At 42.6% G+C, this 71474-nt stretch overlaps 2 protein-coding genes across 4 annotated transcripts; one reads left to right on the top strand and one right to left on the bottom strand.

Moving 5' to 3' along the window:
• Positions 1 to 24733: 24733 nt before the first annotated feature.
• On the bottom strand, positions 24734 to 49830 carry NUFIP1 (nuclear FMR1 interacting protein 1). Its single transcript, XM_059826332.1, has 11 exons — positions 49721 to 49830; positions 49137 to 49645; positions 48782 to 48870; positions 47539 to 47643; positions 46833 to 46895; positions 46422 to 46498; positions 38892 to 38984; positions 34720 to 34982; positions 30504 to 30632; positions 28518 to 28750; positions 24734 to 25202 (listed from the first exon to the last, which is right to left on the bottom strand). The coding sequence occupies exons 1-11, from the start codon at positions 49828 to 49830 to the stop codon at positions 24858 to 24860; spliced, it is 2016 nt and encodes a 671-aa protein (XP_059682315.1). The 3' UTR covers positions 24734 to 24857.
• Positions 49831 to 49852: 22 nt separating this feature from the next.
• Positions 49853 to 69107, top strand: GPALPP1 (GPALPP motifs containing 1). 3 transcript variants are annotated; one of them, XM_059822247.1, is made up of 10 exons: positions 49853 to 49937; positions 50465 to 50472; positions 51477 to 51534; positions 56211 to 56355; positions 57360 to 57455; positions 61720 to 61828; positions 65446 to 65580; positions 65820 to 65984; positions 66404 to 66502; positions 68771 to 69107. In XM_059822247.1, exons 1-10 carry the CDS (start codon positions 49853 to 49855, stop codon positions 68987 to 68989), a joined length of 1119 nt encoding a protein of 372 aa, XP_059678230.1. In that variant the 3' UTR covers positions 68990 to 69107. The 3 variants fall into 3 exon arrangements, with proteins under 3 accessions (XP_059678230.1, XP_059678243.1, XP_059678234.1); XM_059822260.1 differs by lacking the exons at positions 50465 to 50472; positions 51477 to 51534 and having other exon boundaries at positions 61720 to 61804; XM_059822251.1 differs by lacking the exons at positions 50465 to 50472; positions 51477 to 51534.
• The last annotated feature ends 2367 nt before the right edge of the window (positions 69108 to 71474 follow it).

Genomic DNA, 71474 nt, shown 5'->3' with positions numbered 1-71474 from the left:
TTCACAAAATCACACCAGGGAATTACCAGGCCAGGAGGAGTTTTGGGGAAGTGGGCTACAGGCTGAGCATAACTCAATGATATCTTGTTGCTGTAAAAAAGGTAAGTCTTGTATTGGATTTATAAACACAAGTGTCGCAATGTGGAAACAAAAGATAATTCCACTCTGCTCTGCTTGATGATCTTCTCTCAAAGCCCTCAGTGGGATTGAACTGCACATTTTGGGCAACAGTCCTTCAAACACAAGCTGTATGATAGGTCGACCAAGTAGGGATAGGTCAGAGGAGGGCAGCCAGGTCTAGAACAAAATTATTTAATGGTGAAAGTGAGAAGTTAGATATTAGGGCACGGAAGGCTTTCTAAAACTGAAAATAAGGAAGCACTGGAGAAGATTGCCTGAGAAAGCTGTGGTTTCTCCACTATTGACAGATGGGCAGGCATCTGTCAGGAATTATGTCACCCTTGTACGGAAGATGCACCAGAGACCCTTCCCCTGCGGAGCGGGTGCTTGTCTTGGGATAGGTAGCATTTCAGAGGGATCAGGGCATGAAGCCAGACTCCTGGCTCAAGGGGACCAGAACGCTAGCCTTAAAAATGTGGTGGAGGTGCTCCATCCCTACCTTCAGATCAGCATGTAGGTTGCTGCAGCTATGTGCTAGATACGTAGCAGGTGGACCACCTCCGAAAGATAATGTATCTAATACCAGTGGAGATGAAGGGATGTCAGCAGGATAAAGAAAAGCAATAGGTAATCTCCAGAGAAGCAGATAATTCATTTATATCCTCTGGAATGTAAAGTTGGGGAGGATTGTAATGTGCAGCCAGGTCACCATGCAGCTGCAGTGGTGTAGCCTGTGAGCCCTCATAAAGTTAAATATATAGAGTTATTTCACCTCTTCACTGTCAGACAAAAAAGAAAGTCAAAGCAGATTCCAACTGCACATACCAGGCATAGCAGAGAGAGCTGACATCTCAGGCTTCATGCTCAGCTGATTGAAATGCTGATTGATGCACTTAAAATATACATATATCAATCATTGCTAAGGTTAAGAGCTCAAGGGGTGGGGAGGGGGGGAACAACAGGAAGTTTCTAGAAGAAGGAAAATATTTCTCTTCCCCTAAAAAAACCAAAACAACCCCCCTCCAAAAAAAACCCCCAAAACCCTCCCAACCCAGAAACAAGCCATGAGCAAGGCATATTTTGGGTGTCCTGTATCCTTCACTGCTTGGTGTTCCCAGGAAGCTATTGACTGTCAAGGACTTCTGGAGGTGTTCAAGGAACGTGTGGACGAGGCATTGTGGGACATGGTTTAATGGGCATGGTGGTGTTAGTTGATGGTTGGACTTGATGATCTTACAGGTCTTTTCCAACTGTAGTGAGTCTGTGTGATTCTGTGTGACTTTGAGAGGTGACATAAACGGCAGCAGGGATAGCTTCATTTTCACTCTCCTCTGTCCATTTGTGTGCACTGCCTACATTACGGCTCAGGGGCTTATGCCAGCGCAGCTGATGCACAACCAGGCAAGGAATATCAAGTGGTAGCTCCAATTTTAATTGTTTCCTTTTGAATTTCACTGCTCAGGAAGAACGTCAGCCTGGCAGCTTGGAGCCTGGCTGGTTCATTTACAGGCCAAATGCACCAAGAGTTCAGTGATGCCAAATCTGACAGTGCAGAGTAGGGTTGAGGTGCCCGGGCAGGGAGGGAGCAGGCAGCCCAGCTACAGAACTTGCAGGCAGTGGTTCTTGCCATGAGGAGGTTTTAACCCTGCAGCTAATCGCTGCGTTTCACAAGTGCTCAGCACACGCCCAGTGGCAAGGTCTGTTGACCAGTGAAGATGGGATTGGCCATACATCTGGACTGGGGATGCTCATCTGCAGCTCCCTCTGCACTCAGACAACATGGTCCTTGTTTCACAGCCCATCCACCTCCATCCCTCCTGTTAGGCAATGACGTTTGATGGCTCAGATTTCAGACCAGGTCTGTCTCGTCCCCAAACACAGCTCGGGGATCGCAGCTCACATGAGGTGGTGGTGGCCAGGCACGGCTCCTGCCCTTGCAGGGAGCCCTGGTGAGAGGTCCTCAAAATAATATGTGCACCATTGTGGTCTTTGCAATTCAAGCTGCAACAGGTGCAGAGGACAGAGATGGACAGAGCCATTTTTTAGCCCTCTTTAACAAACACATAATAAAAGCTGCAGAGAAACCCACATGGCTGCATCCAGATGTATTTTTCATCTTGCAGAAAAAATTTGATCTGGCTCCAGTTTAGAAGGTGAAAACCCTGTGGTAGCTAGTTAAACAGCACAAGTGATTAATAATTTACCCCAGCTATGTAGGACTTGAAGCCTTTACCCAGGTGATACCAGGAAGGAGTGAAAGGGAGCCGTGCAAGCCATACGTGCTGCACTGGGACCCACAGATGATGCTTTGTGTAGGTCAGAGGTGGAAATGATTTACAGCTGTTTCAAGCTGGAATGCTACAAAGCCTGGAGGGAGTGGCAAACCTTGCTAGCTACCGTCATTCATCTCTCTTCTCTTTTGTGTTAGTCTCTAATTTTAAAAGTCAGTTTCTTTTAAGAGCCATCATTATGTTTTCAATCTCCAAACCTTTCAGTTACTCTGGAAAAACAAATGAGGAAAAAAAAACTTTTCAGAGCTCAGGAGGAAATAATGGGTTTAGTGTGATCATTTCTTTCTAGGAGATGGGTTGCTAAAGGATTTCCAAGAACAGACTCGAATCAGTGTGCATTTTGTGTTCAGCAGTATTGCCGGGGAATTTACACACCTGTCACCTAATTGCTGCTTCCTTTGTAAAACAGAAATGACAAACCCAAGTCATGTGCTTTTATTGTCTTTTTTTTTCTTAATAGCAAAGTGCTTGACACCCCTTTGAAAAGAAATAGCAGATTTCCTCTGCACTTTGGGATTCAGCACAGGCTGCAGTCTTCAAGGTGTAAGCAGAGTGGGTTTCCTTCGAGTCATCATGGTATCAGACTGTGCAATGTATTATTAAAATGCAATTTAAACTTCCTACTTTCAGGTGCCAGATGGCTGAACTATGTTTGCAGTCCTGGAGTAGAGGTAGGATGGGCTTGTCACATGCTTCTGCCATTGTCACATCTATCTAAATAGAAATTTCTAATGTCACTTTGTTTTTTAAGTGGTCGGAAGCCTGCTGGTCATTTCAGCCCTAGCACGTCCGAGTGCTTTACAGGTCTCCATCACGATGCACAAACATTCCCGCGACCGTAGAGATCCTGCTTAATTCTTGCAAAACTGAGGTCATCCTTAGCTGAGCGGTGGGAACACAACGGGGGCTGGACCTTAACATTTATCTCCTGTTCCTCTGCCCTTGTTGCAAAGCCATGAGAAAACAAACAGAGAAGCAACACGCACAAAAAGACTACATTCCCAAGGCCTGACCAGACTTCAGCTTGAGACTGAACATGAGGTTAGGTCTTGCAGCTTGTTAAACAACAAAAAGATAGAGAAATCAAGGAAAGAAATGTCTTATATCTGCAGAGTTCATGGTGTTTCTGCCAGGAAAGGTTTCTTAATTTTTTCACCTGTATATATTTGTCGCTGGAATTTTCTTACGCTCCATTACATTTCCTATTGCTTTATAATTGAGGATTTTAGAAGATGGGACAACTTTCAAGCTGGCAGGGTAACAAGGACTAGAAAATTATACAGGAAGTGGCTTGGACAGAATTTAGCCCAATGACATCAAGGCTGTGTTACAACCCCTTCTGAAAAAAAAGTGGCCTCCAGATCACCTACAGAGCAGGGCATGCTCTCCAGAGAACTGTCCCATGGTTGTCCTCGGGACAAACGAGATGGCAGACGTGGCTGCAATGTGACTACAGGGGAGGTGGGCATGTACCTACCTATGGTCCCATGGGCTGGAGCTCCTCCACTGTGCTCAACTGCACGTGTGTTTCCTCTGGGGAGGTATGTGCTGCCGTTTTGGGCTCAGAAAGAGCACCCAAACACTTCACCACTGAGAGCTCCATGCTTCTTAGGGCTGTCTGCATTTTCCCGAGAGAAAGGATGGAATAAAACCTGCCCCACGAGGACATCTCATGGACCTCCTTGCAGGCTCGCTTTATGTATTTCCCTCAGAAAAGCAAAAATCAAGCTGGTTTCTCATCTGTACTAAGGGGAAAGGAGATCTATCTTGGGAGGGAGGAATAAGGAGAATGCCAATCATTACACAGATCATCGTGTGGGGATTGGGAAGCACTCAAACTATTTGGACGCACAATCTGCCCCCCTCATGACTAACTCGGTGTGTTCAGTAGCATGGCAACATGACCAAGCCATCCTTCTCGAGGCTAATGCCTTGTGGGGAGATTAACCGCAAGCAAGCAGGCAACAATAATGGGCTCATTGAAATGCAAGGAGAGCACTGCTTTGTCCATGTTGAAATACCCTTCTCCATTTTGAGCTTCTCTCCCTGCTGCTGGTGCGGGCATCCTGCCTGCGTAGCACGGAGAAGTCCCCCCTTTATGTGGTGGTTGTCACCAGCTCCGTGCCTCCAACAGCAGCATGCCCGGGAGGTGTCGGAGGGTGATGTGAGACAGCGAGACGATGGCAGGGAAGTCCCCAACCTGGCACAAAGTTGGGGCAGGAAAAGGAGAGCGTGGAGGTGGTTGTGAAGCTAGGGGCAGGTGGAAAAGTGGGATGCAGTTCCCAGCAGGGTTTCCTGGAAAAGGCTGAGCGACACACCACAGAGAGGGGAATTCTCCCCTCCTTCTTCTCCCTGCAGGCCCCCAGAATAAGTTAAACAAGGCGTCAGATGTTTCTATTTTAAGAGCAACCAGGGAGGCTGGCAACTACAAAATGAAAAGGAGGGGAGGGCAAAAGCTGTCTAGCAAAATTAGCAACACATTTCCCTCCCTGCCTTCCAGAGAGCGTGCCCCCTTCCAGCAAGCCAGGGTCTGCACAGCATAAATTATTCTTGTCTAAATTTGAGCCTGTGCTGTTGTTTCTGCCAAGTGTTTACTCTTGAATGCCGTATTTTTTCAGGCACAGATGACACTGGGTGACACATGTCATCACAGTACATGTCCTTGAAAAATATGCGCTGTGAAATTGCACTGATGTTCTCCAGGACGTGCTGCTCACATGTGTGGAGAAAGCACTCAGAAGGTCTTGGTCAAGAGACTACTCGTCCATCCCACTGCGTCAAAGTTGGACTAAGGGATGGGGAAGCTCTCTGCTGCCAAACGTCACTGAGTTCACAGATCATCACCGAACGATGTGTGCATTTGGCTTGTACAGATAGGACTTCTGGGCACCTTCTCCCTCAGATATCTCTGCATTGCTGCTTCCCCCCTGAATGAGACCTGTCCTCCTCACTGCAGTGTGTAAAGCCACAATTTCATTGTCTATCACAGGTCCGTTGTTAACATGCAGAAGCTGCTTCAGGCGTGCTCCTCACAGGATGGCGATTGTGTACCACTAGCAATTGCCTTAAGGGCAAAAGAGAGATGCTGGATAAATATTTGACAGCTGTTTTCATTCTCCCAAACCCACATTCCTGTTCACCTCTTTTGGCCACATGCCACCTGCCAGCACTGAGATGGAGCTCTTTGAAAAGGTGGGACGATCCCTTTTCGGTTATATTCATATTGCTGAAAGCCCAGATCCATGCAGCGCGGTCGACAAACCCAATCACTCCAATACAGTGCCGGTCTATTTTGGTTGTGCCAAGTAACAGACTTCTATGGCTGGGGATGCAGCGGACGTATTCTGTCGTTGAAACAAAGATCTCTGGGCTGGGCAAGCTCACCTGGCTCCTAATGAGCTTTGGCCTTTACCCACTTATAGGTTTCTGTTCAACCTAAAGCACACAGATTAAAATAAACCATACATTTAAAGAGAAGGCTTTGTACCCCCAAGTATGGAAAAACGTTTTAAGTTAGTATCTTAAGCCCCAGTGTGTCAAGGTTAGAAATGTTTTTGTTTCATTGCTCTGACACCATATGGCCAAAGTCAACAAGAGGCTGGTGTGAGTGTTTGATATATGGCAGCCCAGCATGATTTCATCTTCGGGAGGTCAAAGGATTAGTGCATAAACCAGACAGATATGATTAACATTAGGCATTATATCTGTGCAGAGATGTACGGGTCTGTAGCTGTGACTACAGATGGAAAGCCAAAGTTGGATGAAGGTCAGACAGGGCATCGTGACTGTCCGGGCAGTCAAAACCAGCGACATCCTATCCCATGTGGTGCTACCAGTAGAGGAAAGCCCCTTGTCCCAAAATGCCTCTCACTGCTATCAGTGATATTGCACTTCACAGCTTAGTTTCACCCAGCACACCTGTCTGCTCCAACGGCATGCAGCAAGTGAAGAAGGACATCTGTGCTGGGGAATTGGTTTCTGCCATCTTCTGCTATTTTTACTCGGTGGCTGTGAAAGCTTCCAAAATGAGATGCGTTGCCACAATTAAACTGAATGCATTTAATAGAAAACTATATTGCAAATTGCAGAGCGAAGCCACTTCATATTTCCATGGGGCTTGCTAGAAAAATAGCTCCAATTAATGAGGCACATTGCAGACTTGTTTATATTCAGTTGACTCTGTTCAAGCAACAAATAATCTGTGTGTTATTATGAGGCCAAATTTACCCTATAATTTTTCATTTAGCTTTATTTTACTGCCTGGCCTGTTCCACTGAGATGAAGAGTTATTCATGGAACAAAACCTCCCTGTCCTCACTCCCAAGCTTCATAGGACATTACAGGTGTTGCACAAAGTCACAACATCTCATGCGCAGCCACCGCTCAGTAGTACCAGCTTTCAGGTTCTGAGTTAGCAGGCAAAGGGTTTGGTCATCCTTCTGTCTTGGTTTGCTTCTCCCTGGACTCGGTAACCAGAAACTAAGCAGAGAGGATACTCTAGAGTCAGCTTGGAGCAGTAAAATTTATTTCGCAAGCGTGCACCAGCCCCAGACAGAATTGGAGCCTCGGCGTTTGGAGGCAGAGAGCCTGATCTTCTTTCCCACCTGCCCCATGGCATTCATGGGGAAGCACATCCCCGGCATGCCCACACAGGCCATCCGGGTCCCAGCGCTGTAATTGAAACCATCGAATGCTGCAGCGCCCTGCCACGAAAAGCAGCAGAGGTTGCATTTCATCACTAACCTTGTGGTTTTGCTCACAAGTAGCGTTCCCAGTAAAACAGGCACAGGCGAATTTCTGTGCGCTGTTCGTGCAGCCGCGTGGGAGGATCTCGGGGCAGGAGCTTTCCCAGGCTTGAGTATTTGGGGGTAATTCGGGCCTCGTAATGATGTTTCACTGCATGGTTTAGAACAAGCCAAGTCTCTGCCCCAGCCACTCATTGCCGTGGGCACGCTGGGATTTCCATGCAAGCCGTGCTGGGGCAGTGATGAAAAGAGACAGAATAGCATATGTTACAATCCCGAATTAGGACAAATGTCCCCAGCCCTTATATAGTGCCTTCACTCGTGCCACGAAAGCAACACCAACCTCAAAACGTCAAGCTTCTCTTTTCCCTTCCCTAGGCTGCTGGAAGAGGCATCCCAGAGCTGCCCAGCAGCAGAGCCCCCATCACAGCATTGATGCCAGGCGCACACCTTGGCGCTCAGATCCAAGCACAGGGACACGGGTTAGATTCCTTTCCACAGTAACAGTTGCACGGACTCCATATATTTATAGCCTCCCACAAATGTCCTGAAGAGGAAAAGATAGCATGAAAGCGCCAACCAGAAAAGCAAACAGAGAAGAGCAGTGCTGTGTCCGTGTGGTTCCACTTGTTGCTCAGATGCCTTTTATTTTTGGTGCCTGTCCTAGCAGTTTCCAAGAAATCTCCCCCTATCCTGTTTCTATGGGGAAGTATAGCATTACACTCCAACCCTTCAGGCACAAACATCTGAGTACAGAGTCAGGCCACGAGGTCAAGCCTGTATTTATAATACAAGACATGAGCGGGGCCAGGTCACTGGAGCAGGCTGCGCTTTCCTGAAAAACTAAAAGATACTCCAAGGGTCCCCGGGATGATCAGGAATTACCGGTACAGTCCTGCGGGGTTGGGTCTGCAGGTTTGCACCACGCAGAAGAGCTGGATGGGGAGATGCATCGCCTCGCTGCCACCGGACACGCCTCACCCCTTCCCTGAGCAAGCCAGCGTCTCTCGGGAGGGCTCGGCAGGGGATGGGCAAAACTGCCCAGCGCTAAATTCAGGTCAAATCTTGAGTCTCTGCTGTTTCACCTGGTTTGATTTTTAGTGGAAAGACCCTCATTTTATTATACCGGTAAAAGCATGTCAGATAACATTAATCTTTGTTAATTCTACAGGATTAAAGCATGGGTGCGTTTTGCTATTTCAGATTTTTTTCTTATATTAAAATTTGTACAGTTTATACATTTCTCCTTGGCAATAATGTCTAAGTAAGACAGAGGCAGACATTAGCAAGACGTATCAGGAGCAAATTTACTCAGGAGCATTCCTGTGGGCAAAGCTTCATCCAAGTGCCTCCTGTTTTTTTTTTAATAAATATGTCTTAGAGACAATTTAATGTGTGGAAAAAAAACACCTCTTGGCCTCTCAGGTTCCACTGGTCCTGTTCATTTCTCACGTGGAGCCATAATCCTTTCCGGTGGTAACTAGTTGGGATGTCACAAATAAAGGATTATACCTTCAGATGAGGCAGAGCTTCTTATGAGCTTACTGCTTAGCTATTATAGATCCTGGTCTCATGCAGAAATTACATGCACATATGGACGTGTGCATTATTTAAGACAGAACAGCAAGACTGCAGACGGATGGATCTTCTAGCTCAGGAAAGCAGGAATACTATTACTGTTCTTCCTGTGTAGCCATCCAATGCTGAGGTGGGGAAAATGATGTATGGGGCATTATTTGATCTTTCAGATATACTTTTAAAACACACTATTCAGCAGGGTTGCAAAAGTTATTATCAAGATGTGTTTGTTATAGTCAAGTGACCAATGCTGGATTTGGGTTGACAGTTTGACAGGCTGCTGTTCTCAACCCCGCAGTCAGGTTATTCCATTTGGATATATCTGACCTTGTGCTAAAATTTCAAGAAGAAAGTGCACTTACATTTTTAATGCACATCCTGCTGACACAGCACTTTTCCCTGTGGGAGAAGCAGTGTCTGAGGAGGGAAGGGTAAGAAAGAAGATGAGTAATTTCTCTCAGTTGGCTAAACTCATTGATTTCACGTGCACAAGATTAAAAAAAAAAAGGAAGTCATCATTGTATGGTGTTTATTATTTCAGTGTGTGGCAAAATGCTATTTCTAAAAATAGTATCAACCTACCATGGGAAGCACATAATTTTTATCAGGATAATTGATAAATCAGAGCTCTATCTACTGTTTCTCTTCATAGAAAATGACAGCTTTGGAGAAGAACGCATTATTGCAGAGAAAGTCAAAGTGCACACTGAAGAGCTGATAGCCCTGGCTGGTGACAGAGGTTGCTTTTCATGGATAATGCAACGTTTTACCAGTGCTAAACTGATTTGGCCCATATGACGACCGAAGTAACAACATTTATGGAGCCTAACCTGCTCTAGGACCCACAGCAGCACAACAAAGACTGCCCTTTCACTGCACTTATCATCAAAACGTGTAATATATTTAAAAAACGTGAACTTGGAGTAAGTCTCCAACCGTCATGTGTTTCCCATCATTTCCCCCCAGGAGAAGAAGGATCTGCTGCTCTGACACCAGATGAAGCCATTCCTGGGACCTGTTTTCTAGCATCGCCCAGGCAGAAAGCCTGCTGCGACGGCAAGCGCATGGAGCGGCCGGTCTGCAACTGCTTCCGACAGCCTCGGTGATGGCTCCTGTCTTCCATTTCCTCTTCTCCAAAAGGGAAGCCAGACAGATGTTGAAGAAGCTTTGAAAAAAATCTTGTCGAGAATTTAAAAGAAGAAGGAGACAGTGTGAGAGCGTGTGCGTGTGTGTCCAGGTTTTGGCCCATCTCCAGCTGGCTGACAGTATGGTGCTGGCTTTCGTCTTTGTTTCCAAGCTGCAAAATAACCATAAAAACAAAAACCTAAGTAACATATTAATGACTTGCTTAATTTCACTTTTTCCATGTACTCCGGTACTCACGTGGCCCCAGAGATGTTTCACTGTGCAACTATAAATAAAGGAGGGAGGAATGGCCCACCAGGCAATCTCGGACTGTGTAAAAGGAGAGAGGAGCTGGTGTGAGTTCACCAACAGTACATAACACTGCTGTTTCACACCTACATCTTGCAAAAAAATAAAAAAGGAGACATTTCAGCTCAGGAAGAATTAAGTGCTCTCTGAAATTTTCCCTGAGAGCATGATAAAATGCAAACAAGCATTTCCAGGAACACCTGAGAAGATGGGTACATGCTGCCTTGGATTCCCAAGGAAACTCCTGTTCCTTTGCGGCATTGGATGCTGCGCAGTGGCAGAAGAGCTGGATTTGTACTGCTCCTGCTGACCTCAGGATGGTCATCCTGAAGGCCAGGCCTGCTTTTTAGAAACTCTTTTCTTAAGAAAGCAAGTCCCAAGAAAGGCAATAGGAAGTAGCTTTTGTTTTGCTTCATTGCTTAGCTGAATTCTGGTTAATGTTTTAAAAAATCAATCCTGAATCACTCAAAATTAACGTTGTTATTCAGATCTTCATAAGCCAGCACAAATGCTGCATCTTGCCCTTGACCTGCCACTTTGTAAATTCTCCATAAATTTACAAAGCTAAACTAAATTTAATTCCATTGAGGTCTTAGCTCTGTATCCAGCAGAACACATACAAGGATGCACACACCCTTTTGGTATCTACATTGCAAAATGCACACACCATTTTAAGCGACACAAGAAGCCACTAACATGATTATGGTGGGCATTGCAGACAAATATCTTTTAATGACACTTTTATTTCTTCTGCTTGCAAATGATCACTTCTCGTGGTGCTTTCCCCAAATATTACTCATTTTCTGTCACCGAGCTGCAAGAAATCATCTATCTTCCTTCAGAAGAAATCAGCAAAGAAAGACAGACAACCTAAATCCTGCCTGTGTCCTTCTACAGAGAGGGGTCGGGTTAAGGAAGCAGGGATTGACACAGCCTACCGTCCAGCTGTATTTTATGCCCTGCTGGCTTTATTGGTCGTGAAATGTCCATGCAAAGCCAAAGGACACTCCTAAACACTTTACTTGCTTTGCTGTGAGTCCTTTATTCTGCAGAAGATCAAATTAAGAGCAATGCTATATAAGCTACCCAGTCTTTCCCAAGACATACCAGGAGTGTTTTCAGCTTCAGAGTCCACAAGAGCAGCACGATGCCCTTGCCTTTTAATTAGCTTAAGCCAGAAGGAGCAAAGATCTGAGCTCTTGGGCTATACCAGAGAGACCAAGAGCTGAAGAGCTGGAGCAGAGCTGCTGCCACCCGCCATACCCCCCCTCGCCATCAAGTCCCCATCAGTGTGAAAATGAATGTGTTTACTTCCCATCAGTGGTGAAATCAGAGCCCTCATGCAATTTCTGTCAACAATTACTTGATCACCCTATTTTTGTGCAGGTTTGATGATTGCAGTGCAGCGTCTCTGTCAGGGGACGGGTGAGAGGTTGGAAGGGATCAACCTATTGCTTAAAAACTGAATATGACAACTAGGAGAAGAAGTGCATGTTTTGCAGAGCTTTTTTATTCACATACTAAAATTGTTTCATATTAAACAAGCTAGGCTAAGAGATGTAGCAAATTAAATGCTAAGTCAAGCCTGCTTTGGCCCGCTGCTGCAGCTGTTAATCTGATTTTTGAAGCCACCAGCTTGCTGGGCAGTACGAACGCAGTTTGCTGGGTGCTCTCATGGCTGGTGGTGCAACGTAAGCACAACACTTGGAATACAATCCACCAGTGTCCCCACGCCAGATCCCATAACCTACTTCCTAGGCCTGCTGCCAGTGTTGTGCTATGAGTCACGAAGAGAAACAAACACAAGGAATGTCAAATTAAATAGGACACAACGCTTTCACAGCATATAAAAGCGGAGCAATTGTGCTGCAGCGTACAAACCTCCCTGGACTCCTCTTGGACTGCTTCTCATCTTGGTAATAAGAAACATCCCTTTAATTAGTTCCACCTAATGAAATTCATAAGCCAGGGAGTGGGAGTTTTGCTCCTGGGTAGAAACTGAAAACTTCTCCCCGCTCGATCTGCCCATTTTCTGCAGCAGTCATTAGCAAATTTTATCAAATCTCTGCGTTAAACAGTAACAACTATTGTTCGCCCAGAACACAAGTCCATTTATGAGCTGCAATACGACACATCTTGGAAACCCCAGACTGAAAGGCACTTCTAAAAAAAAAATTAGGACTGGCAAGAAAAAGCAGTTTCAAATTGTCAAGAACAAACAACAGAGAAACTTCTACTTGATGTTTCTGGCTGCTGAGATCAGAGAGGTTCCTTTACCTTTTGGGGTTTGGGCAAAATAATTTACCAAATTTATTCCATCTTTCCTTACAGTTAAGGGGCATCCGTTACCTCTCCAGCTGAAGCTCTGGGTGCTTCATGCTCCTTGCACCAGGGACAAGTGAAATAATTCTAGGAAGCCTCAAGATGTGCATTTGCTCCTATGGAAATATTGACCCACGAGGGTCTGTTTAAATCCATTTTGGTTATGTGTCTCTCAAGACAAAGCGATATCCATGGCAACGAACAATTTCACTGCAGAAGAGAGCGCACATCCAGAAAGAGCGTGTAATTGCTGTTTATCGATGACTAAAAGCCTGAAAGCACAAAGTTTGAGCTCTCAGATGCAACACCAGTGTTCTGCAGAATACCAGGGCCTTTTATCAGGACACTTTCGCAAATGTCCGTCGTAGAGGACGGCGAGGGAAATCGAAGACTTACCCACTGTTTTCATTTGGAAACTCTCTTGAAAAGAGACATGGCTCGCTGTGTGGTGGCGGTTGCCCTTTGAGAAGAAAACAGAGGAGGGTGAGAAGGCAGGAGCTGATTCTCAGCTACGTTTGGAGACAGCAAAAGCACAAATCACCACTAAGACAAACTGTTAGGACAATCGGGATTTTGGTATGAACTGTTTTCAGCACCTACTGGGGCCCCTCGGTGTATTTCCATATTTTTCTCAAAGTGGCTGCTGACCAATATGTTCATCCTGTTATTCCACATTGGGTCCCATAATTACAGAGCCTGATTTACAGAGTTGGTTATAGCTGCTATTATGGGAAGCTGTGATGCTGGACACAGCTGCAGTGCTGGTGGGGGAAGGAGGGAGGAAGATCGCATGCGGCAGCTCTTGCATGAATGCTCGCCGCACTGGGCAATGTTAACAGAGGGAAAGCAAGAGGAAACTGCAGCCCCCCTAGGGTCTTCCCAAGACTCCTTCCCACTTATGAAGCCATCTTTGATTTGGTCTGTGAGGAGTAATTTTCCAGTTTAGCACTCAGGGGTGAGTTTTTCAGAGTTTTCAGTAATAGCTCAAACCAACCCTGCTCTCAGGACCTGCTAGAGGAAGGTACTGGCGCGGAGTACGTCTCGCTGTGGTCCCACTGGACCTAAAGGACTGCTTTGCAAGTTCAGTGCATTTTAACCCAGGATTGTCTTACCCTGACCTGAATCCCCTTGCCTTCCAAACCTGGCTGCCTGCTAGCATTTGCTCTGCTCTCCAACCTCTATGCCCTGGTCTCGACTCCATTGAGATAAAAAGCTCCCTACAGCATTGCTCAAGGCCTGCAAGACAATTTCCTGAGCTGTTGGGATCCTTCTACCTGAAAACCAGACCCAGCATTCACTTTTAGCCTTGAAGATCTGTGGAAGGTGTGTACAGGGTTGCCAGACAGACAGACAGACATACATTGCTGCAGAGGCAACACAAGAAAGACCCAAGGCTAAATTTTTCAAGCAGTGTTTTGGTGCCATGACCTGTCTAAACACTACACAACCACTTGCAAAGGATGTGATTGATTACAAATTACATCAACACCACCCCATCAGACCTTCTTGCCTACAGTGGTGCTGACAAAGCACCCGTCAGCTTCATTTCTGAGAACCCAGAAATGCAAGAGCTATAAGGTCATCACCCTTGCAGGCAGAAGAAGGGACCATTGTTTTGAAAGCCAGAGCGCCTCTATTAGGAATTTGAGATCAGGGTACTCAAAGGGGCATACACTGTCCCCTAAAGATGTATCCAGGACGAGCACACCTCCCACAGAAAACACAAAGTGCGAGATGTTTTCTTTGTCAGGAAGAAAGACCAGGGTAATGATTTCTTTCAGGGGTTTGGCTTTTTATACTGGGGCTTCCTGTCCCAAAGAGGAACAGGGCATACTTCTGGTGGCCAAAGCTTATCCACTGAGGACAGCAAATTGTTTGAAGTCTAATACTGCATTTAGCATCTCTAGTTGAGATCAGGAGGTGATTTTAGGGATTAGATTCACCTGAGCGAAAAAAAAACAGATGCACTGCCTCCCCCACCCAGGCACTTGCAAGTGCCCACAACTCCCCCTCCTGCATCTACCTCACCACACCACCATCCGTCTGAGAAACCCCACCTCCATTACTGCAGGGGTTTCCATTTCAGCTGCAATAGAGGGTGGCCTCTCGCTCTGCAGCAGTGGTGATATATTACCCACCCAGGTACTGACCAGGCTCCACGCATCAGCTTATCTGCCAAGGTCTACTCCCATGACCCTTTGTCCCTCTTAGCCTGCTGAATTTATGCTCCTTCGCTGATGTATTGCTACGTGAAGCTGAAGGCAATGCTGAAGTTTTTTCTGGTGGTGCAGTTAAAACCATTACAAAAAAAAAGAAAAGCCCACGAGCAAAACTGTCTCACTTTACCAAGATCAGGTGGGATGCAACCTTGTTCTTTCGTTTGGAACATATCAAATATCAGTTGATCAAAATGGCTTTAGGAAGAGCACTTTTAGTACAAATTTGAAAGAGCTACAAGAAAAAGTCAGTGCGGTCTCGGGGGGATGCGGGCCTGAATTCAAAGAGACCTTCAAGTGATTGGAGCTCAACTACAGAATGAGTGTCAGAATGAAAATCTCTACTTCAGTGGTTCTCAGTGAAAAGACACAATGCCAAGCTCGGGTTTTATTATGGTTAACCCTTTTGATGCTTACTGCTGGAGTTACAGATTTAGATGCATATTTAGATACTGTCATTAGCTGCTGGTATGAATGACATCTTCTTGAGTCCAGAAACCAATGGCTCGTTGCCCATCTGTCTCTTGGGTCATTTCTCCCAAGAAATTGAGGGTATTTATGTCAGCACCCCCTCATTTGCTTGCCCTTAATAGGGCGATGCATTCCCAAAGCCATCTATCAGAGCTGGGCTGGCTACGGAGACTGAACTTTCTCCTCCTCCTCCCTCCCCTCCTCTCCCACATCATGCCCCATAATGCCTCCCTTAGTGGTGGCCAAGATCCTGCTGAAGCAGACCGAATTTCAGGCTACTCAGCAATCCCAGCTCTCAGGGGAGCACAAGACACAGGCTGGAGAAGCCTTTTCTATCATTACTCCCTAGAGCCATTAACAGCCAATAAGTGGTTTTGCCAGATCTCAGCTCCTCTCCAGTTACATCCCCAACACCCATGACCCTGAGCAGAAATCCCAGGCTTATAAAATTAAACAGGCCATTCCCACAAGCCACCCTGGGACTCCATGCTTGGATAGGATCAGGGGAAAGAGCAAAAGCACATCTGCTCCTGGAGTAGCGCAGAATAAGCAGCGTACAAATGCAGGCTCTGAGATCCCCTGGCCCTGGTTTTCTCATAGCTGCAAGTCAAACCGGACACGGATGTAGCACAGTAACCTATTGAACCAGATCTCATTAGCTAACTACAGAGAAGTCTAGCAGACCATTAAAAATTAAGCTAAATATAGGCACACATCAAAAAAACCCAGTAATTCTAAAGCTCTGAGCCTAATTCATCAGGGAGCAGAAAATTGTAACACATGGGACGTTCTTCAGATGATGCAACTGCAGCTCTAGTGAGCCGGAAAGCTTTAACCAGATCTCCCCAGAACCACAGGGAGGAATGCTGTGCCTCTGCTCCGCTGCCAAAATACCCAGCCTCCTGCACGCCTGGTTATTTTCCACGCTCAGACATGCGCGAGCTCACACGGCAACCCAGGGATGTGCTATCCTTCCCACTCTCCTGCGGCTCGCTCCTGCTGTCAAGGCTCACTTGGTAGCCTGGAGGACAGCGCAGATCGTATTTCCCTTGAGACCACTGGTGTTGGTGGCAATCAGTCGTGAGCAGGACTGGCAGCTGGTGACAGCTTTTAAACAGCCGATGTCACTGGGACAACCTCCTGGTACCAACCCTGCAAAGCCACTGCTGTTGCTCCTGTGTTTGGCTCACACCTGGGCGGTAAGGACACCTGACTAACAGTGCTGGGTGTCAAGGGCAAAGAAAACATCTTTTAATTGAGAGACGGGTGTTGCGCAGTGGTCTAAGCACAAGGCTTGGTGGCAAGAGCTACGGACCTCCTCGCCTACAGCCTTCAGGTTTTACCAGGCTCTCTCAGAGGCAGAATGAACGACGTAGACCGAGGAGAGACCCTACCCGATATAAAACAGTACCTTCACAGTGGTCCCATGAGGTTAAATTAATTTTGTGCAAAGACTTCGGGATCACAGGTAATCTGGTTCAAACCTCCAACATTACGTGAAACACAGTCCTTCGATAAGGGCTGAATTACTCTAGGAAACTTGAAAGCCATCAAAGACCTTGTGCTCGGTGACGTTTGTGCGCAACGCTTTGAGTGAGTTTTCTCTGCTTTTCCTAGTCACTGCGCAACAGTCAATTCACAAGCCCTGCTCTCTTTGTAGCCTTTGCTGCAGTACGAGGTTTATTGTCCTATTTATCACCGTTGAACTGCTTCGGGCTGAATTATTTATAGCGCTGGAGAAGATGAATTAAGTGGTAAATTCAAAGTGGGTCACAGGGATGTCGCCTTGGCCTTGCGACCCAGACGTGTTAGTGGGCTGATGCCTTGGCCTCCTTGGCTTAATGGGGTGGAGCACCATCATCCCTACCCGCACCGAAACCTCGAGCTGTCTGCGCCCAGCCAGCGCTCCCCTCCCCTCAGGGCAGAGGGGTAGGAGGCAGGTACCGGCACCCGGCGTTATCTTCCACAGGTGATTTGCCCCCACCTTTTTATCTGTGCGTACTCTGATATTACCGTTAAGGAGATCATTGCAGCACCCCCAGCAAGAAACTCCACTACAGAGCAGCAATTCTAGCACATGGCATGGCACGCCAGTATGTCGTGCTGCTGGTGGCAAGCCCCAGGGTGAGCCAAAAGGCCCCAGAAATTCAGAAGGGGGCTCACCAGCCTGAGATTTTTAGCTTTTAGTGTCGGAACAAAACAGCTACTTAAGCACAGGGGTTTTAAAAGGAAATCCTGCGTGCATTTCTGTCCCTAAATCCTGACTGAATCTCGTAATCCTCCACCGAGAACAGCCTGTGCTCCACGCTGCCTCTAACTTTGACAATGACAATGATTCAGTTGTTTCCAAAAGATGAGAATCACTTTTCACATTACTGCTTTTCTTACGCCACATCTGACTGCGTAGCAGAGCCTCCAGCAAGATGTCGCCTGGATACTTTCCATGCCAGAAGGTGGGAAGCCCTCCCACAGGTGAATGGGACAGGGTACCTTCTTGGCATGGCCTCAGCACCACCAATATGAGGATATTAATCTCATAAATGTTGGAGATTTACATTATTTTACCAATATCTATGTTCAAATATAATGCCCAAACATTTCTTATATCCACTTTCAAAATAAAAACGCACATGAAGCGAAACACTGCTCCCACCACACCACCCTTGTTCCTTGGAAAGCACCAGGCGTGTTGATTCTGGTCATCTTGGGGTTTTCTCAGAGCGTGCCACAGGATCTCAGACACCAGCTATGAGCTCCTGTGCATGCATGGGGATCCCGGGCTAACAGATGCCGGGTTCTCAGAAATGCTCCTCTGAAACTGAGATGGAAAATGTGCTCCTGGCCACGAAACCAAAGGGCAATAAAAAGGAATCTTTTTCCTGTGTTACTGGTATTTTCTCTCCATGGTGCAAGGGCAGACAAATTTCATTACCTCTTGTGAGAAAATCTGTATCAACAACATCACCTAATAATAGCACAAAAGACAAGACAGGCACCAAAATTCAGAATTAATTGGCTTTAATAGAAAGGTTGGGAAACAGCCTCCACTTTTGGAAAGCTGCAATAACATTTTGTCACTATATGATGCAATCACCTTCCCTCCAACATTGCCTGGTACAATACTGACATCTTGCCCTCAAAAGTCAAAATCCCTTGGCTAAGAGACCAAACGAAAATAAAGAAGAGGGTTTAGATTTAAGTACAGCAGGATGAAGAGTTTTAGCAACAGTGAACTTGCTGAGAAATGTGATTTAAGTAATCCCACTGCTATTTTCAAATTCAGGTTGAATTTACTTAATAGCTCCAGTGAACGAGAGAGCACGGACCAGACTCCCCAACCCGGGCAGAGGAGGAGGAGGAAGCAGACAGCTTTAATTAGCAGGCTAGTCAGCAAAAGCACTTGCTCAGGACGGGATTATCCCAAGGATGTGGACCCCTGTGTCTCCCTGCCCAGGAATACTCCGAGCATCACACTGCCTTTCTCCGGCATCCTCTGGCTTGCTTTCCCCCCCAGTTTTGAAGAAGTCCAGCCTCCCAGGTGAGAGATTCAGCTGCTCAGCAAAGCAGCCTGGGTCCTCCTCTGCTGGGAGGGAAGCGCTTTGGGCCAAGCAGAGTAGCAGGGAGGCTGGAGATGGGATCAGCTGGCCCCACGTGCCCCAGGGGTGCTGCTCCAAGCACCCCTCTCCTGAGAGCCTGGGGATGGGGGTCACCTTCTCCCATGCTGAGGGGGAGCTGCTCTGGCTTCTTTGCTCCTGTTAAAATGGAAACGAAAAGCCTTTCTCCCAAGTGCAAAGAAAGGTTTCACCAATCTGACACCCCCATCTCAAAAATGTTATACTCTGGTCAGACATTACAAAGCAATCTCCTCTGAAATTATTACAAACCAGCATACTTAGGGATTTTTCAGGCCATCTCTGGAACTGAAAAAAAATCCCACCTGCCGAGTTATGGATCCATCCATAACTCAATCCCATGGGAAATCTAGTTATTTCGCCCCAACCATTTGCCGAGGAAGCAGAGTTTAAGAGGCACCCTGGTCTGAACAGACACCCGGTGGTCACGAGAGCAGCGGATCAGCACAGACAAATACTGGTGGCGGCAGTTTTCTCTCAGCCTCCCCAAAGCCAAGGTTACGTTTCCACAATTCAGGCGGATCACCCATGTTTATAAAGTAAAGCACTGGTTTTTACTACAAAGTGAAGGAGATGCTTTTTAGCCATCCCGTTTGCCCATGCACTCATGTAACGGTGCAGAACACTGTACAACTAGTCTAGAAATCAGGAAACTATCCAACACCCTTTTGGCTTGGTTGGCTTGTAAGGGAGCCAGGCACAGGTGAGACTGGAGCAGGGGAAGCAGGTTTAACATGCTCAGTACCTGGTTTGCTGTGATGAATAGAAAACAAATTTGCTGTTTTCCTCTGACTACGTACTGCATTTGTTCCAATTTCTCATCTTGTTTTCCGCAACAAATAGCCAGATCAGTGTCTTCATGATGATGTCTGTTAACCTGAAAGAAAATGTTCAGCTGAAATCCATACCGGATTTCCCCTCACCCCGAACAACAACTGCTCCTGTGACCACTTAGGCATTTCGATGTGTCAGATACTCCTCAATACACCCTTTCTTTTACTGAGCTGGCATTGCTTTTATCCAAGAGGCCATGCCCATACAAAGTCTATACACCTTCCTCTACGTACACAGTAAAAAGACAGAAAAATTACACCATGCCAAGAGAGCTGTCTTACCAAACAAGAGCCGCTGCCTGAAGGGTATATTTAGAAATTAAAGGACAATTGAGGAAGACAGTCACACAACATAAGCCAGAAAATTAATGAAAAGTAGGGAGACTGGGAGTTTCTTTCAGGTATTGAGCACTCCCAGACTGCATCAGTCAATACACAGGCTGACACAACTCTTTTTCACCTCATCAAGTAATAGCAAAACCCAACACTTATGTAGCATTTTTCATTCATCCGTCTCAAATTGCATCTCAAGGAGAGTTAAAGCATTGGGTTTAGCATCCCCTCTCTCTGCAAACGGATGCACGGAGCTGAAGCCCAAGGCTGCGCAAAGGCAGACACCAGGGACAAATGTAAGCCATGGATTCCTGTCTGTTGTCACGGACACCAAGTTTGGACCCTGTAACCTTCTCTTCAATCCTTGAAGCAGCCTGTCAGCCTCGTGCGGGCAGCCTGCGGGGTTTGCCTGCTGTCATTTCAAGTAGGGGCAGAGCTTCCAAAGCAAGTGGTCTTACACCAAAGAAGTCATCTTGAGCAACGCATCCACTTCAGCCCACAGGCCCCCAGTGTTGTCAAGGCTGGTGGGCACCTACGGAGTTCATCCAGCCCAACCTCTCGCCCAGAGCAGGGTCAGCCACAGCAGGCTGCTCGGGGCTGCGTCCTGTCAGGTTCTGAGTCTCCCCAAGGACAGAGATGCCACAACGCCTCTGGACAACCTGTGCCAGTGTTTGACCCCCCCTCACAGTAAAAAGGTCTCTTCCCATATTTAAAAGAAATTTCCTGTATTTTGGTTAGTGTCCCTTGCCTCAAGTCCTGTCCCTGGGCACCATGAGAAAAGCCTGGCTCAGTCGTTCTTACTTCCCCCATCAGGTACCTTACTTCCCCTCTCGGGTATCAACCCACATGGAGAAGATTCCCCTGAGCCTTCTTTCTCCAGGCTCTCTCAGCCTCTCCTCATATCAAAGATGCTCCAGTCCCTTCATCACCTTAGTGGCCCTGCACTGGGCTTGCTCCAGTATGTCCATGTCTCTCCCGTACTGGGGAGCCCAGCAGTGACCCAGCACTCCAGATGCATCTCAGCAGTGCTGAACAGAGAGAAAGGACCATCTCCCTCAACCTACTGGTGACCGATCACAACCCTTTGAGGCTGGCACTTCAGCTAGCGTTCAGTCCTCCTCACCATCCACTTATCTAGCCCATACTTCATCGATTTTACAGAAGACAGTGTCAAAGGTCTCTAAAGCGACAATAAGCAAGATCCACTGTCCTCCCTTCAGGCACCAAGCAAGTAATCTCACTGTAGAAGACCATCCAGTTGATCAAGCATTTCTCCTTCATAAATGCATACTGACTAAACCCAAACACCTTCTTATCCTTACTATGTCTGGAAATGGTTTCCAGGCTCATCTGCTCCACCACCTTCCCTCGGGTCAAGGTGAAGCTGATGAGCCTGTAGGTCCCCCGATCCTTCTGAAGCGATATTTGCTTTCCTTCCAGTCCTCAGGAACTTTCTCCAATTGCCTTGTCCAATTTTAAAGATATTCAAGAAGGGCCTCACAATGACATCGGTCCATAGCATGCCAGATTGTCACATCTAGACAGCTTGGGGAATGCCATATTCCAGCCCAGACTTCAGCCTTTGACAGAATGACCTACCCAAAGAGTTTGTATTTGTTCAACGCTTTTTAAACATCTAAGATCTGCAAGGACTGTATGACTGTTATTCCTGAATAATGACTGCACTGCATGACTCAAATTAGTGGTTACACAAATAAGGGGAAGCAGAGGGACACGCAGTTTTAAGGAGCTGACACAGAGGATCAGAGCACTGACAGCAGGGACAGCATCTCCCTTCAGAGCAGGGCTGATCCAACCACCCGATTTCCTCTGCTCTCAATGCAAGGATTGCAACATCAACACCTAAAATCAGTTGCAAAAGCCGTCACTGACCAAGTAGTCACACCAATTAGAAACACCCAGCACTTGTTTCCCTTACCCTCATCTCAGGACCTGCCGTGCAGTAGCGTTAAGTGACTTGGTTCACAGCAAAGGCTAGATTGCCTAAGCTGCACCACCACAACTGAGTGAAACAATCTTTTTTTCTCTCTCTCAACTGTTCTAGCTTAGTAGGTGAGATGGATTTAAAACAAACAAAAAAACACCAAAACCCATGGGTACTGAATTTAAACTAGACACCCACAATTACATTTTCAGTAGCTAAGTTATAAAAGAAGAAAGATAAAAATAAAATTTCAGAAGTGTGAAGGTTGTCACTGGAATATTTTTATCTAAAGTGAGTCATAAAGCCTGAGAAGGATTTTTTTCTTCCTAATAATGCTGCAAAAACTTAAAAAAAAAAATCAACACAAAACCACCACCCCACACCAAAACAAAAGCTACACCAAGCCAAATCAAGATACTGGTTACTGCAGCATGTCAGAAGCAACAGGTTCTTCTTACACAGACACAGAGAGGCATCTTATTAGAAAGGAGTAAACAAAACCCACCCCTCTTAACCCAGAACAGGAAAGTTGCAGGGACTGGAGAAGCCTGTAGGCATTTGACAGTACCAGAAAAGGTCATTATAGCAGCTTTCCTATCCAAAGGCTGAAGCCAAAGGACTAAGAAAGCACATTCTTGAAGAGCAGAAAGGGGTACATGAAGTCCAAAGACAGCCTGGAATAACAGAAAAAGAAAAGTGGGGGAGAGGAGGGGACAGAGACCTTCCACTTGTTGACCAAGACTGCAATTCAGAGTTTAACATCACTGTAGCGCACGTCTCCATGCATCTGCTATATAAGTTGGCAGAAATGATTCGCTATGAGAACAATAGCAATTCTGCATGTACGCAATAAGTCCAAGGTAAAACTCCTTATTTATGCCATGCTGGCCTTACACAGATCTCCCCCAAAAGAAACCCACCCCTTCCTGTCTACATGGAATAGATCTCAAAAACATTCTCCTCTGACAAAGCTTTTCGTTTTGTGTGAAAGTTTAATATTCTTAAGTCCATAATGACAACAGTATAAAGAATTCAGATTAAAGGGTTTTTTTGGTTTTGTTTTTTTTTTTTTAAACACAAGTTCAGAGTGTACAGTCAAAGAAAACTCTGCCATCAACTCAATAGGGACAGAAGCATGTTAAGGGTTGATTAAAGTGCAATTTAGTAGCAATCCTAAGACATCCATTTCTTTTCCTGCAGCTGTTACCCATGCTTTCAACAGCACTGGTACCACTCCACTCTGAAATAAGGTTCTGCCCGAGTGCCAGATCTCTGCGACTTAAAGAGTCCTTTGCTGGTATTTTCATCGCAGTAAAACTGTAAGAGCCATAAGCAAGTCAGTGAGATTGAGATGGCTTGTGGCACCATCATGGGAAGAATGAATCATATGCCTTGGAAATATAAATGTTTATGATCACTGCTTCTATTCTGCACATATATTCTTGAAACACACAACTTTTATGTTGTTATATAATCCCATAAATTTAGACGGTGCATTACAAACACAATATGCAGTCGTAGCTATAAATAGCAGAGCAGTGGGACAGAACTTTCAACTATTTCTTGTTTTCTATGCACCACAAATGAGATATATGGCACAAGTTAAGGAACTAGAGGAAAGAAAATACAGTTATTAGGCAACAAAAAATGCCATGTGAGTCTCTGTATTTTAGAAGTCTAGCCTTCCATTCCACCATCTACCAAAGAACAAAAAACTGAAACCAGTCCCTGAGATTTAACTCCAACATTTAGCCATGACTAAAAGACAAAGAACAGAAATGTTCTGAAGTGGAGGTTTTGATAAGAGATTATTTTCATGGCATGTTTTCAGTGTCAATGTGACAAACTAACACCTGCCCTTGACAAGAAGGATTCTGACAAACAAATGCACAATGCAATGAAAAGACTAAACTTGTTTCTAAACCTTAGTTGATGCTTTTTTAGTGCTCACAACACTATGGATGTACGCACAAATCTATGAAAAAAAAAAAATCACTGGTGCTGTAGAAGCATCGTAATGAGGCACCAAGGAAGACATTCTTCCAGAAGGCCAACTAATAAATTCCCAATGCATATTAAAAAGGGACAAACCAATAACTATTGGTAAGACTTTCTAAACTTTGATAATATTCTTAATACTAAGAGTTTGCTTCAAGAGTTAGATTTGTCAGGCAATGACTATAATAGCAGTTAAGGCCTAAGGCTTAATATTGGGTACCTGAGGTCAACCAGCAACCTAGCACTGATGCAAGCAGGTATCAGTTATTGTATCTTCATTTATTATTTTTTTTTTAAAAGGCTTCTTGCATCAGTCTGCACCCTCATTTCCATTTCTCTGCTTAATTAACAAATCAGTTCAGAGAGGAGGAGACTCCTGGTGCAAGCAGTACTTTTAGAGCCAGGTCAGTTACATCTTCCATTTCATTTCTTCATTTTATACTGGATATATTACATTTATATTGGATATATTATATCAAATAACAGCTGGGGAAAGAATATGCACTGAATTACCATTTCAAAAGTACACTGAAATACTTCTGGACACTCAGATACTCCCAGACACACCAGACCATGATTTCACATGAGGAATATCCATCCTACCACAACACTACTTGGCTCTGGTGATGGACTGACACACATCTTCTAACAGGGTAAAACACTCAGAGCTCTGAAGTTCGAAGTGAGGGTCCGTACCTACTCTGGGGAAGGTCATACTCTGTGCCACTGCTGCCTTTCTGCCATGGGGAAACGCAATTACTCACACAGACGCTGTTTTCACAAAGAAATGGCCACCTCGGGCAGAACAGATCAGAAAAGTGGTTTTAACAGCTTTCAGTATGTACTTTAATGATTATTTTGTTATACTGATGTCTTTCAAAAAGCACCAGTCAGGTAGAAAAGGTCAGCCTTTGCTTTACTGTCCACAACAGACATCATCTACAGTGCTTCTTCACACTGAATTGGCGGGGTTTCCCACATGTCCTCGTCTACCAAGTGAACCGTCTGTGAAGTCTGATCCATTGGTGCTTTCTCACCCTGGGCTATTAATAACGAATCTTCTTCTCCTCCTGCTAACTGAAGGTCAGAGCTACAAGAACAATTAGATTCATCAAGTTTGTCCATCAAAGACTCTGCTGTAGTTGTAGTTGTAGAGGACTGTTCAGTCTGTGTTTCAGCTTGTGGTTCTGTTTTAAAATGAAGTCCAAACACGTTATTTCGGATGAGGTATCGAACACACTGCAAAATCACATTCCTTTCGTGTCGGATGTCCTGGGCCAGTAACTGGAAAGAAAGAAGAGAAGATGATGCACGTTGCCCTCTATTGCCCTGTAGCTGATACAAGCCTAGCAAGATGTAGGGCTCTAATCAGTAATTTTGAACATCTCTGAATTTAAATAGTTGGCTCTCTCTCACACAAGTCCTGGACACTCAGAGCAGTAGACTGCCTTACCAGAGACAGCACAGGACAGCCACGTATTCCCACACTGGGTGCTTTCCCACTGACTGGGGCTTTGGCAGAGCCAGCAAGCGTGTTTGACAGCACTACCGCGCAGCTTGCTTGGCTGGGCGATCTAAGGGTTTGCTGTCACCTCCCTCACGCCAGCTCACGCTGATCAGACCCCTTACTACATCAGTTCAACTCACCAGCCAGGAGAAAATGAACCTGACGAGTAGCAGCAAGGTGGGATGTTCTGGATTTTTTATTATTTGTTTGGTTGGGTTTTTTTAGGGGCATGTGTGTCAAAAACTTAATGGGGTCAGCAAAAGGCCCAGCATAGCAGAGAAGCAGAAGTGAGACCAGGCATCGGGAGAAGAGGCAGCAGGGAGGGAGCTGCCCTTCTGGGCAGCAGCAGACTGCTAGAGCAGTGCAGGTTGGTGGTCAAACGCCACTTCTAGTGATAGAGGCTCATAGTGGCCACCATTCACTATGGTGAGTATACCACCGAAAAGGATCAAAAATATTCATGTGCCCAAAGTGCACATTTAAATGCTGCTCATTTAGCGCCATTAATGCACTAAGGCAGGTAGAACAAGCTGACAAATCTGATGGTACCTTTGGATTAAGCTGTCAGTCTCAGTTTGCTCAGGCCGTAGAGAACATCACTGAATATACCTGAATACAAAGAATTTCCCCCCCCAATTATCTGACTGTAGACCCAGATGGTGATGTTCTCATATCATGGACTATAATACTAGGCCATACATTCCAGTACGTCAGGATAGCAAGTCTGTTAGCACCTTTTACACTTTCCAGGTTATATCATATCTGTAATTTAATATCTCATGCAGTTTTTATTAGAAAACCCCTATGAGTAAAAGATACTTATAAATACAAGGAAAGGGCATGTTTCATCAGGTACCAGACTGTGGATTTAAATAGCAGTAACTGATTTAGGCTATAATCCACCAACTTAAGTCTAGTAGCTTAATCAAAGTGCTAGAGACCTCCCTCATCTCCTTTAACCTCACTGAAGTTCATTTTGGATTTTAAAAAAATCAGCCAGAAGGCTGAAGGACCTTTGGTCATTGTGAGTGTCAGCAAAACTAGTACTCTGAACAAACAAGAAGTTTAAAGCAAGTGGCTAAATCTGTAACTACCTGATCATTTGCAGGAGTCTGTATTACACATTGCAGGAGATCTAGCTAAATTTGGCTTGTAATGTCACAGAGAAGCTTTTTAGTTGTTGTTTTAAGTTTCAACAGCGGTTTAACCAGCTGCTTTAAAGTGTGCATATTTCTATTTAGACAAGTTACTAAAGAGGCGTTACAAGCAGCTGATACCTAAAATGGGCCTTTACAAACCTCCCATCTGAACTAAGAGATGCACATTAGGGCAGAGAAGGGACAGCATAGTGATGTTCTCTTTGACAGTCTGGGAGAAACCGCTCAATTCCCAAATGGCTAAATAAAGGCACAGATGGGATGCACCATCACCCTATCAAAGACTGTATCTTTGTATTATATCTTTTAATGCAAGGATGGGGATCAGTGGAGGGATGCTACACAAGCTTTTTATTTTGTTAGCATACAGAATGGCTAAACACACATTGCTGTTTGCATGGCTACAATAAACATGTTTTAGTAGTGCCCAAGCTCACTGCCGAATGAATGCCAAAAGGCATCTGCAGCTATTCTCCTACCTCCCCGTTTATTTTTTTTTAAAGCATCATTTCACTGATACAACACCCTTTTCTTAGCAATTCTACTTCCTCACTTTTTGGATAAATTCTCAGCAGTGACTCACTGTAAAATTTCAACCTTGCTGCCTCAAGGTTTTTATACAACGACCATTTCTGACAGCAGAAGCCTACCTGCAAATCTCAGGCACTCCTCTGTGATTCACAGATGCAGTATGCATCCTTTAACAATAGTTTTGAGCGACATTAAAAGGCAAAAAAACCCCCACCAAAATGCAATTTTAAAAATTAACTACACTGGCAAGCTACAATTCAGGCTTCTAATGTTCTGCCAGCTTCTCTCAGCGTGTGGGACTTCATCTGATTTTTTTCCAGAGTCCTCACTGCTTTGATCACCAACAACTTTGAAGAGCAAGAGATAAAGACAACTGCATGCTTAGGGAGCTACACAAAGGGCAAACACTTCCTTTCCAGTCACTAGGAGCTTTAGTTCTTGGCAGCAACGGTAGTATGTGCTAAAAGGACTATCAAGGGATTTCTCCCACATCTGCAGCTTGGGATGTGCCTTATCAGGTATCTCTTGCCTAAACATCCCATGCTGTTTCAGAGCCCTTATGTCAGCTGCACCCTGCTTTCTCTTGTGCTCTGCCCACAGCAACTTCTCCTTTGATGAGGCAGCTTTATGCTGGCTATTTGCAGAATCACAAGGCTAGTCTACCTATCTGGTACTGCTTTTGAGTACTAAATGCGATAAAAGCTTCAAAGTTTTGTTTGTACTAAAGAAAGCCACCAAGCTTCCAAATAGGATGTTCTCACTGTAACTGAGAACAAAATCATAACACCTTAGACTCGCCCCTACAAAACTCTTTTTACCCTTCCGAGACACCAACCTGCTCTTCAAGGTACCAGTGCTGTTGCTTCCTCAGATTGGCCTACACATGCCTACAGAGAAGAAACCCATGTATGTGCAGGTTGCAGCTCAACACCAGTGTACAGTCTGAGTCACCAACACCCTTAGCAAAAAGCTCTCTTTGACTGCATCTGAAAAAATTGTGTGCTCATTGATCAGGGCAAGGCAGCTGAACAGCAAAGCCATGAGCAAAGGGAGGAAGATCAGAATAAGGCTGATGGGATCGCACACAAACAAAACCTACTGGATACTACCACAGGGAGGGGAGAGGGAGGAATAAAGGTTTTGTCCTTTGTGCAGCTCATTTTAGGCACATGATTAAGTTGTCATCTCTTGCTCAAAGTCAGTCATTACCTGAATGCACACCAAGGTATTTCTATTTATCTATTTAAGCATCCACACTTTCTCTGAGTGAAATGCTCACTTCACTATTTTAAGACAGGACCTTTGCTAACAAACTGCTCTAACTTCCCACAAGGAAGAGGAAAACTGCTCACAAATAGTGCGACTCTTGTACAGGAGGTATTACTATAGCACTAAGACTGTTACCATTTCCAGCAGAGTTGGACGGCGCTTTGGAAGGAGAGGTAATGTTTTCTTGCCCCAGTTATCAGACCCTCTGGGGGGACGTGCATTTGAATTCGAGCTTCTTAATGTTGTGCCTACGTATTCTGGACGTTTTTGATTCGCGTTTCGACTCCAAGGAACACAAGTAGTTTGAGGCATATTTCTGAATGCAGCCTGGTTTTTCTCAACTTCTGTTGTAGTCTTGACAGGGATTTCTTAAAGAAAAAGAACACACTTTCATCTCAAACTTAAAAGCCTCTTTAACATGCTTATATCCCCATGCACTGGCAGTTCATTAGTACTATTCTTGCTCACATAACCTGACGTGAAGATGTTCAAGGTTTACTTGGAGGAAGGGAAGGTTTTGTTTGGTTTGGGGTTTCTTTTAAAATACAAAGAATAATCTCTAAACATTCACAGAAAGGAAAACAAGATATTTAAATTCTGTAATACAAAAAGAAAAATAGAAGTAGTAAGAGTTGAACAAGCTTTTCAAACCTCTGCTTTGTTATAACTTAGAAAGTACATTGCTTCTGCTTCACAATACAGCTTGCTGCAAATTTGGCTGCTGGGAAAATCATGATACAGCTAGGGCGGAGGGTGCCCAAGTTCAATTCCCTGCCTGCTAGATGCCCTCTGTAACTTTGGGCAGGCCATCTAGGGCAAGTAAGGCATAGTGACTATCTGCAAAAACAAGGAGCAGCAGCAGTTTTCTACCATACACTGATGCATACACTCAGAGAAGCACAAAATCTAAGTACCGCAGAGTTCAAGTCTTACTGCAACACCCAGAAGCCTTCTAAGGACATGGAAATTAGTTCACAGGGTGAGCATAACAGCTTTTTTCTGGCACTATTCAAACATGATTTGAAGCGAGACTGAAGACAGGCTGCTTTTTTTTTTTCCCCCCAACTAGGGGAAAAAAGGCTTAGGAAATTAAATGACGCACACCGTAACTGAAGACATTTTATGCCCCCCTCCTTCAACCCAGGACATGCTGCTTGAGAAAAGGCAAGCAAAGAGGGGGGAAAAAACCCACTCAAATCTTTAGAAAGCCTCAAACAGAGTTTCATGAAAATATGCTGTAGGGCTGGGGGGAGGGAAGACACTAGATACAGCACAGGCCAAATGGACAAGGCCATCCCCATGCACCGGCTGTCTGCACAAGTGCTGTGTTCTGTTCGGGTGCTTCTCCGAGACTGGGAGCTATCACCATACCAGGAACAACTAATGGCTCACCCAGTAACCCCGGTTAGTGCCCAAAACTGGGAGGAGGGAGGAATGGGCAAACAAAAGGAGCAGAATAATGGCGTATCCTTTTTAGTCCTCCCAGCCCGTCTTCATGAATGGCTTACGCCAGTACTAGCATGCACTGTCACTGAAAGCAAACTGGAAAGGATCTGTACACAGAACGCAAAAACATCCCTGTACATAACCTTTTACAAGCTTCTCTCTTTACTTATATAAGCCTAAAAATCAACAGGCACAAGACAGCTCTGAATTACTGGTAGACAGGCCAGAAATCAAAAGGCATGTCCGTAGCCAAGTGTTTTGGAGATACAGCCACTAAACTGGCATTACATTAACATCTTTGCTAAATATAAGCCACAGCTTACATGTTGTATTTCTTTCTGCAGCACCTTTGATTTCTCTTAGAAGTTTTTGCTCAAGACATTTTAAGTACTATGTAGGTTCTCTCTGGCACTGATAATCCGCAGCTTTCAGCAGTTGGGGATGCACTGTGAAGAGCTACCACTGGGCTACTGCACTCATAAACGCTGCATTTATAAATAAATAGGACCTGGACAATTGGATGGGAGATGGCAAAGGACCAAATACAGAAAAGGTGAAGCCCCCCCCACCCTTCCCAAAGAAGGGTCGTTTGTGATCAGATCTTATCACTGCTTGCAGTCCACACCAGCACAGTGATGTAGGGAGAAGAAAGGCAGAGGACACACCCCTACACACCTTCAGGCTCGCTGTCGGACCCACTGCCATAGTTGGCTGACAATGAACTCAGGGCGGAGGTGACCTGCTTGGGAACAACAGTCAATCCCAGCCTCCCATCTTCGGCGGCTGCTTCGTCCTTGTCGGATTCTGCAGGGAGAGAAAAGTCAAGAGTGGTTTTTCCCAATACTCCTGTGCGCCAACAGCCAGCCCTGCTGCTAAATCCCCATTCCACCACTACTCAAGACCGATGTTGAGCACCATTGCTCAACACCATGGACTAATAAAAAACCCCACACTTGCCTACCCTCTACAGACATTCAGTGACAAAGTCATCTCACCACTGGTTTACAGTCCTGCCAGCAAAGCTACAGAAGCAAATGGAAGTTTCCTGAACAAGAGCTTGGGCTTTCTGGTTCTTTCTTCACATACCAAACATAATTATAGGTTTTATTATCAAGTGTAGGTAAGAAGAGAGAGAGGATTTCATAACATGTTCTGAAGTCTTGCTGGATTTAGTCCTGTGGAGGCGGGGGGGTGGGGAGAAGGATTCAAAAGCCAGTTAGGAGGAAAAGGGGGGAAAAAAAAAAAAAAAAGGAGACTTAGGCTCATTCAGAGTGAGAATTTAAGAACAAAGAAATTTTTGGATAGTGAAAAATGTTCGTAAGGGACATTGAAAACCAAGGCTAGAAATTAGATGATCGGTTTTCAGCAGTACTTTACACCATTTGATACTTAAATCCCTGCAGAGCATTACGGACATGCACGAGTAAGCAAGGTATTAAAGTCTCAAACTGCCTGAAAAGAGAATGCTGGAAAGACAGGAGGCAAGCAGACCAAAAACGCTGACATTGAGGATACTAGGAAAACAGAGCCCTACCAGAAAAAGATTCCTAAAAATAAACATGCAAAATTGTCATGACTTTAGTTTGAAACAAATGATTCATATGCATTCAAATCTTGGAAAGACTCTCAGGTGAACAGTGCTAGAGTTAGCAGGAAAACTAGGAAATGCTTTTCAGTAATACACCTGCATACAAATTTCATATATACACAGACACACACACCCCCCACACTGTAGAAACATTTTGAGAAACTAGCAGCCTGTTGAGACTTCGGCAAAAAGACTGGTTGCAATCTTATTTTCACAAAGAAAAAGAGTTGTGCCCTCTCCCATCCCCTGTCTGTCTAAACCTGCCGCACAGTAAAGTTGCCTCACACTTCTTAAGAAGATTTTACTGAAATAAACACTTTTGAAATCTTCATTTTGTAATCACAAATGTTTCTCTATTGTCTTCCAATATATCATTAACAATTGGCAGTTTGAATCATTGGAGCTCGTGCCATTCGGTAAAACAACTTTTACATAAATGCACAGGTATTTATCTAAATTACTTACCTGCCTTTTTACTTTGAGCTCTTTTTGAGAAAGGTTCATTCTCACTGGTTTAGTAATCATGCCAATTTGCAAGTATATTGGAAGCTCATGCTAAACGCAGTGCATTTTTCTAATGGAGAATACATAACGTCTGCATATACTTAAGCAATTACAAAAACAGTATTTATTCCAAGTTATTTTGATTCATTGCTGCTTTTTTCCATCTCATCCAGAATGTTCAGTACATACTGGGGTTGGGTGCCTTTTTTTTTTTATTTTCTCTAAATTTTAAAGAATTATTTTAATTTGCTTTTTAGCACGTTAGGAACACAATCTCAAAGAGAAAAGGTATTCCAGTAAGTGTAAAACATGTTTGGAGGAAGCATTATGCACTACGGAATACAACTGACTGTTTCAGGTCAGTAGGTCCCTCAAAGTTTTACACCTGACAGGCTCATCATCTTACCTTGTTTCTGCTTATAAATCAAGAGGAAAATTCTGTTTTCTCATCTCCCATTCAATTTCTTAGCCTTGAAGGAACTAGCCACTAAACAGAACTTAAGTGAATGCATTATGCAAAAAATACATTCCCTCTAGAGTAAGGGCTGCTGCTGTTAGAAAAGTTTAAATACTCCAACAAAATGTACCTATACAGCAAAATCATGGACTTCAGTTGTATGTGTTTTTTTTAAATTCTACTTAGTGCTTGTTATTATTTGTTATGACTGTATTTCTCAATAGTATGAAAAACTGCAACTGACTTTAATAATGTGTAATAAGCAAGTACCACATTCCTCTTCTACCTATTATAACAGAAGTTACTAGCTATACTTTGGTATAATTAAACTTTTTATCATTACGTAAAACACGGATGCTGCAGGGAAATACAGTTATATTTGCGCATACTTAAGTTTCACAACATGCAGAGATTAGTGGAATTAACAAATTGCATAGGGATGCTGAGTTCTTGTTCCTACCAATTGAAGATTATGTTTTCAACAGGAAAAACTCAGCATCAGACATCTTTCCAGTGGATGCATTCTAGCCTTGTTGCTAAAAAATAGCTAGAGTATAAGTCAACTTACACGCCATATTCTAAGAGTACTGCATCACTGCTGACTATATTATAAATAGTTCTACCTGGAGAGTTTATATTGCTGCCAGCGTGTGGAAACAAGACATACTCACCAAAAACACTAAGCAGCAATACTTCAGAACACACGCACATATGGAGAGTATCAAGAGTAAATTAGATAATATAGCAAAAAACAATTAAAAGATAAATGCTGCCATTTTAAGTAATTCACTTAATTCACACAAGTAAATCCATTTGTTTTCACATTCTAAATACTGTTATTTCAAAACCACAAAGGGATATTTAATAGTCTTTAAAAAATAATTTGACTGTTGAAATACTTTATTCTTCTTCTGGCTTTATAAAGATTTTCTTATTTTACACGCTGGTTTAGCAACCTAAGCTGGTGCATGTCCTTTAGGCTATCGTACAGTATTTATGGCAGAACGTGTAATATTGCACACAAACTTTTTGGCAGCACTTACAAAACCCTGACTAGAAAGCAAAAGATTCAGCATCTAAACTTAAAACAACTCAGATGCTATTTCTTTTCCTCTCTTTCCTAAAGTTACTACAGCATCACTTCCCTATGGCTCAAACCACTTTCCCTTTGCTGCCTTTCCCAGCCAAGTGTTTTGGACAAAAAAGCATTCCTAATCAGAAGATTAAAGATTATTATGGCAAAGTACTGGTTAAAACAAAGATAGAACTGAGGTGCTCCATTAAGAGCCCAGAAACCCTCTTCAGTTTCTTAGCTAAATATTGATTTAAAGCAAGTAATGTATTTTAAAACATACAAAGCTAAGACAGTTAAGTACCCAGCATGGCTATTTTTCAAATCCAAGACACTCCTACATCCTGTCTCCCAACATCATCTCCTCTTCAGATTAAACATTTTTTGATGATGCAGAATAAAATCTAATGCTTCCTAATTCTCACAGAAAAATCAGAAAGACATGGAAGCAGTCTGTCAGATTTTCCCTGAGGGTTTATAATACACTTGCTTGCAAGCAAACTTATGTAGAAATGCTTAACGCTTGTAGTATCTTAAACATTCTTGTGTCAGCCTTTCCAAATCAAAATTTTTCTTCCTCTTCAATGACTTTGTATTTCAGCTTCTTTCCAAACCGTATCTCAGCCAAGTCTACTAATTTTAGCTCCTCCTACCAGCACATGCGGACGTGAATTCAGTCAGACATACACGTATCTCAAAGACTTCTAGACTAGTGAGATAGTTTCCTCCATAACAGGCCAAGCCTGTTAGGGCAGAAGCTCCCCAAAATGCAAGATTTACCCTACTTCTTTTAGATAAACTGCTAACCCATGTTTCACAATAATCACATTGGAAATTTTCTTAGAAGATCATGTCCTGAATCAGGATATCTCTCTATGGAAATTTCCATTTAAAAGGAAGTTCTAAGTGCAAGTTTTAGGCACAGGTATGTTGGATTACCTTCAAGCTTATGACCCTGTTGGTTCTACTGTAGCCACAATACAGCAATCCTGGGCTGCTTTTTGTTAGCAACAATGAGAAGATAAGTATGACAACAGGCTCCCCAGTATTATTCTCCAAGCATACTGTAAATCCTTGCATCAATCTTCTACTAAGAGAGAGTTATCCCATTTTAAACACATCTAGTTAGCCCTCTTTCAATCAATGACAGAGTTTACATGTTTTTTCTAAATCCCCAGCTCTCCCCAGAAGTTGCTAGTTACACAAAAGTTCAGTAACCTTTCCAGCAGTACTGTTTAAAATAAAAATTCTCCAAGTTCCTTCATCTTACCAATGTCACTGTTTGCCAGAAGGCCAAGAGGGTCCGTATCCTTCACGTATGGCTGAGCTGCCAAAGCACACTGTTTTTCATGCTCCTTCTCACACATGCTGTTTTCTGGTCCATTGGCTTCATTTTGAGTTTTATGTACATTATAATTGCCACTATTTTTCCTAAATTTCTTCCAGAAAGGGCGCCTTTGTCTTCTCCTCTGTCTTCCTTGCTGCCCAAACCTCTCTTCATTTTCTGGAGGTTTCCACATCCCCTTCATTTTGCTGGAGAATAGAAATCACAAAGCTCATACAAATGACAAGCTATGAAAATAAAATAAATTGACGTAACCAAATGCCTCAGGCCCACATTTAAGGTTTAGCAACAGAGCATGATGCCAGCGCTTACTCCAACTCAGCTAACATTTGGTGACAGACCAGACAGGTAGTCACAGCTCATCTCATTGGAAGGGCAATGTGACAAAGCTGATACCTAAATTAAGAGTTTGAAGTTCATGAGTTTTATCTTTTGACAAAGCAAAGGGTACAAGGGCTATGCAAGTTTCTTCATCTACAGTATGAGGACATAGTGTTTTCATTTCACATTACGAAGCTAACAAATATTCCCTTCGCTTAATCAATGAAGTCATTCAAAAACAGGGGGAACGTGAAATTAAAAGGGAATCATCTGCTATAAGCATACTTCCACTGCTGAAGTCTCCTTTTTCCAGTTATAGCTCAGAGAAGGATCTTGCTGCACTAAATCCATTCAGCCATCTGACACCATCAGTTGCAATAATAACTGCCTACTCCTGCCTCTAACTAATATGATGTTCATCTTTGTCACTCGGATGGAAAAGGAAGAAAAACTTCTATCAGGACAATGGATTTCGAAAAACCCAAAACAAGTCCTAAATTATGGAAAGAGCACAGCATGCCGGTTTCACTAATCTTCCAGGCTATCTTATAAACACAAAACATGTTTACAGGAAGGTACCTGGAGAGCCTAACAAACTCTTGTCAAAGTCTATAGATACAAGAACAGGTGTGACCCAGACAGAAAAGCAAATACAGAACTGGCAACATCAGCTTCCTGAAAATACTTATTTTCAAGCAACAGAAACTTAATTCAGCAAAACAAGACTGCAACTAATCATCAGCACATTACAACCACAAAAGACATACAAGATCTACCATCTTGAATGAGCCCCATAGTTCATTTTGCTCTGTACTCTCTCCCTCAGCATCACCTGCGGCATGGCAGAGGTCATGTCACCCTAGTCAACCATATAATACCACACTTGCGCAAGAGCTTCTTCCTGAAACTTCTCCCTGGGTCTTGAGTCTCTGCTAGCAGAGTCCCATAGGTGTATTTCTAACCTGGTACCTTGTCACTGATAGGCAGCCAGTGGAACATATGAGGAAAGAAAAAAGAGTAAAAACAAGGCAAAATGGTCACCTTTCTCCTCACCTACTTTTTAGCAGTGTACCACTTAGAGACCCTCTCTGCCTAGAGATGCTCCCAAGACACTGATGGTTTTGCATCTCATGATGTGTGAATGTCTGGCATCCCTCAAATCTTGCAGCAAGGTGTCAGTATTTTGTGAAAAAGGACTTCTTTTGGTTTGTCTTCATTCTGATGTCTAAAATGGTCATTTGGTACCCCCATCCTTCTTGAGTTACAAGAAACAGTGTATAACTGCATTCTATTCACCTCTTCCCACCTACGCATTTTTTCTAGACCTCCATCATTCAGCCCTTCCAAGCCACACACTTCTTTGCTTGTACAGAAACATTCCCACTACCAACATTCCTCTCTTCAATACCTTTCCAGCCTAATTAAGTCCTTCTTGAGAGGAGAACAGGGCCTACCACAGCATTCAAAATGGCTTTATATCACAACAAAATGCATTTCACTTCATTCTCCAGTCATTTCATGACAGTGTTTAGTACTGATTGCTCAGTCCTGATAGTGTCACCCACCACAGCGCTCCTGTGGCACAAGAGGCAAGCCACCACCTTCCTGTGCATCAGTAGCTCATCCATAAAAGGAGGCTAATATTAGCTCCCATAATTCAACTCCATCTAGACAGAGAACTGCATTTCTGAATTTGTACAACCATGCTCTAAATTCAGGATGTTGTTGTATAATCTAGAAGATACTAAGCAAATATAGGCTTAATTAGAGGCATTGCCCTTGATCAAGGGTTAAAAACAACATTCTGATTTCCCTAGGGCCTCCAACACCCAGAAAGAAACCCCAAGGTCACAAACACATCCTAACAAACGTCAGTCTGCCACCTGCCTTCCCCTTATGAAAGATGTACTCTTCACTTCCCGTTCAGAGGGGATAAAGAACCATGCGCTATTAATCAGCTGTTGCAAGACACCACACAGACTGCCAAAGTTGTCCTTCTGCATCTCTAATCTCACACGTAGGGATGCTGAGAATTAGCAGTTGTAAAACACTTCAGAGAACCACAAATGGAAAGCGTCATGGAAGTGTTAAGTATCTAATCCCTTCTAAATCTTACTTAGCTATTTGCTTTAATAGTACAGCTTGCAGAGAACAAGCTGTATTCTATTTTTGCCTCATGCATCAGCAAATTTGCCAGATAAGCACCAATTCCAGAATCTTTACTGTTGATACACAAAGCAGAAATGACAGCTTTTTGGACAGTTCATCAAGTCTACAGTGCTAGCATTTCAGGGAAGGGAGGGGAAAAAAAAGAATAGATTTCTAAAATCAACAAGAGTTAAAGGTCATGAAGTGAAATCAAACAGCAACCAACCTCTAGTTTTGAGGGCTTTGTCTTTCCCAAACAATTTTCCAGATATAAAGTTACTGACACATGCAATGGGTAAGTATGGAATTGCTGACGGACATTTAAGACTACATAATGCACCCAACTCACAGCCACAACAGTTACCAAATAAACCTGTAGACACCAAACAGCCAGTTACTGTGACAAGCAAAACTCATCTTTGCTCACAAGAACCTCCAAACATAATTCCGTATGTTCGCAGCTTTAGTCTCAATGCCTAGGTTTGGTTCTTTGGGTCCAAAGCACTTCTGCAACTTTATGTCTTTCGAAGGAAGTTTCTGCTTTAGTCTTTTATAAACCCTTCTTTCCAAAGTCACAAAAGGCTGGAGGGGGTGGATAAGCGCTGGGTCTTCTGAAGCACATGCTGCACCAAGGTAATTTGCACTATCACCATTTAACAAATCACACTAGCCTGGCATGAACCCTATTCTGCACTAGATCAACCACTTTACCATGCTGCAAGTTTTATTTTGTTTGGTGTCATTCCCTATTAAAAAAAAAAAAGCAGACAAGCTCTAGCTTCACTTCCATGCAGCAGCAAGTGGGATTTAGCAAGAGCCCCTTAGAAGTGGGTCTGCTCCTGCCTTCCAGCTCAGTTGTTTTCATTTAAACAAGTGATATTCTTGGGGGCATGGATCATCAAAACATATTTTAGAAGTCTTCCCACAGGCCCTAAAGTAGAGGTAATGAAGTTAGCTGGTTCCACATAACACTGACACTGTGGAGAAGAGAAAAAGAACAAAGATCATACTGGAAAGTTATTCACAATATAAGGGAGAGAACAGCTAAAAATGCAACAGGATTAAGTATTAGGCCCAGAACAAAGGTAGCAGATAAAGATGATGGAAGGTAGAAGAAAGAAGTAGCACTACTTAAGCTATGAAAATAAAGTTAAATATTCCTCCCCTCTTCACTCGATTATTGATTTATCATCTGAAAGGAGAGAGTAAGAAGCCAAATCCGCTCATAAAATCTCTCTTGGCCATTTTCAGGCATTAAAGGATTAGACTATGTGTATTCATTATGTCGCGTGACTTCCGTCCCCATTATTTCTTTTTCAGAGACCAAGGTTACGCTGATCTAACAAATGGCCACTAGAATGTGGTTTTCTCAAACAAGCCAGAGTGCAGAATTCAGCATGAACATCAGATTTCTAATACAATTATTGTTTAATTTAACTGAAGTGGACTATGAAGCACTGTAAACAAAGGAACATTACATCTGCAGTTTGTCAAATGACCTGTCCTCTATTAAAGGGCAGCTAGATCATGCGTACAGTAGAGGCAGTAAGTGCTGGGAGACCACAGTAAGAGAGCATACTTCTGAACTCATTAGGAGGAAAGTAACAAGCTTGTTTCAAAACGCTCACCCAAACTGTTGGGTAGTCAGCACTTCTCCCCTTTCTTCCTTCTGCATCTGCATCGTCTTCTTCCTTTCAATGTTTGCCAACGTAGGAAAATTTCTAGAAGAAAAAAAAAAAATTCACTGGCTCTTAAATGATTCATTGTACTTTGTCAATTCACCCTTTACCAAACCAGCATTATCTATAAATGTAATAGATTTTTAAAACGTTTCATGGAAGTTTAACACACTGTTTCCTTCTTAAAAAGGCAAGAAACCTGAGTGCATTTATGCTTACATACTCAGATATAAAACCAAAACCTAACAAATTGGCATTAGATTTACCAAACCATCAAATAAGCTACAGACAAACAGTTCAGTCATGCTTATGGACCCTCTGCCCATCCCTACACATAACAGCACGATTTAGTCCTGCAATTTCATTTTTATGGTGCTTCATTTGGAGTATTTGAAGGATCTTAAAAGGTACAACATGCCTTTAGCAAACCAGCTGGCTAGTTCTTTTAATATCAAAAAAAAAAAAGTTGAAGAACAGCTTCTGAGTGCACAAGATTCATTTAATGTGATATTTAAAGCACACAAGTTTCCTCTCGAGCAATATTCAGTATTGTATTTGCACACTGACCTCTACTTCACCAAAATTACTGTCCCTTTTTTCTTCCAGCTTCCAAGAAAGATTGCTAAGTCATGCAGATCAAAACAAATCTACTGTTATAATCACCTCGCAAACCATCCCTCTCTTCCATTCTCCTCCTCCCTCGCCATCCCTCCCTGCAGACGAACGCCACGCTGGTTCTAACATGCAAGGTCTGCTGCAAATTACTGTCAGAGCCCAAAAATGGCTACGCCAGTTGCTCTATAAACATTAGTTAGCTAAACCCCAGTGCTTTGAGATAAACGTGGTAAATGGAAAACACATGTGCACCCCCACCAGCTTCTGGACAGAAATGTGAAGTATAAATATTTGATAAGTCTATTAGAATCAAGTAACAAGAAACTTAAAACAGCTACTCACTATATATAGCTATCAAAAAGGACACATATCTTTCTTTAAATATTTAATCTTATCACATGCATCTTCGCCATTTTACAACATGAATGTTAAGCATCACACGGATGCAAGACAGCTTCAACCACATACCAAGGGAAAAAGATGAGAAGCATTTCCTAAGAGACACACCTAAACACGTCACAGAACTTGTCTCCTTTAAGAGGATTTGAACACAAGCTGTCAACGTCTATTTTCGCTGGATTTATCCCAGAAATCCGCCATATAGCTCAAGCAAGCATAAGGATGTGATGTTTTATCTCCACTCTTCCATGTTAGCTACAGTTGTTCGTCCATGTTATAACACTTCCAGTACACAGCAAGCATGCAGTGAATTATTTAATCTCAAGAGCTTCACACTGACAAAGACCCCTGCGTTGGCACCTCTCCACAGTTTTAGGATAAGGTGCTTTCCTTCAGATGAGTAAGGCTCACAGGAGGGGAGAGAGCTGTAAAATAAACAGTAATGCTCAGAAGAGCCCCAAGCATGTCTTAGCAATTTATTTTTTTTTCTTTTAGAAGACATAAGGGAAGACCCTTAATCCTGGAGCAAAGGAGTCTTCAAAGTGCTCCTGTAGTTATGCTGATTAAGGACATATTCAGACACGCTCTCACAACATGATTTGAGACGTGACTGCCTCCCACACTTTCATTCCTATGAGTTACCACTCCCTTCACCGAGCCACCATAATGGACTCCACGAATGCTTTCAGATCGATTCAGTGCCAAGACAGACAGATTTCTCCTAAACCACCCTTCCAGTTGACACAGGCAGTAACTAACAGCTAAAGAGAGCTCAAGTCTTAAGTCCGAGTATGCCTGCAAAAGCACATCCGAAGGCACCTGTATGACGGGGTTTATTGTTTCCAGCTCTCCTCAAATGTTAAATAGCATTTTACTCACTGCCTTTACCTTGTCCAGAGTACGTACCTATTTTAACAGCACATACGCAGAGAGTGTTTCATTTCATTCACAATGAGCAAATGAGCATCTGCTAGTTTATTCTTTTAAGGACTTCATAGGCAGTAAGCTGTAGACATTCAAGTCCACAGGTCACCAGCTTCTGTACGGGGTAGACTGGCCTCACTCCTCCCCAGGTGCTCTGCTGTGCGACGATGAGGCTGAGCTAAGCCCACCAGTGGGTCCTAGTGGGACCAGGCCAAGTCAACCCCAGTATTCCCTGCAAGGAGCAAGTGGACTGAAGATGCGTGGACCAAAGTTACCCACCCACCCCAATGTTCCAGCCCCAGTGCAAGTCCACAACTCATCAGGTACCACAGTCCCAGCACAAAGAGGTCTGTGCACCTCCTAACACCAGCTAGACCTACCTATGGAGGCAGCAAAATTCAGCTGGATCCTAAGTGGAGGCGGATGCCTACAATGGAAACATTATGGTCTTGAGGTACAACTTTATGGCAGACTTTGCAAACTTCACTATATAAGGACAGACACAAAGTACTCAAGAGAGGTAGAAAAATGAAAACGAGATGAATTTCACTTTTTTTTTTTTAATACAGAGAATTCTTACTCAGGAAGGTTAAATTTAGGAAGACTGCTCCTGAACAGAGCTGTGATGATGCAGAAGGAAGAGCCTATACTGAATCTTTCCACATAAAAGGCCATGTGTTAAAATCCAATGAGCTGACTTGGGTTTGAATCCTTCTCAGAAGGCATGCCCTCCTCCCCCAATAAAACAAGGTTCTTAAGATGTTACCTACAAACACCACTGAAGCAGAAGCAGCCCAGCACCTAGGTCCTGTAAACAACTTGTCAGAGCTTGACTACAGACAGCTTCATCAGTCACCACAAAGGCTTTACAAACCTAAGCAGTTTCTTGTGAAAGAGGGAGTTAAACCAGGACGTGATGGTCTGGCACAGTAGATTTCATGAAGGAGGCAGCAGCACCTGAGAAGGCAGCCCCATTTCATAGCAGCTGCAGTTTCCAACCAAAGACACTTCTATAATCCAAACTGGAAGTTTTTCAGCATAAAATGTCAGGCTAACACCAGAAAACTGGTTTTCAGGCTAAGATGAGTATATTACATATACACCAACAAAATGACATGCAGGTAAAGGATACTCTAGGCTTCCAGAGACAGGGAATGGTGACATTGAGCATAATCACGAACATGTGTGCCTTAGTGAGTAGATGGGTTTTTTTCAATGGGCGCACTAGCTGAAGTCATACATGTTTTATAGGCCACTGTACTCTATCTTGCTCACATAAACATCAGAGTAAACTAGCTCTTAGCAAGCAGTGGAAAAACAGAGCTTTGCCAATGTCTAACAGAAGAGACCTGTTTCTACAGCAGTTTACACAATTAATTTCTGAGTCCAGAGCTATACAAGTTTATCATCTTTATAGGAACAGCACTGTGATCAAATCGCCTCAATAATTTCTTGAGCTGGTCTTGAATGCGTACACACAACCAACAGCAAAGGGGACATGGATAGCCCAAAGGGAACAAAGCTGACCCAACAGAGAGCTGATAAAAATCTTGGTTTAAGACTCCAGGCATTTTATCAAGCATATTCTCTAGGGTGATTTTACCATATGTTAGCTGAGGCAGTTTTATTGCTAATCCATCCCTGCAGTTCAGAGTAAACTTTATTGTATCTGTGTTTACCTTGATCTACCAACACATTTCTTCCACTTTGCTTCATCTTCTCTACTTTTACCAGGTGCTAATAAATTATTTTCCTTATTACATACTTAACTACTATGAATGCAAACACCAGGGAGGATTCCAAGCTACTGTAGGATTATCAACTAGAGAACCACAAATTAATTAAAAGTGGTGTGGTTGACAGTACTAGTCTTCATTCATTAAGTATATGCTCAGCCTATGAGATGTATTGCAAGGAAATACAGCAGTCAATTCCTAACTGAACCAAAAAACCCAACAGATTAAAGAAGGAGGGGGAGAATTTACAAGGGAGAATCACAAAATCAAGAAAATCCTCCAATATTATATTAGGACCTAGGAAAAAGTAAGTTTAACAATTCACTTTAACACCAGAGCAGCCTTGCCACAGTCTTTCTAATAACCTTTGCTCAAGAAGAGTTGGTTAGCAACACATGGCCTAGCAGGACCCAGATCTCACTTGGGAAGAAGGGAAGACAGCAATACCTCATTCTGACACATTAAGAAAATGCACTATAGATAACTCCCTTTAAACTTGTGTTTAAGAAAAAAAAAATGCTGAAAACAGCACATTTCTCAACACTTAGAAGGGACAGTACAAATCAAAACAACAAAAGTAATTGCAATCACCAAAGTTGATGTCAGACTTCACAACCATCTGTATGCAAAACATAGCGAAACCCTGAGGTCTTGCTACACTTCATGACTATCACTGTCCACTTAACTTCGGATTGCCTGGCTCAGCAGGTTCAGCAGCCACAAACCATTAAAGACTCCTTTAGTTAAGCAGAGACACGAAGGCTGCAGCAACGAACAGGGCATTGTACAGAATCTGAGACAGGAAAACAGCATTCTGACCCAGCATAGTTCATCCAGAGATACTCATTCTTTACCGGCTCTCTCCCCCTTCTCTTCCCTCTATGTGAGTAGAGCTGCACTTCAAACACAGGCTCTTTCTAATAGATTTTAGCAGGATACACAATTGAGCAACACAGCAGCTAATCAAGAAGAAAAATCCCAACTCTGTAAGTAATTATTTATAACAGCTGAAAGAACAAGCAACACAGGAATGTTAGGGATGCAGCATGGAAACACACATGTTAAATCACTGCAACCTAATTAGAAACAAACTACTAATGACCTAAAAAGATTCATTCTTAGCTCTGACTGGAGCTTCTAGAAAGAAAAAGGCTTTTTCCTGTCACCATATGCCAGAACTGCCTAATAGCTCAGACTCCCTCTGGTGTCCTTTTCTTCTGTACAATGCAATGTTTACTGTGAGTCAACAACAGACCTTCAGTACTAAACTGATGCTTTGCTGGAGACCCAATTAATGCTTCACAAAAGTTTCAGCTGTGTTTCTCTTTTTTTCCTTTTTTTTTTTTTAATTAAAAAAAGGATGTTAGTACAGCTTCCTTGTTGTACAAAAAGTAACAAAAGCCACACAGGTAGTCATTTTACACCCATCCATTGTAGCTGAACAAGATGCCCACACAAGGACTGAAGTACCAAAATAAGCTACAGCAGTACTCCATCTAGTGGCCTTGGCTTAGAAGGTCCTAATCTCATACGGCCTTTTTTGGTTGGTGGTCATGACCACAAGACTTTCTTCCCATTTATTTTACTGTGCCATAGTGAATAAAGGCTTTGAGCAATGTTGTACCACAGCCAAATTATATTCATCTGTAAAAACCCAACAGTATGTGCCATGAGATTCTGTAGAAACTCAACAAAAACTTTCTTGGGCAGAGTGTTATCCTTACAATCAACTGTAGATAAACGTTGCTTTGACTCACAGCACCCACTCCCAAAGCAAAGAGTACGTAAACACAACTGCACATTCAATTCCTGCTTCCCTAATGTTCTAGTATACAGTAGAGCATGTGCTGACATACATACCTTAAAAATTATTTGAACACTTCAACCTTAGCATCAGCCACTACACAGGAACTCTCCCAAACACACCCCAAAACGGAAAAGTGTATGCAAAGTTGCAAATTAATAGCAAAGACTCTGCACACAAGTATTGATATCTTTCCTTGGAGCTACTGTTAGAGAATAAAGTGTGGGCCACAAGACAGAAAAATCTAAGGACGTTCTGGGTTTTGCTAACTCTATTACTTACAATAAATACAAAGTGTCTGAACAAAGACTTAGTAGTAAGTATCACTATTGGGGAAAAAAAAAAAACCACCAGCAATATGTAGAGTGAAAGCAAGTAAAAAACCAAACCCTCAAGTATCTTTTGAATAAAATGAAAACTTGGAACCAAAACTAACCTAACACCAAACTTATACTTGCACAGATCACAAGCAATTTTTGTCTGATTAACTATGGCATTTTAAACACGGGACAACAGGAATTTTTGGTTAAAAAAAGCCAAAACCACCCCCCTCCCCCCCTCAAAGAGGTTTTAAAAAAAACCAACCCCCCCAAAAAAAACCAAAAAACCTAACAACAACAGAAAAAACAACAAACCCCCCCCACACCAGGACCTACATATTATCTTCATTTGTAAAAAATGAACAGCAGGTGCAACAGTTGACTGCTATGATGTGCTGACATAGTGAAAGACTTCCTTTTGCAGTTCTAGAATTTGCAGAAAAAGCTGAAACCATGTCCAAAGGAATGTTAAACTTGCAGGGGTTCGCTCCTTCCCATTACACGTGGAGAAATTCTGCTTCTCCATACAGAAAAAAGTGATGGGAAGCAATAAAAAAAAATCTCCTACCATACATGCCACTCATTTTTCCTTTTTTACAAAGCCATTGTGTAAAAACTTATTAAGGGAAGTCAGATTCAAAACAAGAATGCATTAGCATTGCTTTCTGACGTAAATGCAAGCTGGATTCATCAGTAAGACTGCATCAGACAACTGGGTTTATTTTCATTTAAAAAAAAAAACAGGCGACTAGTACACTGCCCAAGCTTATCACCACTGATCTTGATATTAAATTTGTACCACTTCCCAATCTGCATATAGGACTCTTGCTCATAGAAACAAAACCTGTGTAGTGATCATTTGTAAGACTATGTTCCAAGTTTGGAACAGAAGTGAGGAAAGCCTACAGCATATTTCACCTGCTGGAAAAGGGTAGCTTTTAATCTGTTTCAACTTAGGGGGAGAAAAAAAAAAAAAACAAACGTCAGTGGGATAAGATCTATAGAAGACCAGTGTGAATTTTTAAACATTTCAATCTGGGTAAATGGAATAAAGTTGTACCACCTAACATCACAGAATGATAAATACTGCTTACCTGTGAACTTTACCTTGTACCCTAGGTACAAAGAAAGTTGGGACTACCTGAGACAGGATCATTCATGGATCCTGTTCTATTTCGGGAGAAAAGTGTCAAGCAATGCAGAAAGTTCTTACAAATTAGGAGAACCCCCCTGTTGGGGTCTAGTGGGACAACTTAAGCTGTGCAAATTTGCACAAAGCAGTATGTATTACAATCACAGTCAGTACAGTAATTCCAGACTTCTTAGCTATTAAAAAACCACCAAGCAAACACACACACATTTCTGACGTAAAATGTCTCAGTGATCAGGCTAAAAAGAATGAGTCATTCACCTAACCTGGGGTACCAAATCAAACGTCTAGGAAAGCTACCTCCTTCTCACTTGATACCTTGCCTTCTATTATAATCATCCAAATAACTATAATCTCTGCAGCTCGCACCCTCCTGGCTCGGGCATTCTGACACAGACCACTACCGCAGTTTTGTGGAGTCAAAGGAACAGCAGCAGCAAGCACATGCTGCTACTGCCTCTCAGCTGTCATCTGATGATCACACAGGGAAAAAACAGTAAAACAAATTCATAGGTCACAAGTCTTACTTACTTTTTTCTTTCTTCTCTCCATCTAGCGATCTCTTCTGGACTATCTAATTTTATTCTTTTAGCACCAGGTGCATGTGCCTAAGGAAAAAGTATTTCATAGGTGTTTAAAACGGGAAGTAAAAATACCGCAAGAAAAAGAAAAAGCATCATTCTGCCAACTATAGTAGTATCACACTGTTTTCACCTCCAAAAGTGGTGAGACTGCACACAGCGATTACAAAATTAATCCATAAAAAAACCCCAAACATAGTATTCAACATATTTTCATCCACAGTATTGTCTTACAACAGATTCTACTCAGAAGTGATATGTTTTCCTTCCAGAAGAATGAAAGCAAGCCTCTGAAGAATGAGAAAAGGGACTACTGTGAAGATTGCATAGACTTATATTTTAGGCCCAGGGGGATACCTACGTTCTTCCAGTGTATCTGAACTATCTTCTCATGTGCGCTGAAATTGCAGCCTTCTTCTGTGCACTGCAAGATAAAGGGGTGAACTTAAGACACACCAAGTTATGCAAACAAATTATAAACAAGCATTCAAGTACACTTCAAACAAACTCAGTGCCAGATGCCTGTACAGTTAGTTATACAGAACTTTTAAGCCACCCAGTTTCAAAACATGATTGTAAAAACAGTAAGAAGGGATAACGTACTTCTAAATTTCATCTGATTTTAGAATAACCAGTGAAGCCAATGTACCTATCAATTTGAGATAATGGAAAGTTAACCTAAGAGAAAGATTTGCAAGACTCTCCAATTTCAAATTTTGGTACTTCTTTGCAATAAAAGAGTGGATTTTTTAAATAAGTTTTTCACATAAAGCCTTTTCACATGAGAATTTTTACATGCTATACTGATGTCAATGAATTAGTTTCTGCCACTGGGGTGACTTAGCAATACTTCACAAGAAAGACATTAAAATGGCTTCAGCAATAAACCAAAAATACAACTGAGAGCTCCCCTAAACACAGCATTCAGAAAAAGTCCCCTACTAACTAAGATATCCCTCTGGAATATCTTTGCTAAGCCTTCCATTCAAAGAGCGACTACAGCTAATCACTTATCATGCACAAAGTGAAAAATCAAAGTGTAAATACAACAAGCTAAACTCATCAACCTGTTTATGTTGTGAAATATGTTCATCATACTTCTCCTGGTTTTTATAGCCACGGTCACAGGTATCACAATAATGAGAGAAAACTGGCTCTTTTTTCTTTTTGGTCTGGGGAAAAAAAAAAAGATAAAATCATCTCAAGATTGAAGTTACAAGATTACAAGGTATTCCTATTTTTAAATAGGTGTGAAACACTTTCATGAATATTTTTGTTAATAAAGCCACCATTTCAAAGATAAGCTAACATAACATAAAAGTGAAGTTCAAATCACTCATCCTCCAAACAAACCGCCCTGCACTCAGCTCTTCACCACCAGCTTTCCATAAATTACCCCTGCTGCAAACATACCAGGCTGGCACAGATTTATCCAGGGCTGGGAGGAGAGCTAGGCTACAACCCTGAGTCTCTTCCCCATCAAGTCAGACCACACCTGTTCTCACATGACATGTAAGAGCTCAGAGGGCAGCAGAGATCCTTCCTTCTCCCATTAAGGACATCAGCATGATCTGGCTGTCTGGCCCTGATAATAGAGCGCTAATGTAATTTAGGCACTTGGGCATCACCATGGTAAGGGCTTTTCCAAAGTAAACCTGTGTTAGAATTTGGTTGAAACGTATCTTTCTTTAAACGGGGTCAAGATTTGCAGACTGATTGTTATACATTTGCTCTCTTGTAAGGGCAGGCATGTTAGACAAGAGTATGGGGTCTCTGTAGTACCACAGGGCAAGTTTCATACAACTGTCACCGACACAAAATCACAGAATGACTGGGTTGGAAGGGACCTTCAAAGATCATCTAGTCCGATCTCTCTGTCATGAGCAAGGACAACTTGCACTAGACCAGGTTGCTCAAAGCCCTGTCCAACCTGACCTTGAACACTTCCAATGATGGGGCATCCAGAACTTCATTGGGCAACCTGTGCCAGTGTCTCACCACCTTCATCGTAATAATTTCTTCCTTACATTCAATGTAAACCTACCCTCTTTCAATGACTTAAAACTGTTGCCCCTTGTCCTAACACTACAGGCCCTAATAAAAAGTCTGTCCCCATCTTTCTCTTTAAGTATTGCAAGACTGCAATAAGGTCTCCGTGGAGCCTTCTTTTTTCCAGGCTGAACAATCCCAACTCTCTCAGCCTTTCTTCATAGGAGACATGTTCCAGCCCTCTGACCATTTTTGTGGCCCTCGTCTGGACCGGCTCCAACAGGTCCATGTCTTTCTTGCGCTGGGGACTCCAGTCCATACCTTTGGCTTGTTATTTTCTTCTGGAAAACGTTTACTAAACCCAGGCGCTTGCTCGCCTTGCCACTTCTGGGAGAAATTGCCATTTCCACCTTCAAAAAATAAAAAAGGAGAGCCAGTTATACATACAGCTGGTAAAACACACCCCCTGCTACCTTGGTGGGTCCGCTGTGGCAGGGAAGGGCCTGGGGCAGAAACAAGCCAGGGCTGCACGACCAGCACAGACAGCAGGGCACATGCCTGGAGGGAGGGGGAGTCCTCAACCCCCCAACGGTTAGGGACAACTCCAGGGTCCCCACTGGTGAGGGATGGGAAGGAGTCCACGGGCCCGAGAGACGACCTCCCCCGTGCCCCTCACCAGCGTGCGGGCCCTGTGGTCGCTCTCCGTAGGCCGGGGGGTACCATGCGGCGGGTGGCGTGCAGCTGTCAGGCGGCAGGTAGCTCTTGGCGGGCGGGTAGCTGTCGGAGGGCAGCGGGTAACTCTCGGCAGGCGGGTAGCTGTCGGGCTGCGAGTAGTTCTCGGCGGGCGGGTAGCTCTCAGCAGGCTGAGAGCAGCTGTCGGCGGGCGGGTGGCTGTCAGGCTGCGGGTAGCTGTCGGCGGGCTGAGAATAGCTCTTTGCAGGCGGGTAGCTGTCGGGCGGCGGGTAGCGCCCAGGCGGCGGGTAGGGCCCGGGGGGAGCCCAGAAGCTAGGCTCCCAGGGGGGCGGCGGGCAGAAAAAGGGTGGGGGGAGCCCGGGCGGAGGGAGCCCCGGCGGGGGTGGCGGGTACCAGGCGAAGGGATTCATTTCAGGCCCGAAGCGGCCGCCCGGGTGCAGCCCCTGCTCCGCGGTGTGCTTCCAGCACCACGTGGGGCCACACCGGTGGCCGCTGCAAAATACGTCACTTCCGGGGCTTAGCCACTCGCCCAGGGGTCAAACCCTCCTCACTAGTGCTGGCGATTACGTCATCCAACAGCGCCGGAAGTGCGGCGGCGGGGAGCGGGGAAGCGGAGTGGGGCGGGGGAGAGGGGCTGGCCTGCGCCCCCGAGCCGAGCGCGGCGTCCTGGCGCGCATGCGCGCCGCGCCGGCCCCCGCAATGGCCCGTGAGCTCATCGGCCCCGCGCTGCCGCCCGGCTTCCCGCGCTGCGCCGAGGCGGACCCGGATGAGGACTTCAGCCAGGGTGAGGCGCAAGGGGTGCCCCGCCCCCGGGCAGCGGCTCCGGGCCGCGCGCCCCCGGCCCGCCTCGGGCGGCCTCCCCCCGCCTCCCCCCTTCCACCGCGAAACACGCGGACGCGCGTGGCAGGCCCCGGGGGGGGAGGGGGTGTCCCCCGTGTCTCACCACACCGGCTCAGGCGCGTCGGGGAGCGGGGGGGGAGCGCGGCCCATCGGTGGCCTCGGCGTCTTCGGGTAGGGGACGGAGCGGAACGGAACGGGCGTGTGGTAGAGGAGCGCGGCCGCTCCTTAGGTGGGAGTACGTGGCTCTGCAGCGGGTGTTTCGCAGCTCGGTCCGCACCGCTGTGGCGCCTCGATGAAGCCAAGTTTCATGGGTGGTTTTTAGAGTGACTTTTTCAGGAAAAAATCTCATGTGATGGGATACTACAGATATGAAACGGTCTAAAACTTGGTTTTAACTAAGACTGCATTGATTTGCTTATTATTTTACCACTTAAGTCCCATATGTGCTTTTAGGCCTGTGTTCTTCAGTAGCTGCGAGAGTGAAGTTAGTGGGCAGGAAAACAAGGCGGTGGGTAGGTCTTTGCAGGGTGCTTTCCTTTGTCAAACCAAAACGCTTTATGAAACCGTTGTTTTTCAGTCAGCGTTCCTCAGGATGCAGAACTGACTTCTGAGCAGTGAGGCTGTGGTGCCTTGACTGCCATGGCCTCTACTGTCACATCAGAAGTGGGCTCTCCTTGAGGCCAGCTGACTGCCAGGCTGGCTCTTCTACAGTGGAGCTCAGTTTCCCTCACTTAAATTCTTACGTGTTCTGTATCAATAATATCTCCAAAAGTAGCAGTCTGAGTGTTAATGCTGTCTGTCCTCAATCCAGGTTCAGGTCACTGGTATACATATTCAATTTTTGGCAGTGTTTCAGCGACCGTTCGGTTATTCCAAACAAAGCAGCTCTGATGGGAAAGGTTTGCTGTGCTCATCTGCTCTTCTCCTTTTGTAATCCAGAAGATGGAGCAATAGGCAGAGAGAGCAAAGCTGCTGCCTTAGCTGACACCATAGCAACACCAAGCTCCGGGTCCCTACCTTGGCTTTGTGCTGAAGTCCTGACTACACGCTTGTTTGAGCTGATGCAGCCTTTCCTATTCATATTTGTGTTGATGGCTTATTTACCTTCTTTCAATCCACATACTGATACATGTTGCAAGAATCTATATTGTGTATGAATCCACTGAACAAAGTAAGTTAAGTTTCTTATTAGGCCGTGGTTTCGTGATACCAAGTGTTTTGGCAATACCTGATCTAGGTTATTCAGCGTAGTTTGTCCACTTTTTGTCCCAGTGTACATCAGGTCCGTAGTAGTACAGTTACACTGGTAGATCTGCTTGGGGATTTCTGTGTGAAGTGAATGAAGGAATTTATTTGCCTTTAAAAAAGAAAAAAAAAACCCAAACAAAAACCACCAAACCCCAACTATTGGGGGGTTGTTTATTTGTTTTTATAACTTTTATAAACTTTTCCTGACTTACCACAGCTTGGCACAACAAGTAAGTGTACCTGCTCAACACATGAGGTAAACTGCTGCAGTGCAGAGGAGGAAGAGAGAGCAAGTATTTTGGCGTAACACACTTTGTTGTACATAAGTACAGTTCCAACTGGAACCCTGCACCTGGAGGTTCTGAGTGGCAAAATCGTGTGGTGGCGCTGCCACAAGCGTCTTCTGTGCTGTAACGCTTGCTGGGTCTTGAGACATAATGGGCCTAGAAGTTGTTCTGTAACTACTTCCTCATGTATTCTAGTAATTTTGAGAGATACTTCACCTTTTAAAGCTGAACAGCTTTTCTTTCCTTGTGGTCTCACTGATATTTCAGCTGCTCTTTGCTTTTCTTTAAGAACACTTGGGTTTTTATTATTCTTTCATTGTTTTCATCTCCCAACAGCAACAAAGTAGGACTTTGGGCAGCCATTCTGAGAATTCTGTCAAAAAGGTGTCATTCAGAACTATAATATAAGAGAATAGAATAGAATATTTAAGTTGGAAGGGACCTATGACAATTATCTAGTCCAACTGCCTGACCAGTTCAGGGCTGACCAAAAGTTAAAGCATGTTATTAAGGGCATCGTCCAAATGCCTCTTAAACACTGACAGGCTTGGCGCATTGACCACCTCTCTAGGAAGCCTGTTCCAGTGTTTGACCACCCTCTCGGTAAAGAAATGCTTCCTAGTGTCCAGTCTAAACCTCCCCTGGTGCCACTTCGAGCCATTCCCATGCGTCCTATTGCTGAATACCATGGAGAAGAGCTCAGCACCTCTCTCTCCACTTCCCCTCCTCAGGAAGCTGTAGAGAGCAATGATGTCACCCCTCAGCCTCATTTTCTCCAAATTAGACAAGCCCAAAGCCCTTAGCCACTCCTCACAGAACATTCCTTCCAGCCCTTTCACCAGCTTTGTTGCCCTCCTCTGGTTGCATTCAAGGACCTTCACATCCTTCTTAAATTGTAGGGCCCAGAACTGCACACAGTACTCAAGGTGAGGCTGCACCAATGCTGAATACAGTGGGATAATCACCTCTTTTAACTGGCTGATTATACTGTGTTTGATGCACCCCAGGGTATGGTTTCCCCTCTTGGCTGCCAGATAAGCATTTTTCTTCTGTCTGCGATATGACATTGCCATGCTAGATGTAGTGAACAAAATAAATGTTTGTTGATCCATTCTTAAATTTGCATTTCTTTCATTTAACTTTATATGGATAACAGAATCACAGAATGGTTTGGGTTGGAAGGGACTTTTAAAGATCATCTAGTTCCAACTCCTGACATAACAGCTCTGTTAATGGTTGTAACTTTTAGCATGCAAATTCTTGCCTTGTTTTTAATGAAGAAAAACTGAAGATACAGTAATTGTAGCTTGTGTAATCACATTGATGCTAACATGTGATGTTTCGCATTGTGAAACATGAGTAGCGTTAAAAGCTTAGTTGTTCATTTCCTTGAGCATCCTGCCTCGGAAGATAAGGGAGCAATTAAGGTGAAGTGCTGGTTGCTGCTCTGCCTGTAGGTCAGCACAGGGGGAGCTGAAATGGAATTTGCCAGGAGATACCAATGTCCATTGGTGTCGGAGAACTGACATTACTCAAACCCTGTGACCCGTAATCAGGGCCAGAATGGGAGCAAATGGTGGTTGGACAGACTCAAAAGCTCATCCCTGGTAAATCCTTTACCTTTCCTTCTTCAGCTCGTCAACTGTCCAACCCATGGGACACGCTCATCTCCCCGTTCTTCATCTCATGATGATTCTTCAAAGCTGGTCTAAATGTGCTCCTGCTGGAAGAATCGTACTTCCTTTGGCCTGTTCATCCCTCCCTCTGTGCTGTCCTTGTACCAGCAGGAGAGAAATGCTAGGGAATAACTAAAAATAACCAGAGATGCAGAAGGGGGTTTTGTCTATTTCAGCATTGAGGCCACATTTGTTAAAGTGCGGATGCGTTGATGTGATATATCTGAGTTGATCTATCACTCTTGCTGAAGGTGAAAGGCCCTACTCCTGTCTGTCCTTGACAGGTTCCCAGCGTCTGTCTGATGACATGGTAGACTGCTTAGAATTGCCAAATACAGCAGAAATTAACTTAGCAAAAACAAAACAAAAAGCAGTTTTTCATTTGGTTTCTGAATTGAATTGACTTAATTTTCAGATGGATGGTCACCAGAGCCAGCTTAATGGAGAGGGCAAGTCAGAGCAACAATAGTAGGATTGCCACTTCTAGCAGCTGTGAGACATTCGCTTCAGTCTGACCTGAGACATGTCCTTGGCTCTGTTTGTCTCCTCTCCATCCCCAAAATTTCTTCTCACACTTTCCTATCACACTGTCCTGCTCTGAGTTGTTCTGAGTTCTGGTTACTTCCTCACTTTCCTGTTGCTTTACCATTGCTACATCCATTTCTCTTCCTCACCTCATTGGTTTTAGTTTTCTGACACTCTGAGCTCTCCTCCATTCCTCCTTTGATCTGTATTTTTCCATTTTTCCATGGCTTTCAGGGGATTTCATTTGCAGACTTCTCATTAGATCTTGGCCTCCCTCCTTACCCTTTCCTTTCTTTGCTCCCAGAATCTATGCTTAGCAATTCCCATTCCTTCCCTTCTACTCTTTCCCATGGCTCCTCCCGCCTCAATCCATAGCTGTATCCTCACCTGTGCTGATTATTAGTCTCAGTCAGTACCATGACCATATTAGTTTTTAATCCCCATTCTCCCAAGTCTCTTTTTCCTCCACTTCTTTCACCATGTCCAATGACTTTTCCTTCCCCCGGCTTTAAGTGCCATTTTCCCTTCATGAACCAGTCTCTGTGTCTATTTTGTTTCTGGTTGTCCTGCTTAGGTTGCAGTTCCATGAACAAACAGTTCTTTCAGGGGAGTGCTGGGTTTTGCAGTGTTATTTTTATGCCTCTTCAGTTCCCTGATCCAGTTTATTGCATAGCCCACACAAACAGTTGTGGTGGCATAACCGAGAGGAATTGGGGTAGAAAGCATGGATGTTAGCCCTGATGTTGGACAACATGTCAGTGGGACCAGTCTCCTTCCATAAATAGTTTTTGTTTTGCTAGTTCTTTCCAGCTCACAAAGCTGCTCCCAATTTTTCTCTTCCTCTACAGTATCAGACTCATCAAACTGCATCTCAGTTTGCTCCTTTCACTCCAAGTCCTTTCTCTTGCCTGTCTGCATTCAGGGCAAATGAAGCTCTGCTTTCATGGTATCAGGGCACCAGGTGGCCGGAGAAAGCTCTTGTGTGAGTTTTGTCTGGTTTTTAAGTGCTTTTTATCCAGTGGTGTTTCTCATACCAAAACGGGAGACTTCTTGATAGTGGTCTTTCTTCCTATTTATCGTTCATTTGTTGGTTCCCTCTCATATTGAACTTACTTTACCTTTACACGCTGGGGTGTTGTGATTTTTTTCCTTCTTAGAGGCAGATCTGTCTGGATGCTTTGTAACTAGCAGACTGTCCTTGTTCTATGTCTTGTGCTAAAGACAAGTAGAAGCTTTATGAAGCTCTCTTGAAGGACTCAATTTCTGCCTATCCTTTGTCAGCTAACAATGGAACCATAATCTGTATTGGCTTTTATTTTGCACCATCAAAAAGTCTTAGTTCTTTAACTGGAGATGTAATTTCCTGGTACCCTTCATTTATGTGGTTTTATTGCACCTCATCTTTTCATCTAAACCTTGACTATTCATAAAGCTAACAATGTCTTTTCCCCACCAAAACATCTTTCTGTTCTGTCAGTCTTGAACTCAATGCTTGAAATATTAAAAGGAGGAATGGTGTCTGTGTCATCAGTAGGATCAAATCTCCATTATATGAGATGGGTATTCATGCTGTGTTTGTAAACTGGTGCTGGCCCTGCGTGCGCTGCCCTGGATCTGGGAAGGCCTCTTATCTTGGGACCATTGCTGGCTCTGTGTTGACTGAGCCTGTGAGGGTATCTGTGTTAAGTGTCTCATTTGGTGGGTATTTGCTGTTCAGTGGCTAAGCTACTTCTGGAGCCAGTGTACGTGGTACTGTGTCCAAATAAGTCTGTAAAGAACTGTGCCTGCTGGTGGGGACAGTGCCAGAAACAGCTCATGCCTGTTAGCAGTGTTAGGGTCTGAACTTTTCCTTTGCTGGGATATACCCCCCCTCCTCATCACCCCGGAGGGTGAAGGGTTGACTGGAGCACGAGAGCTCTGTCCACTGCACCAGCCTTCTGACAGCAACAATTCTTTGAAGTCTGAATGCCTAAATCATCCCTTTTTCAGCAGAGTACTTAAAGTCTGTGCCTGCTGTTCATGCTTAGCCGAACTGGGAATAACCTTAATCGTTAAACCGTTTCTAAAGCAGGCTGGCAATTAAATTCCATTAATCTGTGGTCTTCCATTCTGTCTATGTACAAATGATGTGATTCTTCACTAGTAAGCTTCAAATGCTTTATTAAGGTGGTAGTTTCTTTTAAATATACTAGTTTATATCATATGCATTGTAAATCAGTGGCTTTCTAGTCCTGTTCCTGAAGACGCTCATGTTATAATGGATTAGTAATGTACTAATTTAATTCAGGAGGGGTTGTTCATTGAAATACGGTGCTGAAAAAAGTAACTTCTAGAAGTTTGTTTAGACCTCTCTCTAAATGCTAGACAGAGCAATGATTGAATAAACTTAATTCCAGGTAGATCTGTGTTGTGGGAATACCAAGATAGATCATACTCATATGAAATGTTTAATAAGTATGCCAAATAACTCTGGATGTTCAGTTGCAGGACCAGCACTGCCTCCAGGCTATAAAAGCAGCTGTAGCTCAGAAACTCCTGACAGTGATGACGACTCAGAATGTCTTCCTCTACCCAGAGACACAAACAGAGATTCTGAAGAGGAGACAGAGGGAGATCCAGCGTGCAAGTGAGTATGTTATTATGTTATTTGTATATTTACATTGTATTGCAAATGAAATGTGTTTGCATAAATTGTGAGAAAGGGACAGTATTATATAAATAAAAAGGTAAACCCTTTACCTGTGTAAAACTTGATGACATGTTGTGCATGTTCTTTCCAGTCAAGAATGTTCAGCTGACCTGGTTGACACCCTACAGTGGAATTAAGTTATCTCTGTATTTACATGTTTTATTTTAGTTCTGCAATTAAAGTAATAAAATCCTTAACGTTTTGCTTGTTTATACTAAGGACAGACACCCTTTATCATGTATGTAAGTATTTGGCACTTGAATTTTGCCCTGTTTCTGGTATACTACCTCTCATTGAGAGGTCATAAGAACCATTTATGGGCATGAATTTATGCATTCAATTAAATCAACTTGAAAAAAACCTGAATTGTTTAGCAAAATCAGGAGTCTGCACATACTCTCATTTGGTGGTGTTGATTACTCACAATAGCTGTGTTAAGAACTTCTGTGTCTTTGTGCTGGTCCTTGTATAAGGGACTTGAAGGACATTATGCCATCTTAATAAGTGTTAGAATAATTATTACTCACTTTTTTCTAGTTGTCTTATTCAACAGTTTTTCAGTTCATTAGAATTGAACTGGGAAAAATACTAGTCAAAAAGCAGACAGTGTATAAAAATGGAGAAAGAAGTGTGCTGAATTTAAAATTACTTTGCAGCTAGAAAATGATATTTCAACATTATACTACTACTCCTTCTACAGAAAAAGCATTCTTAATGGTTTTTTTAAATGTCAGAGCATTTTTGGAGTGAAGCTTATGCTCCCAATTTTTTAATTGCTTCAAATTATTTTGGATCCTTTCGCACTGTTTCCTTGGTAACAGCAGGATATTTAGTACATAAGACTGTCTGAAATAATTTTATGTATTTTTTTTTCTTTTTAAATTGTAGATAATTGCTATGCATGTCAAGGTAATTATTAAGTGAAATCTTTGTATTTGCAGAAAGCCAAAAAGAATTCAGGAAGATGACGATGATGATGGCTTTTTTGGGCCTGCTCTTCCTCCTGGATTTAAAAAACAGGATGATTCTCCAGAGAGGTAATTAAAATGGAATTATATTCAGAGTCTTTTCTTTAAAACACAATTATTTTAGATAAAATATTTTGTGGCACTATTACAGAACACTTCAGTGTGCACTTCAGATTCAGATGATTAGCATTGCTTCCTCCACGTTCTGAGAACAGGAACAGCATTCCTTGAAACAGAACACACGTCCTTCCTGGTCCTGGTTGGAAGGTTGGAGACAAAAAGAAAAAATGTGAATTGTCTGAGTTATATTTTGAATGTCAGATGTCTTCCATTTCTTATGGTAGGTCCCAGATCAGTGCAGAAAAAACAAATTACAGGTACAAGGACCCATAGTTCTGTAGCTCATTCTGGGCTCTGAGGGAGTAGGGCAGTTAGCTTTTGTGTGGTACAATACAATGCAGATTATTGGAACTGTTGTTTGCTAATGCACCAAGGATTATTGTTTATGTGTCTCCAGGTAGAAAACTAATCTGAACAGTCTAGGTTTCTAGAAAGCAAGCTGTCAGGTCTAAGCAAGTAAGAGTTGTTTATAGTCTCTATCAGGAAGCTTTCCATTTGATTGCATGCAAGTATAAAATACTTCCCAAAAAAGCTATTTATGGATTTTCTACGCAGAACTTAACCGTGTCCCACAGCCTTCTAGTCTTTACATCAATCTGTGCACTTCCTTCTATAATTTGAAATTATAATCTATAGTGAAATTGGTACTTCCAAGGGACTGCTTATTGATGAAAGGTATAAGAGAGTCCCTTGATCGTTAGTATCTTCCTCAGAGCAATAGGGAGCTGGTAGATAAAATAAATCAATACCTACCTGTCAGGTATGAGTTTTCAGTTCTAGGAAAGTGACTCAATTTGTTGTCGAGCTGTGTATGTAGTACACCATCTCAAAGGAAATTTCAAAGTTGAAATTTTTTTTAGTTTGGATAAATTTTTATGATGTTTGGCAGCAGTTAGGAAAAAAATTTATGTAACTAAGGTTATTTGGAAGTATCCTCTTTGGATCTATTTGGTTACACTTTACTGTAATTGACAAACTCTTCTGTAATTGTGGGCATCATGCTCAGTGGGCTCGTTTGGTGCTTTGATGGTCTCAAGAGTAACTAATATTATTTTCTTTTTCTTGTGTTTCATATGCACAATGTGTTTTAATTATAAAATTTAGGAAGTCACTAAAAACAAATGTGATCTCTAATAAGGCAAATAAATGCTTGTAGCTTTTAATATCAGCAGAGGTAGCCTTCTTGCTTTCTTGATTTTTTTGACACAAATACTCCTGTGGTAAAATGTTATGTCAAAGTGTGCAAAGGAAAAGAGGAATAAAAGAGGCAACTTGTAGTTTGGAGAGATGACCAGTAACACAGGTGGTCACTCATCATATAATCTTAGTCTTTTGTATGTTCACATAACTTTTACTTCTATTTAGCAGTTTATTTCCAAAATGCTGAATAACTTACATTTACATTCAGAGGGCAAGAGTCTGCTCTGTGTCTGTGAGTATAAGAGATTAAAGCAGTAAAAGGCAGTTGCTTTTTCTTTTTTTTGGCACCTAGCTCACCATACGACTGCTTCTAGCACACACTGAGAAAGCAGATTGAGCAGAGCTGTTTTGCACCCAGCCTGATTCCCTGAATAGGTGGGAAAGGTGTGATGTGTGGGAAGAGCCTTGTCTATCTTCTACCCCCGTACACCTGGCAGTCTAGTTGTGCTGACACACTGAGGCATGTAAGCTGTGCAGGGTGTAGACACAATGCTATTAACTGTCTCTCTGCTGCATTGTCCCTAGCGTTGAGCAGATTGCCAGCTGTCGATCTAGCCATGAATAATTGAAACAAATGCAGGCTGTCTGTTTCAATGTATGGACATAGTGTTTATTAGGTCTGCGTGACATACTCGTTCTTTTAGAAAAGCTTTTGTTCTGTTACATCTTTTCCAGACTTGTCAAAGCAACATTTTCATGATTAGGAGCAGCTCATGTGGCAATTTGCAGCTTGTTAAAAATGGTTTGAATCGTTCCAGCATAAAATATGTATATGAACAGATTTCCTTCAACTTTGGAAAGGGTATTGGTATTTATCAATATTAGACAGAAGTGCAGCACTCGTAAACGTTCCCAAAGTATTCACACATCAAGGTAAAGAGTGAAGGTTATCTTAAAAAATTTCATGTTATACATCAGAAGAATGCTGAAATGCCTGTCTTGAAACATGCATTAGCAAGGACGCCAAGTCCAACCACAGGAAAGTGTTCTTTGCCATATGTGAAATCCAATATTCCTTAAATGAAAGCTCAATTCATTATAAGTTTGGGATGTTTTTTTGAATGTGTATAGATAGGTACCGAAGTTGCCAATAGCAGCAAAATGTGTTCAACAGAGTTTTATTTAGATTCACTTCACCTGTTCAGAGAGCCTTTGGACATCCAGGAAACTGTCAAGAATCACATCAGCTGTGTGCTGCTGAGGAAGACCTGAGCAACAGGGTTATTTGGGGCGGGGGGGGGGGGAGAAAAGCATAGAAATGGAAAGTGTGGGAGGGATGAATATGGGAACCATTTTTCTATTCCTTGGAAGAGCCTTTGAGCTGTGACAGAAGCAAGGTAGAGCATTTGAGATCTGCTCTTTTTCACAAGGTGCACAGATACAGCCCACAACATAGATGTTCTTATGTATTTTAGTAGAAAACATTTTTAATAGTTTGATTTAATGGTCTCTCCATGCAAAATAAAGGTACTTGTATACTAAAATAAAAGATTATTTTGGCCTTTATCTGTATGGGTTTAACTTCAGTCTCTTTATATCGGGAATTTAAAATATGATCTTAACAAGAAAGCAGTCAGAAAGGAACAGAGGAAAATAAAAGCTGTTTCTTTTTTGCAGCAGCTAGGTGGGGGTGGAGCTTCAGATTTAACACAGACCTCTTGCCTGTGTTTGAAACCTCACCAGTGCCCTTGTCCTGGCCTGAGCTTACATTTATTGCTTGTGTCTGTCTATCTGTGGTTGGCTTTCTGGCAGGACTTTCTGCTTTTTATTTCCCCTCTTCAAATCCTGACAATAATATCACTACAGCAGGGCTGTACTGATTAGATTATGCAGGATTTAGTAGAAGACCATAATTAGCATAATTCAATTCATGTTGTGTTATGTTTGATCGCCCTAAAGCTCAGAAACTGAAGATCATAACAAACAAAGTCTGCTCATGTATTGTGAGGATATTGTCACTTGGATATTTCTTCAGGTGATAATTGTTTGGGTTTTTAATTAGCTTTTATTAGCTTTAAAGAATATGATGGTGGATTATTAAGAGCAACTTGTATACAAAAGTCTTTTCAGTACTGCAGGCACAGTTTGTTGTATGCTTTGAACTGTTTTCACCATTGAAAAGATATTCTCACCTTTCTATGTTCCTGGAGAAAATTGAATTACACTGCTTGCAGAGCTGCTGTGTAAAAACAAATCAGTGAAGCTCATAGAATTGTAGAATGGTTTGGGTTGGAAGGGACCTTAAAGATCATCTAGTTCCAACCCCACTGCCATAGGCAGGGACACCTTCCACTAGAGCAGGTTGCTCAAAGCCCCATCCAACCTGGCCTTGAACACTTCCAGGGTTGGGGCATCCACAACTTCTTTGGGCAACCTATTCCAGTGGTTCCATTCCATTCATGGTGAAGAATTTCTTCCTAATATCTAATCTAAATCTACCGTCTTTTGGTTTAAAGCCATTACCCCTTGTAAAAAGTCCCTGGGATCACAAAACTTTTCTTCTCTCATCCCCACTCCAAGGGAAAATAAATTTAAAATCAGAGTAGTTCACTGATTCTGTTTATTGAAGGACCGTGAAACTGCGGTGCAAGGCAAGAATGAACAAAATTGGCTTTGTTGCTAGAGAAAGAGTAGCACATATTTGACCTCCCACCTTTCATTGCTCTTGAATCTGGTGAAGGAAGAAAAAAGTGGATTTCCTTGACCACATGCTGCAACTTTCCTGTTTTTCTTGCATTCCAGGCATCTGCAGATCCTCCTGGAAAACGGAGAAACTCTTTCATTCAGTCATTTCTATGGTGTGCACATAGGGGGCACACTTGGCATGGGGAAGAAGGAGAATCACACCTCTCATCAATATTTGATTTTTATTTTTATATTAATCTATTACATTTTTTCCTGCAGAAAACAGTGGAAGGCTGTCATTTAATATACTGTCCCTGTTGGTTATGTTACTTCCTTTTATTTTTTCCCCTCAACTGAAAACCAAGATTTTATTTTCTTTTCCTTCAAGGCCCATTATAGGTCCTGCATTACCGCCTGGCTTTAGGAAAGCTTCGCAGGACACTGGGAATAGCAGATGTTTCATAGGACCGTCTGTTTCATCAGAATTCTGTACTCAGGTTTGTGAAAACAGAAGCCTTTTGTTTTAGTGCAAGCTATCGGAAATGCTTAAACAAGCAGGAGCCTGAAAAAGTCTACTAGACATACTTTTCAGCAAGACAGTTTAATTTTAGACCAGAAGGTGTCTGGCATATTTTTGCCTGAGTCAAATACTGAAGCATAAATAAGCCTTAAAAAAGAAGGCCGGTCTGTTTTGTTGTGATTTTGTTGTTAGATGGATGATGTATTCACTGAACACAAGAGATCTAGGCATCCTAAACTGCAGTCATAGTAATTCTTCCTAATGTTTTTCCATGCTTTCTTTTAGTGTGACGTCCTTCACAATTGAACATCTTGGCAAAGTTCAAATTTCTAAAGACATTAAAGTAATGCAACCTGTTAGAATGAAAATATTTACCTATAATTCAAGATTTTACTCGTTTGCTGATGAGGGAGCAAAATGATTGAGTATTTCACATATCTTCACCTCCTTAACAATGTTTATTAGTGGATGTGTTAAATAAGTTCATGCAAAAGAATGCAATGAAGAATGACGCTACAGTGTCACTAATTGTTCTTACCAATAGCAAGATGATACCTGTAACTGGGAGTAAGGCGGAGCAGGACAGTGACACTGTCACAATTTTTTGGTTTATGTTTTTTGACTGTTCTCATAAGGTTAGGTAAAAACTAGGTAGAAGTCTTAGAGTCTAATCCCTAGCTGCAAAATAATGCATGTACTACTGAAGAACATTCAGGAATAAGATATGGGATAAAATACAGCTGGAAGTATGGGGAAGATTCAGTTCCCTAAACATGGGCCTCTAGTACCATTCTGAGGGATCTGAATTGTCTGCAGCGGGCTGGCAGATAGGGAGTAGCACTTTAGAGAAGCTTGCATACTTCTTGAGCAGCACCTCTTAAACTAGGCAGGATACCCTAAGACATCAAAAATGGTGCTGGATTACCAGTGTTTAGGTAGTTGAATCTCTCTCATGCTATGATAAACTAATTATTAATTCCTTGTGAGAATTACCAGTTATTCTGTTTATTTCTAAAATACTTACATTTTTAAGTTTAACTCCCAGGCACTATGGGACATGCTAGACATACTAGGAAGGAATGAGGCAAAGGCTGCTCTGGAACTTCACTTTTTGATGAGTAGTTGCAAAGTGTATTATTCTCCAGCCTCCTGCAATGAGTGTTGTCATAATCCTTCATGAAGAATGATTGTCTGACATTTTTAAGATACTCATCATCTTATAACTCCAAGTAACGATTAAGCAATTTATCATAATGACAAATCTCTTAAGGCAGGGATGTCAAAACTGGTCTGCTTATATATTTTACAAACAAAAAAGTCTCTTTTCTCCTAAATAGATCTTCTAGTATCAGCTTTGTTACAGCTATTACAGAACTTAGCTTATTTTTTTCTCTTCCTAAAAATACTCTTTTTTTACCTTTGAATATGATGAATAATTTTTTTGTTTATTTTGTTTTAATATATTTAATTATTCTGTATTCTAGTACACCTTTAGAGGCAGCTTATTCCATGCTGACTCTTCACTTTATATTGATTTCCCCTTCAAATTTGAAGGCAGTATTTTTTAATGTTTGTTTAATTTTGTCTTGTTTGAGGCAGGTGGTAGTGGAATTAATTGAACTTAAGACTAACAAGAAAGGAAATGAGACATGCTTCTTCAGTTAAAACTCAGCATGGAATTTGTCTTTCATCCTCAACTACTTTACAATATAATTTATTATGAAGGTCTTATATCTTTGCATTTTTTATTTGTTTGTACACAGAGAGAGGGAAGTGTTTTACTACCTTGGTTTCTCAAGATGGTTCCTTTTCCCCACCAGCTCCCTCTTTAAAAAAAATAGAGAGAGAGAGAATGCAATCACCACATCCTCTAAAAGCTGGTGCAATATCACAGCAGTAGATAATTAGTGAAAGCTTGACTATGTAAATGTTTTTGAGAAAAATGATAAGAGAAATTGATGTTACCACATTGCATTGATGGTGTTTATAAATGACAAGCTGTTTCTCACCCTCCTCAGTCTTTCAGATCCATTTCATGCAACTGGTCATACAGCTATTACATTTGCTAAGCCTCTTCTTGCACCTTGTGGTCCACAGCCATACGTAGCTGTGTCTTTCGCTGCCTGAAGCTTGCCTTACCCGCTGTTCATACCTTTGCTGACTCCTAAAGGCAGACAGGGCCAACTGGCTTGGCTAGCTTGGAGCAGTGTCATTGAAGTGCCAGTTTCGTAGCAAATGGCACACATAGGGAGTAAAGTGGCTTATTTCACTACTGCGGTCTTCCTTAGCCCAAATCCCTCTAGAGCAGTGGGATACCAGCTATGAGCAGCCTTAAGTATTAGGCTTGAACTCAGTGTAGCAGGATACCTTTCCTGCTTTCCTCCTCCTTTTGCTCATCCTCCATTCCTCATGCTCCCATTAGGTGAGTCTAGTATTGAGGTTCTGTACTCCGTTCTTGTATTCTCCACTGGGTCACCTCTGCCTTGGACGTCTTATTTTATATAGAAGGCTTCTGATACTGTTTTTCCACTGCTCATCGCTCTTGAGCCCTTATCTTCACTGATGGTGTCATATCTTGGTTCTAGGATGTCTACCTGGTAACCAAAGTTTGGCATGACAAAAACAAGACATTCCCCCCCACCTTCTTCATCCTTCATTTGAAACTTCTTTGCCACCACCTTATATTCTCAAGTAATGCTCTGTGCTTCCTGACTCTACAGCCTTGTCATCATTCTACTCCCATTGCTTTATCACCCCCATTCAGGCTATAGCTAAATCTTTTCACTTTCTAGATATTGGGCACCTTAGCTTTGCTTCCAGCGCACTGTGGCGTCACCATTTTCTGTCTAGTTCTGCCTCTGTCCACATCTGTACTGTTTTAACTTGGAGGGGCCTGTGAGCTTTGTGTACAACCCCTGGCATCCACAAAGATTCTTATTAACATCTAGTCCCTTTCAAACTTAGTTTTTTGAGCCGTTCTCCAAGTAATTGCTTAGAATCCAATGTCAAAAGGGATTGAAGAAGCGAATGAGAGAACCAAGAGATTAGACTGGCAGATACTATGAACCCAGGGGTTTATATAAACCCTGTACCATGCATGCCACTATACCCTAGCTTGCATGTTAATCTTTCTAGCATCCTTACGGTATCTGAGCTCAAGACAGTTCTTCTTGCAGTATGAAATTGCAATCCTTATTACGGAGATGCATTGAAATGTTGCTAGTGATGGTAAAGCCCAAAGTATCAAAGAGGTGTGCTTATGAGTTTCAAATTTACCTGTGGCCACAGAGGTTACACGGCTGCGTGCAGAGCAATGTAAAGCAGCAGGACTTTGTTTATTGCCCCTGTGTTTACCAGCGGTTTTGCCGCAGACAAGAGATGGTGCTTTTGGAAACATGGAGACTAAGTATCCATGTTAAAATGCTAGAACGGGTCTAATCTGGAATTGTAATCCAGGCTTTTGTTGTCTGACTGGCAAATGCATTGCGTTAGGTTTATGTGCTCTTCTAGACAAAACCATTCTGATCCTATGAAGCTAAAGTGTTTCTTGATGGTCTTAGCACTATGGTTGAAAAATGTTTTATTTCTTGGAAGGTAACAGATAGTAGTGAGGAAGACGACAATCTTATAGGCCCAATGCCTGCAAAAGGACCAGTTGAGTCTGATGTGACTAAAGAATTTGAACGCAGAGCTCAGAGAATGAAGGAAAAACTTACTTCAGCAGACAGCGTAAGTTGGATTTCTTAACTTCTAATATTTTGTTGCTGGAGTGTATTTGTGTTTTTCTTTGCCTGTTTCTGTGTGAACACAGTTGCAGTTCTGCTTGGGATGCTAAGTGTTTGCAATTGTTAAGACAAAGAAAAATCCATGATTTCTGCTGGAAGCTAAGAGATTCAGACAGCAATTTTTGATTATGATTTTTTTTTTTTCCTCTTCCATCTCCCACCCACCCTATTTCTTTTGTAAAGGATGAACCCAAGCAAGTTACCAGGGAATCATGGATGACAGAGCTTCCACCTGAATTGAAAAGCTTTGGATTTGGCCCAAGAACATTCAAGAGAAGAGCTGATGACAAATCAGGCGATAGATCTATTTGGACAGATACTCCAGCTGACAGAGAGAGAAAAGCCAAGGTGAGCATTTATTCATTCATGTACACCTGCAGGCAGTATGTATGTTGTTGATGCTCTGTGAAAACAAAGTAAAGATACCCTGAGCTGTTCAATGAAATTTTTTTTCCAGATTTTTCTTTGTTATCAAAACTTACTAATTCAGGCTTAAAGGTAAAGGCAAGGAAATAACGATTTTAAGTAACATTGATATTCATTTATTCCCTCTCCCTCCTGCAGTAGTCAGGTACTCTGTATCAGCTCATTGAATTTCCAATTACAGTGTGCCCAGTTTCTTCTTTTATCAAGCTGAGCAAAAAATATCTGGTGGCCTCTGTTGTGGCCTCTACCCTTCAGATTTAATTAAAGTAAATATAGATTTCCTTGCTTTTTACTTCAGACATTCTGATTACTATAGCGTGTGATTTGTTTCTACTCATCAGGAAAGAGAAGAGGCAAAAAAGTCAACCAGTAAGGATAATGAAGAAATTGTATTATCTGGGAGAGACAAGAGACTTGTTGAACAGGTGACTTCATACAATGTAAGTGTAATAGCAGAATACTACTTCTTCCTGCATTTCCTTTAATTCTTCACTCTTTTCTTCTGGATCTCATTTCTAGCACTGCTGGTTTCCATGGTGATGCCACTACAGTCTTCCCTTTTAGTGCCCAAACCTACTGCTGTTCAAGTCATTAGAACATTTGCCATTGACTTCAACAAGAGCAGGATTGGGACCCAAGGTTCTGACGAAAACAACGTGACAGAATTGGGGTTTGTGTATATTGCCTCAGTTTTAGGTAGTGTTTTCCTTAACTCATCCTCACATCAGGACATGGTTGCTGGGAGTAGACAACCTTATTTCAAATATTAGCTTGCTTCTCCAAATTACTAACATCCCAAGAGTAAAACAGTGGTAAAGGTTTAACTTTTAGGACAAAATAAGCATTAACCCAAAAGAAGCTTGATATGCTAAGCAGATCAATGCATTAATTACACTATGTAATGAATTACATTAACTGCTCATTACAACAGCATTGTTACATGAAGTTCTCCTCAGTCTCTGCAGAAGCAAAATTTTTCACAGACAGATGTTGATTACTAGAAATCTGAACTCCATGTCAAATTCCCTCTCACTTTTCTGTCTGCCAGCCCTGTCCACCAGAGTATATGGACTATTGCCTGCCCTACAGCTGTTCGTTCTAGCTCTTTCCTGATTTATGGCCTGAAGTCTTATGGAAGGCAATCTGGTCTCTTGAGAGTACAATTAACTTGAGAATTGCAGCCTTGGCTTATATTACGTGATTGAAGTTTATCTGGCACTTTTAATAATTTATTTTAGTTCATTAAATTACATGTCCCTCTTGACTTAGAGGCTTGCAAATCCAGAGCTATTAGCATACTGTCTTAAATTTCTTTCTGTTCTGTTTCTACTGTCATTATGAATATAGTACAATAATTGTCATGTAAAACTACAGGGTTTGCTCTGTACCATTGCCAGAATAAAACATATATAGGCCTTTAGTGATTCTGAGATTAATGGAGTTCTCTCAAAAAAAATTGAAGAAGGCATCATGTTTAAGAACAATGTTTCTTGGGTTGTTTTATTGTGGGTTTTTGAGATGTTTTTTTTTTAATCAGCTCTTTTCTGATTTTCAGGTGGTTGGTTTTTGGTTTTTTCTTTCTATGTTTTTTTCCTCTATTCTTTCCTATTTCTTTCTCCACTGACCTTTATCAAGGATCCTTCCATAGAATGCGAGCTTTAATTCTTAAAATAGTTTCTTACAGTTAATTCTTTCATTGCTGATGCCATATACATTCTCTGGTGCAATTCTGTCAACACTGATGCAGTTACACCGTGAATAAGTATCGTCACTTTTCAGTTTTCCGTGAGAATCATTTCTTATGACATGTATGAATTAGTATGTGTGATGAAGTAAGTGTTTGCACAGGGAGTGAAGGAAAATGAACCTTCGGAATAAAGATTTCATGTTCCTAGGCACGAGAAGACAGCTGCTCATATTTTGCTCTTTCTGATGAGAGAATTGGTTTGGACTGATCTTTTGGCTGATTTGAGAGTCTGAGAAATTGAATACTTAGTGATACACAAATACACTTTATCTGAGTGAAGGAGAGGCCACATAGTCCATAGTCTTGTGAGAACTAATCCTGCTCCTGTGTGAAATCAGCAAAAGTTTTATGTTGTATTTGGGCTGGATCATGCTCTGTAATAAATGCAGTGACTTGGCAAAACACATGCTCTAGCTCAAACCTGTAACTTTGTCCTATGGACTTGCAACAGATGATTCAGATACTGAAAAGTTAAAAGCACACATGAAAACCACAATAGTGCACGAGAGTAAAATCAAAAAGGTATCTAGCTTGGTCCTGCCCCTAGCAGTGACCAAAACGAGATGGTTAGGGGAAGCATGTAAGAAACTGGGCCTGTACTTTGAGATATTTCTCTCGACATGTTGTCTTCATTTGTCTCTGCTACTAATGGCAGAGCAACTTTTATATTTCTTTTACATTATTTTTATAATTTATCTCCACTGTCTGCGGAGATTCAACAACATTATGGGTATCTTTAACATCAGTGAATTATTAGTATTTTATTCAGCGCAGACAAGATTACATGCAGTTTCTGCTCTGTGTATGCTAAATTTATCATTCTGTTTTCCAGTTACTAAGCTGTCGTCATCTTCTGGAATTTTTTAGCCTGCCTAATTCCAATCTTTCCATTTGGATTTTCTGTATGTTGTTGATATTTTGTAATACTTTTATTTCCTCTTCCTTCTTTCCATTTTTCCAGGAGTCTAAGAGGTCAGAATCTCTCATGGACATACATCAGAAAAAGCTAAAGAGCAAAGCGTATGAAGAAAAGAACAAACCTCAAGAAAGAAGGCCATTTGACCGAGACCAGGATCTCAAAGTCAATCGATTTGATGAAGCACAAAAGAAAGCTCTTATAAGAAAATCCAGAGATCTGAATACTAAATTTGAGCACAGTAAAAGCAATATGTTTTTATAACATAAAAGAAGGAAGCTTTTTTTGAAGTGAAGTCAATTAAACTTTGAATACTTAATTTTTTTAAGTATTTTTCTGTAAATAGTTGTATGCAAAATAAATATCCTGATCTTTAACTATTTTTCCTTGTCTGTAAATACTCTGTTAGGGAGCATCATCTGTACTAAAACTAAACTGGTAAAGGAAAGTCCTGGTATTAAAAAAAAAAAAAAAAAAAAAAAATTTGCTACTTCAAAACATTGAGAGATATACATAATTTTTGTTAGCAAAAAAGGAATTAATTAAAATAAGTATTATTTTAGGGAGCTCTGGATTTGATCTTGCAATGGGGTTGGCAGTTTCCCCCTTTCTCCTGCCATGCTTAAGCTATTCTTGCTGATTCAGACCTTGAAGGCCATGGAAAAATCCCCTTTAGGCTGCTGGGCAGGACACTGCTGGATTGGAGTTCCTGCTGGGGAGTATAAACTCAAATGGCAGCTTTTATGTGTGCCCAGTGCTTTTACTTCTATGATTCTGTCTGTACAGAAATACAAGTTGATATGTATGCAGTATGATTTCTGTACTACAGCAGGAAGAGCTAGTGTTAGAAGAAGTAATAAAACCTCAAGATTTGCAGATTTAATTATAAAATGGTAATATACAAGAAGAGGAAAATCTAATCTGAGTTTCAATTTGTGGGGTTTATCATCAGAAAATCCATCTTTTTTAAGCAAATACAATGTGAAAATCAAACCAAAATAAAGCTTATTTTGTCAGTTAATTTGCAGAGCAGAACAGCTCTATGGTATCAAAAAGGAAATAAATCTGACATTTAAAAAAAAATCTACATCCATGCTTAGAGTTCTTTAGCTCTTCTGTGTGTGTGCGGAGCAGCTGCAGGGAGAGTTGTGTTACTTATTTAAAATTAGCCTTGTACTTTCATCCTTTTTCTCTCAAGTAATGTTTGGGATGCTTTTTGAGGAGTTACTGAAAATACCTATATATGAAAATAACTTTTATATATGAGACGCTGGCAACTTGTTTGGAAGTGTGACGCATTTTGCATATTAAATACCATGGGGTTCACTATAATTTGGAAAAAGGCTGCTGTGACAAACGGTGTCTGGGTTGGTTCCTGTTAACAGAGCAGTGACCCAACAAGCACCAGAAATGAGTGGCTAAAAGCTTGGTCTTATTTTATTGCACATGTGCATGAGCCCAAGGTACAGCCTCCACATGCTGAGAAGTCTTGGAGAACTGTCAACGTCGCAAATGAATGCTTACGTACAATATATTTAAATACTGCTCTTTTTAATAGAAAATTTATTTTGCTATCTGAAAAATCTGATACCTTCAGGAGGAAGAGGGACTGGTTTTGTATTGTTTGGTTTTTCTTTAATCAGTTTTGATTTTGAGCCTTTTTGTTCTGAGGCGAGAGGAGTGTTTAAACAAGGGCCATTTATTTTTCCTCCCATAAACCAGACTTCTCTTAGTGCCTCATGCTTTTTTGCCTCAGCAAGCAAGGCCTCACTAGGTTTTTACCTTCTGAGTTGTCTCCTTCCCCTTTTTGGGGAGCTCCTCTGCAGCTGGGGCTTAAATAACATCTCTCTAGCAATTCAGCAAATGTAGATTTCTGAATTGGAAAGGCAGAATTAGGAATGTTTGGAGTTTTTTTAGGCAACGAAAGAAATGACGGGATGAGCATCGCGTGACTAGCTAAATCTTCACGGTTGACAAAAAATGATCCTCATGCCCGCTTTTGGAAACCCTTCTGCCTTGAGAAATCAATTTATTTTCAGGTATTGCCTTATGCTGGAAGAGCTGATCGCATGAGCACATCGTGCAGTCCTCACTCATTCAGACAAGTCTGTAGCAGGGACGAGGGCTGCTTGTTTTAAGATTTTGTTGTTATGATGTGCTTCGTTTTCATTTTTGTTCTTTGGTCCCTCCTCCTCCAAACTGAGGACCGGCCATCGGATGTCGAAGGTAGCCAGATCTTGCCATTCAGCCATAACCCCGCTGTTTGCTCGCTGCCCTCCCTGGCCCCATCGTGGTCTCCTGCCCTCTCCAAAGACGTGTTTGAGTGGAGGCTCCGCAGCGTTGCTCCAGAGAACTCTTACAACAGGAGTGCAGACAGCCCTTTCGCAGTCGTGCGGCAGTGTTACACCTCCATATGTGGGACGCGTGCTTCTAATTAGTGAAGCCTTGATGTGAGTTGGGAATGTTTTCTCTCATCTGCTAAATCTTTTTTTTTTTTTTCCACTCTGAAGCAGCCTCTCAAAGACTCAATGAAATCTGTGTTACAAACTTGATATGGGGGGGAAGTAGAATTGTTGAGAGTTCACATTAAGCTTTCCATTACTTTGTGTAAACTGAGTGAACTTTTGAATTGCATTAATACACAAACAAATCTCCTCTTACCGATGCCAAATCATTCCCTCAGTCAGTCATTAGAACAAGCAGTAACTCAGTAAATTACAAGCTCTGTAAGCTTTTGTGGGAAAAGATG

The sequence above is a fragment of the Gavia stellata genome, chromosome 1, assembly GCF_030936135.1.
Source record: "Gavia stellata isolate bGavSte3 chromosome 1, bGavSte3.hap2, whole genome shotgun sequence".
Lineage (NCBI taxonomy): Eukaryota > Metazoa > Chordata > Aves > Gaviiformes > Gaviidae > Gavia > Gavia stellata.
This window is presented reverse-complemented; position numbering and strand designations above follow the sequence as displayed.

What these genes read in the sequence shown, in the direction of transcription:
- NUFIP1 (XM_059826332.1), bottom strand. Translation starts at nt 49,830, where the DNA reads ATGCGCGCCAGGACGCCGCGCTCGGCTCGGGGGCGCAGGCCAGCCCCT. An exon ending in AAGAAAATAACAAGCCAAAG is followed by an intron (nt 47,644 to 48,781) that starts GTATGGACTGGA and finishes TTTTTTCCCCAG; the next exon opens with ACCAAAAAGAAAAAAGAGCC. An exon ending in ATATTTCACAACATAAACAG is followed by an intron (nt 46,896 to 47,538) that starts GTTGATGAGTTT and finishes TTTATCTTGCAG; the next exon opens with TGCACAGAAGAAGGCTGCAA.
- GPALPP1 (XM_059822247.1), top strand. Translation starts at nt 49,853, where the DNA reads ATGGCCCGTGAGCTCATCGGCCCCGCGCTGCCGCCCGGCTTCCCGCGC. An exon ending in ACAGAGAGAGAAAAGCCAAG is followed by an intron (nt 65,985 to 66,403) that starts GTGAGCATTTAT and finishes TCTACTCATCAG; the next exon opens with GAAAGAGAAGAGGCAAAAAA. An exon ending in AACAGGTGACTTCATACAAT is followed by an intron (nt 66,503 to 68,770) that starts GTAAGTGTAATA and finishes CCATTTTTCCAG; the next exon opens with GAGTCTAAGAGGTCAGAATC.